General features: G+C 43.4%; 3 protein-coding genes across 4 annotated transcripts; 2 read left to right on the top strand and 1 right to left on the bottom strand.

Moving 5' to 3' along the window:
• Nucleotides 1-23,618: 23,618 nt before the first annotated feature.
• On the top strand, nt 23,619-55,231 carry rtf2 (replication termination factor 2). The gene is made up of 9 exons (XM_080000960.1): nt 23,619-23,785; nt 24,106-24,200; nt 25,861-25,954; nt 26,692-26,831; nt 28,758-28,836; nt 47,664-47,774; nt 47,869-47,923; nt 53,690-53,758; nt 54,187-55,231. The coding sequence occupies exons 1-9, from the start codon at nt 23,717-23,719 to the stop codon at nt 54,366-54,368; spliced, it is 894 nt and encodes a 297-aa protein (XP_079857086.1). The 5' UTR covers nt 23,619-23,716; the 3' UTR covers nt 54,369-55,231.
• Nucleotides 37,023-41,743, bottom strand: gcnt7 (glucosaminyl (N-acetyl) transferase family member 7). The gene is made up of 4 exons (XM_080000958.1): nt 41,533-41,743; nt 39,428-40,169; nt 38,405-38,500; nt 37,023-37,709 (listed from the first exon to the last, which is right to left on the bottom strand). The coding sequence occupies exons 1-4, from the start codon at nt 41,740-41,742 to the stop codon at nt 37,438-37,440; spliced, it is 1,320 nt and encodes a 439-aa protein (XP_079857084.1). The 5' UTR covers nt 41,743; the 3' UTR covers nt 37,023-37,437.
• A 1,173-nt stretch (nt 55,232-56,404) lies between the features above and the next one.
• tfap2c (transcription factor AP-2 gamma (activating enhancer binding protein 2 gamma)) lies at nt 56,405-70,887 on the top strand. Of its 2 annotated transcripts, XM_080000164.1 has the most exons (8): nt 56,405-56,494; nt 57,454-57,601; nt 62,470-62,934; nt 63,162-63,213; nt 65,027-65,249; nt 67,230-67,348; nt 69,035-69,176; nt 69,298-70,887. In XM_080000164.1, exons 2-8 carry the CDS (start codon nt 57,473-57,475, stop codon nt 69,590-69,592), a joined length of 1,425 nt encoding a protein of 474 aa, XP_079856290.1. In that variant the 5' UTR covers nt 56,405-56,494; nt 57,454-57,472; the 3' UTR covers nt 69,593-70,887. The 2 variants fall into 2 exon arrangements, with proteins under 2 accessions (XP_079856290.1, XP_079856291.1); XM_080000165.1 differs by lacking the exons at nt 56,405-56,494; nt 57,454-57,601 and adding an exon at nt 60,461-60,578.
• Nucleotides 70,888-72,089: the final 1,202 nt, after the last annotated feature.

Genomic DNA, 72,089 nt, shown 5'->3' with positions numbered 1-72,089 from the left:
CCTCTAATAGAGGAGCAGTAATTGATACGATAAAAGTGGGGGACGCACGGCCGGTTCCAGCTCGGCCCCTGGGCATCTGAGATATTGTTGATGGTGGAATGAGGAAGTGAATACTGTATCAACACACACACACACACACACACACACACACACACACACACACACACACACACACACACACACACACACACACACACACACACACACACACACACACACACACACACACACACACAACAAAAAGTGTCATTCTCAGGGATCACTTTCCAGAAGCGGTGTCCAGCGTCCAGCTGGTTTGTAAACACTCAAAGGGACGGCGATCTTGTTTACGGCTCCTCAGGGTGATGGTGGGGACCCCATATAATCCCCCGCAGGGCCGGGCCCATTTCACACATAATGACAGTACTTAGGTGTTGTCAGGAGCACCTCAAGATTTTGTTTTTTTGTTTTGATTTATTTTTTGGAAAATGTTTCAGACATAGCGATCACATTTCTCTTGTTTATTTTTCAATCAGAAACCCCTAATGCGCGCTGATAAAATTCATTTTCACGTCGGACCCTAACACATGTGGACGTTAATGCCTCAGATATGTTTCTCTCCGGCCCGCTCGCATAACAAACCTGCGCTGTTATTCCAGGGTATGAAAACAGAGCTCCCGGCCCCCATGCACGCCGTCTGATAGCCCAGACCGCACCGTGTGATGTCAGTGTTTGGAGAGCTTTAGATTGGAAACCCGCCCCCGCCACCTTCCTCTCCTCCTTCCACATCTTCCACCCTTCTCTCCTCGGCGTCATGTGTTGCTGATTAGGTCTGGATGCGGGACTTCCAATTTTATTCTCACTGTTTTGAAAATTGTTTTATTGATCCACCACCAAACGCCGACACACACCCGAAAGTGAACACACACGCACGCACGCACACACACACACACACATACACACACACACACACACACGCACGCACACACACACACACACACACACACACACACACACATGCATGTGCCTCCTCCCCACCCCGCGACCAGCGATCTTCCCTGGGGTCCCGTTGAGTGACAGTTCCTGTTCCTGCAAGGGATTATGGTGGGAGATGGAGGGGTGAGGCTGGGTGAGGGAGAGTGGAAAGAGGAGGGAGAGGGGGAGGGCTGGGAGGTGAGGTGGGATTGTGGGATGTGGGATGTGGGGTGGGGTGGGGTGGGCTGGGGAGGGTGGGGGAGGGGGATTAGGCCCACTGAGCTTCATTAACCTGAGTGTTTACACAAGCTGATCTCTCGCAGGGAGACTCCCCTTTCTTCCCACAAGTGTCTCCTTTAAGGATCCAGGCCCCCGCCCCCGTCCACAGCACTGGGTTAATCAGTCACACCGTCAGTCAGTCAGTCAGTCAGTCAGGTAGTCAGGCAGGCAATCATTCAGTCAATGAGCCAGTTAGTCCGGCAGTCTGGCAGTCAATCAGTTGGTCGGTCAGTCAGTCAGTCAGTGATTCAGTCAGTCACAGTCAGTCTGGTAGTCAGTCAGTGATTCAGTTAGTCACAGTCGGTCTGGTCGTCAGTCAGGCAGGTAGGCAGGCAGTCAGGAAGGCAGGCAGGCAGGCAGGCAGGCAGGCAGGCAGGCATGAAGTCATTCAGTCAGTGAATCAGTTAGTCGGGCAGTCAGTCAGTTGGTCGGTCAGACAGACAGTCGGTCGGTCAGTCAGTCAGTCAAGCAGGCAGTCAGTCAGTCAGTCAGTCGGGCAGTCAGCAAGTCATCAAAATAACATTAGTAAATATTCATTCATTATTTGATTCTTCATGTTTTAAATCAAAACCTGCTTCATGAGAAATGTGTGATGGCATCTACTAATCTACTAATCTACTAATCTACTAATCTACTTATCTATGTAAGCAAGGCGTAAAGAAAGTAAAACAGCTGAATAAATAAAGTAAACATTATGAATGATAAAACTGCTTTTGCCATATTTCAATTTTTAACTTCTAAAAGCTTCCGTTTGTAACAATAACAAAAATAACAAAAAATTGCAAATGAAATGGGCTCTGCACCAATTATTCTACCAAGGACTACTTAAGTTGCCATTTATGTGGGAATTTCAGAGCTGATCGCTCACCCCCGAGTTTACCAAGATAACAGACTTGACGTCACCGCAACGTGGCAATACTGAGCCGGGCCTCGCGGCTTGTGCGTTCTCATCTTTTTTTTTTAAAGTGCACTCCGACTCAATAAAATATGACAGTATAATCCAGTATATTTTACAACATGTCCACTTTGTTTGTTCACTTTAGAAGGCAGAACCGGCAGCTTGTGAGAAGTGCCGGTGCGCGCGAAAATATCCCGGTACGCCGACGAGTAAACCGTAGAAACGCCAGGACAGCGTACCGCTCAGTGCCGGCCCGCTTGGAGCACTGCATTTTCAGATACAAGGAATTAGTCTCAGCGTTTCCTGTTCCATGAACCCAGCGGAATTCAATGACAGCGGGGCGAAAAAAAAAAAAAGAATAAAGCACAAAGGGATATGTGGTTAAAAAAAAAGAAAAGTTAAAGACCATGCATCACGGAGCAGACTTCAAACACGCCAACTCGTGCTTAGCACTGCCGCTCTCCAAGGACCCATTGAGCTGTCCGGAGTGGTGCCTGAGCTCTAAAGACAACACTGGGGCCTGTTTGCTCCCCAGATTAAAAGGCAGAGCCAGTCCGCTGTCTTGGAGGCGGAGAGACACCCTCTCACATCTCCCCCCTAATGAGCAGCTGCGGAAAGGGAAGGACTGCCTGGATTGTTTAGTGTCTCCGTGAAAGGGTGTTTTCTCTCGGCGCTGAGGTGGAAAAGTGAATTAGCGTTCAGGCCGCGCTGGCTCCGGCCCCGGCTCCAACAAATTGAGAACGGTGTGTCGACAGCCACAGAATTGCTGCGTTCAAAGGGCCCTCGGCTGAGGGGACATGGCCCGTGCTAAAGTAAACACAAGAGCAGCTCTAAGCTCTTAGCTAGACTGACACGGCATGGCATCTGCTCAAATAGGGCCATCACATCCAAACCAACACATCAGCACATCAAATGGAAGCTTTTTCGGCGAGAGGCGCAGTCAGTTTCTGGAGGCATCGGCCATGTGGGTCTAATTTTTTACCCTGAATGGTTGTGAGCACTGCGGAGGGTCAGCACTGGTGCATGGCTTCTTGACAGGAGGCTGACTCTTACTAGGGGAGAGCGAGAGAGAGAGAGAGAGAGAGAGAGAGAGAGAGGGAGAGAGAGAGAGAGAGAGAGAGAGAGAGAGGGGGAGAGTTAGAGGGAGAGAGAGAGAGAGAGAGAGGGGGAGAGGGAGAGGGAGTGCGGGAGTGCGAGAGAGCGAGAGAGAGAGCGAGCGAGCGAGAGAGAGGGAGAAAGAGAGAGGGGGAGAGGGAGAGGGAGAGAGAGAGAGAGAGACAGAGAGACTTTTGACTTTTAAGGTTCCTATATTTTCAGTCAGTCATGACAGAGAGAGAGCGCGAGAGAGTAAATCAGGTTAACAAAGAGAGAGAATGCCGAGCAGACACGGAGCAGACGGGACGACCAAATCACAAGCCGCCGAGGAACAGCCATCCACAGGATCACAGACAGGAAAAAGAAACGAGGGGGGGGGGGGGGGGACTGAGAAAAAAAAAGAAGGAGAGGAGAAATGGTTTTAAGACATCTGGCTCTGATTAGGTGGGGCAGCGTGGACAAGCCGGGCCGCGCTGCTTGTTTTGACTGGACTTCTTCGAGGGGAAGTTGATGTTGTTTGCGTTTGAATAGCAAGTGGCTTGTTAATGGATGAACGGGAGTCGCAGACACAATGACAGAGTAGAGGTTTGGCATTTGGCTGTGTGTGTGTGTGTGTGTGTGTGTGTGTGTGTGTGTGTGTGTGTGTGTGTGTGTGTGTGTGTGTGTGTGTGTCTGTGTGTGTGTGCGTGCGTGCGTGCGTGCGTGTGTGTGTGTGTGTGTATGTGCTCTTGATCACACACACAGCGTGTGTGCGTGCGCCTCCATTTATATCCATTGCATTTTATGCTGCGGGCATGAATGATGACTTTGGGGAAGGACGGAACATAAACAAAGCCAAACGTTTTTCCCCAAAAACAAAATGCCGAACAAACCGACGTTTCAGCGCGACGTCCCGCCGTCTTTGATGTGACGGCGACGCTGGCTCCGTCCGTCAGTGAGGCTCGTTCCAGTCTCTGAGCGGCGCAAACAGGCAAAACAAAAGCCACGGGAATGCACAGGAATGCGGCAAACGCAATCTTAAACTGGACTCAAATAGACTAGACTGGAAAGAAATGAACTACAGCCTGGAAAATTGTTTTAAAGACAAATTTAAATGGAATATAATAGAATACAATAGAGTCATATAGTGGGCACAACGCATTTGTATATTAGTGGAAAGAGACCGTGACCGTGTGTGGTGTCGACTGACTTTGAAAATGATGATTGTTCGAGTCTCGAGAAGAGCGGGGAAAAAAAAAAAAACGGTTCAGATGCGAACGTAAACCCCCGCAGCAGCAAGGCCGGGTCTTAGAGCTGCTTTCTGTCACTTTTCCACAGAAGTATTGAATGCGAGAGGAGCCTCATGGCACCGCGCACCGCACCACTGAATATGAATAAACCATCAAGCCGGGAGAGCGAGCCGAGCCAAGCCAAACTCAGCACACAGGCATCACAGCAGAACAGGGACGCGCGGCCTTGAGGCAGTTACTGGCAAACGCACAACAACCCCCCTCCACACACACACACACACACACACACACACACACACACACACACCACGGCCATATCCCCTCCCAAAGTCAATTGCCCATCAAGAAAAGATAATAACTTCAACAAAGAAATTATATCATCTGCAGAGTTGTTTTTCCCTCCACGATCTCTCGATATTCAAATGGTTGGAATGAGAAGATGTGCATTCCTGGAGGGGAGGGCGGTTGGGCGAGAGAGAGAGAGAGAGAGAGAGAGAGAGAGAGAGAGAGAGAGAGAGAGAGAGAGAGAGAGAGAGAGAGGGGGAAGGCCGAGGTTGCGGGGGTGAAACTCTAGAGTTTGGAGCTGGGGCTGCTGGGTCTCTCAGGGCCGCCGCGCCGTGACGCTAATTGGAAGTGAAGTGAGCTTGGTAGCTGCTGCTGCTGCCGCGGCTTCAAGGGCAGCTGTGTAAATGTCAGGCAGGATCGGACCCCCGTTCCAGGCGTGCCGCCTCTGCCCAGACCCAATAAAGCCAAGTGCAATTTAGGCCTGATCTTGATTGGGATCGGCATGCGTTGGGTCGGCCCCGCTGTCTTTGAGGACGAGCAGGTAAAGCTCTCGCTCATGAAATTGCTGCAGAGCGACCTTTCCCGAGAAGTGAAAAGCCTCTGAAAGATCTCCTGTGAGGCTGGGTGGGTTCAGACAGGGAGTGGTGGAATGTCTTTGCGCGGAGCGACGCACTGGACGTTCTGGGCAGGGAGACAGACTGAGAAAGGTGAAGGTTTTTAAACTTTGAAATGTTACTGCCAGGCTTAAAAGCCAGCAAAAAGTCAACCAGAATACAAGGGTTTATGACCTTACTGGAGTAAAGGTGAAGTATATCGATGCAACTCACAAAGGAAGAATGACCACGCCAAGTTTTGAAAATGTGTTTTGGCAAACATATCTAGTGAAATGTTGTACCATATCAGAATACTGTCAAAAGTGACTGGAAGCAACATACAGTGTATGTCATATGTGTGTACCAGGGGAGTGGGCTGATGGATTGATTTACTGACTGTTTAATTTCCCAAATTTACATCACAACAGACATCTGGTCAGTAAAGACAAAACAATGATTATGATGCAGAACCAGTTGTTAATGTGATATACACCGAAAAGCCATGACATTAAAACCACCACTTCTGTGTAGCCCCCCCTCGTGCCGCCAAAACAGCTCTGACCCGTGGAGGCATGGACTCCACAAGACCTCTGAAGGTGTCCTGTGGTATCTGGCACCAGTGGAAGGCGATGGGATTGGACCCTAACCCCGAGGAGACCATGATTCATCTGACCACGTGTCGCCTTCTTCCGTTGCTCCATGGTCCAGTTCTGACGCTCACTTGCCCATTGTAGGAGCTTTCGGTGGTGGACAGGGGTCATCATGGACACTCTGACTGGTCTGCAGCTACACAGCTCCATACGCAGCAAGCTGTGATGCACTGTGTTCTCACTCCTTTCTATCATAGCAGCATTAACTTTTTCAGCAATTTGTGCTACAGTAGCTCTTCGCTCCCCACGCGCATCAATGAGTCTCGGGCGCCCATGGCCCTGTCGCCGGTTCACCAGTTGTCCTTCCTTGGACCACTCTTGGTAGGTACTAACCACTGCATACCAGGAACACCCCACAAGACCTGCCGTTTGGAAGTCTCGTCTAGCCATCACAATTTGGCCCCTGTCGAAGTGGCTCAGATCCTTACGCTTGCCCGTTTTTCCTGCTTCCAACACATCAACTTCAAGAACTGACTGTTCACTTGCTGCCTAATACATCCCACCCCTTGACAGGTGCCATTGGAACCAGATGAGCAATGTTATTCACTTCACCTGTCAGTGGTTTGAATGTTATGGGTGATCTTGAGTCTTATTTTATTTTTATTTGAGTCTTATTTGATTTTTTATTTTATTTTATTTATATTACTCTATTCACTATCTGCATTACGTTTTAGGAATCAGTTTGTTTCAGTTAGTTAGCTAGGTAGGAATAAGGTTAGCTATTAATTTTGGTTTAGTAACTTTTATGCATAATCTCCAGGTGCGTTGCAAAGACATTTCACTGCATATTTGTATGAACGTATGTATATGTATGTGAGTAAAAAACCTCTTGAATCTTGAATGAATCTTGAATCGATGTAGTTGTTAGTGTTACATTGTGGAAACATGCTACTTCAGGAACTAGCCTGGCTATTCCTGTAAAGGCGAAACACATAACTGGTACAATTTATGCAACAATTATTTAACTCAGCTGTTTACATGCAATATATATTTTTTTGGATGCTTCTTGTATTAACCTATTTTTTAACAGTGTTGTGGCTTACTCTATGCACAAGAATGTCATAGCCTGTCTACTTCCATTCCCACCATGAATTAAACCATCCAGTACATCTGGAGGAGAAAGAAAAAAATATCTTTGTGTTGTGCGTGACAAATAACACACACTTTCTCTCTGTGGGTGAGTTGGATCTATTAGTCATGCAGGGCTTAACCACACGAAGGGCGCTGACCCTGTGTGCAGTGCCACCCGCCAGTAGGCAGTGACACCCAGGTAGATAAACCCAGCTAGAGAAACCCAGCTAGCGACACCCAGGTGGAGACACCCAGGTAGAGTAACCCAGGTAGAGAAACCCAGGTAGAGCCACCCAGGTAGAGTAACCCAGGTAGAGAAACCCAGGTAGAGAAACCCAGCTAGAGAAACCCAGCTAGAGAAACCCAGCTGGAGACACCCAGGTGGAGACACCCAGGTAGAGATGCCCAGCTAGAGAAACCCAGCTAGAGACACCCAGGTGGAGAAACCCAGGTAGAGAAACTCAGCTAGAGACACCCAGGTAGAGAAACCCAGCTAGAGACACCCAGCTAGAGAAACCCAGGTAGAGACACCCAGGCAGAGACACCCAGATAGAGAAACACAGGTAGAGCAGGATCAGGAGCAGGATCTGCTGCAGGGGAACCAGCTGTGGACTGGAGCCAGGTCACTCTGCTTAGCAAACAGGTGCTTTTCACTGGTGTCCAAAAGGGACTGCAAGCAAGCTGCTGCCTCCCACACATCCTGAGGGGGGGGGGGGGGGTCCTTTGTCTTGCTGTGTGTGTGTGTGTGTGTGTGTGTGTGTGTGTGTGTGTGTGTGTGTGTGTGTGTGTGTGTGTGTGTGTGTGTGTGTGTGTGTGTGTGTGTGTGTGTGTGTGTGTGTGTGCGTGTGTGTGCATGTGTGTGTGTTTGCATCTGTGGATGCTTATGTTCAACACATTAATTGAAAAAAAAGTATTTAATCTGACTCCAAATAATTAATCGTAATCACACACACACACACACACACACACACACACACACACACACACACACACACACACACACACACACACACAGATATATATGAGCCATTTCCAACGGGCATTTCTCTGCACCTCATGGTGTACACTATAATGTCAGTATTAGTGTTCAGTATTACCATTGTTAAAAAAGAAAAAAAAGGAAAAATGGTAACAATACCACACCTTGGTGGAAAGGGGAGTTCCGATGTTTTTGTTCTTTTGTCTGACGGGCAGGAGGACCAGAGAATCCAATTCCCTGCTGTTGTAGTTGTTATTATCCAGTGACATCAGTAGCAACAGGGTCTGAACCCAGAACAACAGCAGTCTCTCCATGACTTCATCCTATCAGCACATGACACATCACCTCCAAACGCAGAAAGGCCATTCATGCAGTCATTTCTGCTGTTTACAAATCCTGCAACAGCACACCTTAAATCTAGAGACAGCCTGTTGCATTTTCTATGATAATAAGGGTGTTTTCATAATGACGATCATACCAGCCAAAAAAAACAAATATGTGTTTTGCTGCAACTTGAGCTTTAAAACGCTTGTTATGTTTCCATTGTGGCCATGTAACCCCTCCTTCACTGTCATCAGAGCAGCCTCCTTCTCCTCCTCAGAGTTTAAAGAGGCTCTTTCTTATCTGGATAATTAGCAAATCAGTCTCCAGGTGTCAGAACAGGCGACTGCAGGTGAGACCCACGGCTCTCTGTCATTATCTCATCAAGCCATCAATCACAGGCACGGCCGTCACCGGGCGAGAATGTGCCAATAGGCGCGCAGGTGACTTCCTAAATCAGATTTAATTGGCTGCTGAGTCACAGAGGTGGTTGAAGTGTGTGGGAAAGTGAAGATCTCAGCAGTGATGAACTTTATGGGACTCCGCAGGCTCCATCTAACATCTGCACTGGCGGAAATGGTGGTAATGTGGTGATAACAGTGATGGCTTGATTTTAAACCATTGACAAGAAAAAAAAACCATAAAGAATGGTCTCAACATAGAAAAAAGATTAATAAAAAAAAATCTATATAATCAGATTATTTTCCTTTTTTTTATTTTACTTATTATAGATATAGTCAGTACCAGCAACTCAGCAAAAGGGAAATGATTCCCAATTTGGACATTGTGCAGCAATTATGCCCCACTAAATTATGGGCCTCCTATTAACTGTTTTTATCCCCTTGGGTAATTATTATTATTATTTTTATCATTATTATTATTATTATAATAATAATAATAATAATAATAATAATAATAATGATAAAAATAATAATAATAATAATAATAATAATAATAATAAGAAGAAGAAGAAGAAGAAGAAGAAGAAGAAGAAGAAGAAGAAGAAGAAGAATATTTACAATATTGATAATAATATATACAAAAATAAATAATAATAATAATAATCATAATAAATAATAATAATAATAATAATAATAAGATGATGATGATGATGATGATGATGATGATGATGATGATGATGATGATGAATTGTATTGTTTTTATTATTAATATTTTTATTATTATTATTATTATTATTTTTATTATTATTATATATTGACTTTCAATGTATTAATTTATTTTATACATATATTCCTGTATACAATACCATACTATACAATATGATAACACTTAACTGTCTGAGTTGCTCTGAAAATGTTCTTGCATGCAATGATGACATGCAATCATAAGATACATAAAATACATGCAGTACTTACCAAGACATCTAATCATACAAGTAATAAAGTAAAAGTGTACGCAGCAGACTTTTAATGTGTTTTGTTAAGGTGCTCTATCGCTCTTCATCAGAACACCTTATCCCTGCATCTAACCATAACCTTGTGGCCATTGCACTGTTTCTTTGTCATAAGCCTCTAAACAGGTACGGTATGGGAGAAAAGACAAACGACAACAAGACGTCTCATGTGGCCCATGCGCTCTAAAAACTCGCACAGGAGCCTGCTCTTCCTGGTCCTGACCCCGGACTCTTCTCTCAACTCAACACGGCGAATTTATCGACAGCCTTTAAAAAATATTTACTGCCCGACTTCCTCTCCCAGCGGGTGCGCGGCCTGTAATCTCTCTCCCCCCTTTATTAGATGATTTGTCAGAGCCTCAAGCTTTTCTTCTCTCCTTTGGTTTTTGTCATCATACCTTTCACCCCCCCCCCCCCCCCCCCCGCTCTGTGTGTGTGTGTGTGTGTGTGTGTGGTTGTGTGTGTTGGACATCGAGAGAGAGAGAGAGAGAGAGAGAGAGAGAGAGAGAGAGAGAGAGAGAGAGAGGGAGGGATGCGGGCTAATCTAGGGAGGGCGTGCGGAAGGCCTTGGAGATTAACTCCTTCCATGCCCTCGTTTTCCTTTTTAAAACACAATTTACAGCTGATTAGGCTGCACTGTAAAGACGGGCCCCGGCTCCCAGAAGGAACCGGGGCCAGATGCACGGGGCCCTTATGAGAAACATGTGTTCTTTTCGGGATACAGAGCCCTTAGAGATGGCACGCAGACTGGAGTGGACTGAACCTGGATATCACGTACCGCTGGGACTCTTTGAAAGGACATTGGGACGACAATTGTTACTTATCGACAGGACTAGTGACGCCCAACACCATCATGAATAATTGTGACATTCATTGTGAGAGCACCTCAACACTACATGGAAAATGAAAGTTTGTGCTAAAATTCTGGAATAGCAATATCAAATTTACATTGTGAAATGTAGATATCAATAGCAACAGCAAAAACAAAGCTGCTTTCTTTTAAAAGGTGCAATGAGGATGTTTTCCCAAACTAAACAAATAGATCAATACAATATAGACAATTTGGCCTTTTTTTTTTTTTTTTTAAGAACTTGAGAAAATCGGGTGTTCCCCTTTCCCACTGCACCAAAAACCCGGTAACATCCACTAGCATCCAGCATTTGCCATCAGTCGGAATGGAACAACCATCTCGGTCCTGGGTCAAATGACCCGGCAATGGACCCGGGTTTTAATCGGCTCCACCTCCGATCGGCTCTGATGTGACAGGGAACCCCCAGGTGGACCGGCTGACTTTGGCCCCTTTACCAGCGTGATGTGACGCGTGTTGAAGTTCGTGAGCAGATACGAAGACGCTAGCGAATAATTAGACAGGAATATTCACGTATCATTCCATCATCCCATATCCGATTTAGAATTCAAATCAGACATTATTGACTTTTTTCCACACAAGGGACCGTGAAATGTTGTGAGTGCCGCTTGGTGGGGACCACAGCGGGGAGCCCCCACACTCCCCACCGGGAGCCCCAGCATCGCCACAAGCCGGTCCTCTTCAGTTTGTCATCACAGCACAAAGCTTGGCATATATAATATACAGTATATTTATAGGTTTAATATTGTATGTGTAATGTGAATATATGTAGGTGTGGGAAAGATGGAAAGTCATGGTATGAGCTTCAGATCCAGTGGCTTTTACGCTCACTGAGTCAGTAGGTGTGTGAACCCATAAGCACCACCGGTCAGGTTAGAAGGTCAGGCTTTTTTTTTTGTTTCATTCAATGAGAAAATAATGGAGGAAAATAAATAAATCTCCATAAATGTTTTAATTTGCTTCGTTTGGAGAATAAAAATAAACAAGATGTGTGTGTGTGTGTGTGTGTGTGTGTGTGTGTGTGTGTGTGTGTGTGTGTGTGTGTGTGTGCATGAGCGTGTGTGTGTGCATGTGTGTGCTAGTGCGTGTGTGCGTGCTTGTGTGCTTGCGCGCGTGTGTGTGTGTGTGTGTGTGATTTTGTATGTTTCACACAGTGTAAGAGATAAAATCAGATTACATGACGTCATCTATCCGACACTTCTGTCCAAAGGGTTTTGGGGAGGTGCATAATTCCAGGTTCAGGGAGCAGGCGTCCCGTGTTTCTGCTCCCGCCTCCCGCTCATCATTCCACTCATCATTCCACTCATCACACCACTATCAGTCTCTCTGGGTTCTTGTTGCTCGTCACGTCGATCTCGGCGTGGAGTTTCACTCTCTGAACCCGGATTTTCCGCCTCGGGAGTTAAGACTTGAATAATCCCTGGAGGGAAATGCAGGCGTCACAGCGGCATCATGGGATTAGAGACATCGTGTGTGATGAGATGACACATATGTGCATGATATGATACATGATACACACCTATCTACACATGGTTAACATGAAGTAGCACTGTGCTAATTAGTTGCAATATCTTAACTGGAAGCACCATGCTAAGTAGTAACACCATGCTAACTAGTAGCACTATGCTATCTAGTAGCACTATGCTCACTAGCAGCATTATGCTAACTAGTAGCCCTATGATAGCTATTGAGTCTAATCTGGGCAGGTGTCAGTTAGTCTACAGTAAGCACAAGTTACAGTAGTAACAGTTACATACAGTAATAACACCAGTTAAATGGTGGCATACTCTAATAGCAGCTGTCAAAATATTTGATCCAATATTAACAACAGTCAAACATTATTGCATCCAGAATCAGTTGAAGTTTATCCAGCTGAGCTGTGCGCGCGTGTGTGCGTGCGTGCGTGCGTTCGTGCGTATTGAACACATGCATGAAAAGGGCATATGCCCAGTTGCAAGCGAGACAGTTTGGGCTCTGGCACGCTTTCCCCTTTCCCCCGTTGGATTTGGCCCTTGGACGTCCTAAAGAGCCCAGAACAGAGCGACGTCTATGAAACAAAGTGCTGAGCTGCACATTCAGCACATTCAGCACAGTCAGTACATTATAACGTTATAACATTATGAAATTATAACATTAGAACATTATGACATTATAACATTATAATGTACTGTTCGTTCAAATAAACACGACTTATTTTGCAGTAGAAAGCCGGAGTTGCTTTATTCACATGTCAACTGAACAGAAAAGACAGAAAAATTAAACAACCGGAGACGCAGCTCCAACACATCATCAGACTGGGTCCTTTCTTAAAGGGGCTACAGTTAATACTGGCACTAACGGTCTATGGAATTATGTAGTCCCGTCCGTGTGTGTTCATCGGATCACCACACACGTCCCCCCAGAATTCACAAAAAACTGGCTAGGGGCACGTAGCTGATGGCCGAAGCAACTCCAGGGTCGCAGGCCAGGAAAAGAAGAGGACTCGGCAGTTCTTACAGGGCCGGTGGAAGCGCTCACACAGTCCATAGGCCTGAGGCTGATAGGCCGTGGTGCAATAAAGTCTGATCCTGAGGCTGAAATGTGGGCTGCAGTCAGATGAGATGATCAGATCAGATGGCACATGGAAACGGGCAACCCAAGGCTGGAACCAGTGGGATGGCCGCTGGCCACCTGGTGGTCATGTTCACCACGTTGAAAAGGTAGGTCATCCCATGGGAAGGAGGGAGTGGGCTCACAAGGTCTACATTGACATGGTCGAAACGTCACTCCCGCACGTCAAAAGTTTCCAATGGGTGAACTCAGAGATGAAGGCCAGGTGCTGCTGCTGGCGGGCAGACCTGGGCCTTGATAATGGCTAGGACCAGTGGCTTGTGATCAATGAACGCTGCCAAAAGGTGGCCCTCCAGCAGAAAATGGAAATGGCGGATGGCAAGGTAGAGTCCAAAGAACACAGGGTCAAAGGTGTTTTATTTCTGCTCATTGGGATGGAGCTTATGGCTGAAAAAGGCGAGTGGCTGCCAAACCCCGCCAACCAGCTGCTCATGGACCACACTGATAGCATAATCCAAAGCGTCGGGCGATAGGTGCTTCAGGAAGTGGGTGCACCAGCATTGACCCATTCGCCAGTGCCATCTGTGTGTCCCTGTAAGCCATGGTCATGTCCACCGACCACTTGATGCTGTGCTTCGTGACTTTCCCTTCAAGGGCCTTATGCAGAGGCCGCATGAGATCGGCTGCAAGGGGGACGAAACAGTGAAAAAATGTTACCATCCCAAAAAACTCCTGGAGCGCCCTTACTGTCTAGGGCCTTGGGAAATGACTACAGCAGCCACCTTTGACAGCAAAGGCACCGCATCGTCTTTAGTGATGTGATACCCGAGGAAATCAATGGACGGTAGCCCAAATTGACACTTCACTGGGTTCAGGATAAGACCATGCTTGTCAAGGCAGGTGAAAAGGGGAACATGTGCTCCGACTTCGAGACGCTGGCTGTGAGGATGTCATCCAAGTAGATGAACAGAAACAGGAGGTCCCACAAAACGGAGTCCATCAGGCACTGGAAAACTTGGGCGGTGTTTTTAAGTCTGAAAGACATGTGAAAGAATTCAAAAAGTCCAAAGGGAGTGATAACAGCCGCCTTAGGGACATCCTCCGGGCGCACAGGCACATGGTGGTACTCCCGGACCAAATCCACTTTGTAGAAGATGACCTTCCTAGCCAGTGGGGTCGAGAAGTCCTGTATATGTGGGACCGCATACTGGTCGGGGGTGGTGGTGTTGTTGAGGTGGGGATAGTCCCCACAGTGGCAACGGCCACCGTTGGGCTTCGGGATCATGTGCAGAGGAGAGGCCCATGAGCTGTTGGACCGGCGGACGATTCCAATGTTCTCCAGGTTCACTCATTTTTCGCCACAGTGAGCATCAAGGCAAAATTTGTCTTGGTGAGGTTTGGGTACTAGTAGAGCAGGTAAGAAAACTCATCGGGGGCCAAGTGTGCGCTATGTGACAGTGTCGTCGTGGGGAAACGGTTGAGTGTGCAGAGAAAGGAAATAAAGGTTGTAGTGTCCACTAATCGGCGGTTCCTTACATCCACCAACAATCCATATGTACGCAGGAAATCTGCGCCTATCAGGAGCTTAGCTTTTTTTGCCGTGACGAAATTCCAGGTGGAGCGCCGTCTTTAGAATCAGAGCGTCATGTGCTGTGTACCATAAGACAGTATGGCACTGCCGTTGACGGCCTTGAGCTGAGGATAGCGGGCCTTTGTTCGAGTTACCATGATCGACACAGGTGGAATGCTCACCAGGGTGTCTGAGTCGACCAGGAGCTGCCTCCTGGACTGCTTGTCTGTGATGAAAAGTAGCTTGCCAGAACCATCAGTGCCCACAGCAGACACGGAGCGCCTTCCTTCAGCGCGTCCTGTCTTACCAACTGGCATGGTGGGCGGCATTTCTTGGCCTGTGCTCCGAACAGAACATGTTAAAAAACAAAGGCCTGTAGCATCTTATCCCTGGGCTACTGAACGAGTGGCGACAGTGTTGACTGGCTCAGTTAAAGGTGCAGCGGTGGAGAAACCACTCGCGGCGGCGTGGAACTTATCAGCCTCCCTAGCTAACTCACTAAAGTCCTTAACTGGCATGTTGGGAACGGCCAGCTGAACTTGGTCAGGCAGCAGCCTCAAAAACAGTTCTCTAAAAATAAAGCAAGCATTGTGGTTGCCCAAAAGTCCCAACATATGGTCCATCAGCTCCGAGCGCTTCCACTCAGCTAAGCCAGGCAAAGAAAGGAGCTGTCTAGTGCGCTCCGATTTGGTCAACCCGAATGTGTCCAGCAGATGAGCCTTTAGTGCTGCGTACCTGCCTGCAGTGGGAGGGTCCTCGAGCAGACTGACAACTCTGGATAGGTAGAACGGTAGATCAGCTAGGGTCTGGTTAGGGTTAGGGTTTTCGCATGTAAACTGAACTCTCAGAAAAGAAAGAATAATGAATCAACCGGAGACGCAGCTCCAACACGTCATCAGACTGGAACTGTTCTTAAAGGGGCTATGGTTAATACTGGGACTAAGGGTTTATTGAATTATGTAGTCCCGTCTGTGTGAGTTCATCGGATCACCAAAATAACATCATGCCATTAGGAGGTAGAGCTGGTTGTCTAGTAATCTAAAGGTTGCTAGTTCGATCCCAGGCTCCTCCTGCTAGCATGCTGTAGTGTCCTTGAGCAAGACACTTAACCCCTAATTGCCCCTGATGGTTGCGTCCGTCGGTGTTTGAATAATTGTAAGCCGCTTTGGATAAAAGCGTCTGCTAAATGTAAATGTAAAAACATTATAAGAAGATTCTTCATTCGTCACACAGCACACACAACACATGCAGATATGGCAACCGACACACGCGTTGGTGAAATGAGGTCTCTGCTTTTATGACGTGCCCGGGGACCAATTCCAAATGTCCATCGCCAGTCAGACGACGGTGATCTGATCTGCATGTTTTTGGTGGGGGTCCTTACTGATGTTACAAGGAGGAAACCCCATGAGAGCACAGGGAGAACATGCAAACTCAACAAAGAAAGGCCCCTAATCGAGAGATAACCCGCTGGAACGCGGTGCCAACAGCACAGCGCAATGCGCTGTGCCACCATACACCGTGAAATTATAACATTATAACATTCTGACATTATTACAGTATGACATTATGATATTATGACATAACATTATAACATTATAACATTATGACATTATGGCATTAGAACATAGAACATTATGACATTATCACATTATGACGTTACAACATTGACATTATAACACTATAACATTATGAAATTATGACATTATGACATTATAACTGTGGTGCGGGGATGGTCTGGTTTGAGCAGCCACACCTGACCTGGATCTAGGTGATTGAAATCAGAGTGGCTGCATACCTGTTGCTCATTGGTTGGTTTATGAGGAACAGCTTAAAACCCCCATCACCACACAGACTCAGGAGAGGAGCCCTGCCAGGACACATGTGTCTATCTGCTCCTGGGCTCATTTCACCTGTCCTTCTCTCTACAATAAACTGGTGTTTACAACCCCCCGTCTTCTGTGTCTCTGTGCCGGAGGTCCCTGAACACCCCACTTGGGTAGCGAGTGGTCGGAAAAACTGCCACAATAACATTATGACATTATAACATCATAACATAACATTATGACATTAAAACATAACATTATGACATTACAACATTATGGCATTATGACATTATAACATTATAACAATACATTATGACATTGCAACATAACAGTATGACATTACAACATTATGACATTATAACATTATGACATTATAACATTATGATATTATACATTATAATATAATATTATGACATTACAACATTATGACATCATGACATTACAACATTATGACATTATAATATTATGACATTATGACCTTATGACATTTTGACACAACATTGTAATATTATGACATTATGACATTATAACATTATGACATTATAACATTATGATATTATACATTATAATATAACATTATGACATTATGACATTATAACATTATGACATCATGACATTACAACATTATGACATTATAATATTATGACATTATGACCTTATGACATTTTGACATAACATTATAATATTATGACATTATGACATTATAACATTATGACATTATAACATTATGATATTCAAGATTCAAGATTCAAGATTCAAGATTTTTATTTGTCACATACATATACATACTTCCATACATATATGCAGTGAAATGTAATGCAACGCACCCGGTGATAGCACACAAGAAGTCCTAGGAAAAAGTACTAAAATAAAATAAAATAAAAAGTAGAAAATTACTTTCTAATAGACCGACTAACTGACTCCTAAAACGTAATACAGTAAGTGGAATACTTATAGAATAAGATAAAAAATATATAGAATAAAATACAATAAAAAATAAATTGAAATAAAATGGAATAGGTTTATGACATTATGACATAAGGACATCATGACATTATAACATTATAACATTATAACATTATGACATTATGACATGATGATAACATAACTGTCACAGGCACATTGGCAACACCAGAACCAGAGCTGGAGCAATCATTTGCCAAAGAAGCATTATTTCATCCAGGGATCGTGTGACCCCTGGATGAAAGCCAATTTTTATACATTGTTTAGATGATGACTATAAGATGGCTCTTATCTACTCTGTCTGCACTTTCAATTTGGAATACCGTAAAGATTCGAATGTTGAACAAAAAACAAATACTCTTTCAACACCATCCGGAAACAGCTTGAATTACTGATTCTCAGGAAACAATGCAGGGCATCTATAGGGGAGTAAAGTCCATGAATGCAGAGAAGTGAATTCATCGGTGCATCTCAGTACCCACAGTGACACCATTGCGGTCAAATGTTACAGGGGAGGAAAGAACAGAAATCCAGCTGACATCCTAGCGACACTATTTTTGGAATGCGATTTCATTTCTAGACAAACAGAAAAAGAAATGAGTGAACGATTGTGGCTGAATGGCCTGTGTGTGGTCAGCCGTTTCATTCTTTATGTTGGACGTCATTTGCTTTCTTTCCACATTTCCTCGGATTCCTCGTTTTACGCGAGGTAAGTGGACTAGTACGTAGGTGGTCTGATGTACACCAGGTCCAGTCTAATTTAAGACCAATAATAATAATAATAATAATAATAATAATAATAATAATAAATAAAGCTTATTTATCCAACAATAACACACACATTGTAGTGAGGATTTACAGTCTGTCTTTGATTTTACCAATATTTTCTCGTGGAATAACATACAAAGTTTTGATGAATGCCTCAACTTTTTAACCCTTCAGGGATAATAAGAGTCATGTATTCCCTTTTTAGCTTTTGAGCAACATAGTGTCATTGGAATAAATTCATGCCACGATGAGATTTTCGAAAGAAGTAAACCCTTTTTAAACTTCTACCCACCCACACAATAAGCAACCAAATACACATACTACACAGAGAAACAACATCATGGCAAGAAGGAAATTGATCATGACAGACGAAATATATTACAATCCGTGTGTTCCTTATCTCTTCAGTTTAGCGAAAGCGCCGAAAAGAATAGAGCAGCAAAAGTATGCGGACGTGGACAACATTCCCCCTGTAACTAAAATTAATTACATGCACCTTCCTTATAAAAACGTTCGATTTAAGGGACACTTTCAAGAGGAAGCGGGCGTGATGAAGCACTTCCGCCTCCATTTACCTCCCCATTATAAATATGAATGAATGAACCTTCCGCCATGTTCCCCATAACCCCCCTTCCCTTCTGTTCTTTGCTGCGTGGATTGGGGCGCCAGGCGGTTTGGGAGGGTTTCTTCCCTCCATCTCGGAGCTTGGGTGGCTGGAGGGGCTTAAGGTCCGGCCCTCGCAAGCCCAGCGCCAAAGTAAACACAGCAATTCCTTCCCAATTAGAAACGCTAAATGCATTGGACTCGCTGCGCTGCCACGGCTGATCTGCGCAATTAATGCTGCCCTGGTCTGCGTCGGAGAGACGAGATGGTTTGGATGGATACGGTCTTCGGTTTCGGTTCAAGGCCGGGCGAGGGGGAGGAAGTCTGATTGGGCAGGTTGGACTCATCATGGAAGTATAAACATAAGGTTGGACGGACATTCGCCGGTCGCGGGGGTGGGGGTGGTGGTGGGGGGGGGGGGGGGGGCGGGGCGGATGGGGGTTCTCTCCGGGTCAGCCGGCCCTTGGCGGGCCCAGGATCACGGCGGAGCCAGAAGATCTGAGATCTGAGAAAAGGTCAACCACAGAGTGGAGGAGGAGAAGCAGCCAAGGGAAAGATGCGTTTCAGCTCCTGACCTTTGAAAAAATGCACATTATATCCTATACCACAGATCATTTTAAGTGGGCAGTAACCTACCGTGGGTGCATTGTTGGGGTTTAGTTTGAGTGGACTAGTTAAACATGTTGATTTGCTAGAAGACATTAAATTGATGAGGGTTTAGGATGCAGAATCACAGATCCATTCTTTTTTTTAATTTTTTTTTATATGGATCACGTCGATCAATTGGACCTTTTTAACGGTTCCTTCATGTTCCCGGCGACATACTATTATGTTGATGTGTATAAAGTAGGCCTTCATCTCACACAACGAACCAATATATACAATTCCGACATATACATATACATATATATATTTATATATATATATATACAGTGGAATCTCGCATTACGAGTGTACCAGAAAAACAAGTAATTTGTTCTACAAGCCGAGGCTGGTGCGAATTTTTGTCTTGTTTTACGAGTGGAAATCCACATTACGAGCGAGCTTCATACAGCGACCGCTAGGCTCACACACGCTCTCCCGACAAGCGTGGCCACCGCTCGCTCGGTTCACGCGGATATCTCGTTGTGAATGCATCCCTATTGTGTTTTCCCAGTGTTTTTCTTTTAGTTTTGTGCATTTTTTGCTTGATAAACATGAAAAAGGAACACGTGTAGTGTCACCACACCTTTTCTGTTTTAAAACCCATAAAAAATGATTTTGGGGTGATTTTGGGGTGGCTTTTGGGACTTGGAGCGGATTAATTATATTTCAATTAATTTCAATGGGGAAAATTAATTTGTCAAACGAGCATATCTTAAAACGAGCTTGGTCATAGAACGAATTCGAACTCGTAATGCGAGGTTCCACTGTTTATATATATATATATATATATATATATATGAATATATATACAACTATTAACCAGCAAAACAACAACAAAAAAATACCCATGTAGCTCATTAGAGACCATTCTCTGCGTTTCTTTGTGTGTTTTCGGGGTGTCCATGTGGGCCGCCCCACTCTCTCCAACACAGTTTGCTTACAGAGCTCTCACTCCAGTGCCTCTAATGAAAATCCATACTGAACATTTAGCTCTGTGTGAGAAAGGGGGAAATTCAATAAGACGCATAACGCAATTTAAAAATTACAGGAAGACCCAATCGAACCAATGGGCATAATGGGGCAATATTTTTCAAGGCTGTATTCTTTGATGTCCAATGTTTTTGAAGATACCAGAAACTGCTGTCGCAACATGGCGCCCGTTAAAAAAAAGAAAAAAAAAAAAAAAAAAAGTAAAAAAGTGTGTTTTCTCACCCCAAATGAAGTCCGAAGCTGTTCTGTTTCAGTTTATTTTCCATGTTGAGTTTTAGTCACGCCGCCACACATGACTCCACTGCGCTGCCATTCCCCAAACTAATGGTTGCTCGTGGACGGGGCTGTCAATGGTAAACTAATCTGCAGGCTGTGAGGCCCAGGAAATAGATCTCATTAGAAGTCATTGCAGCTTCTTCCAAGGAAACTTTCATCTTCAGACCACTGACACCGGTCTGAGAGCAGGAGCAACATCACTTACTAGTTCTCTGTTTACTGGCCGATACTAAGGGGCTCCAAATGACTTATAGGCTACAATTATTAGAAATTTATTATTATTATTATTATTATTATTATTATTATTATTATTATTAGCGGTCCATACCGTAGGGATTGTTATTGTTTGGATTTTTATAATTTTCCTTCTCCTTGGCAGTTTTCAGGCTAATGCTGTCTGGAACAGAACAACTTCTACAGCTACGGACATCTAGTGGTTCAAGTTTCATCCGTATCGATCCACATACGGAGAAGAAATTAGAGGGAAAACCGATGAAATTTGACCGGAAATAGTGGAACGTTTCGTGCATCCCCGAAAACGCCGACGTTCTCAAACTTCCGGTCGGGTGGCGGAGTGAGATGAGTTTGTGGCCGTAAGACGAGAGATCATCCAATTCGCTAAAAATGTGCAGGTTGTGGCCATGTGAACGCACATTCGCCCTGTGCGAGCTGCGTAGTGTAGACTCCATCACTCTGTAGTGGTTACAAGATGTATCTGTGTGTGTGTGCGTGTGTGTGAGTGTGTGTGCGTGTGCGTGTGTGTGTATGTGCGTGTGTGTGTATCCCCTTATCTGCTTGATGTCGGCGGGCCATTTTGTTTGACATTTTATTCTTTTGCCATTTTTGTAAATATAAACGCATTCTGTTCCATCTAACCCGGTGGCATGTTTTGGTCCAGAAGAGTCCCAAACATGTTCTGTGTTTGTGTCCTCACACATGGAGTACGCTTGGAGCTCCAGAGCAACGGGTCCGAATCGTGTATTTTAGTCCCAAAAGTTTGAAAAGTTGATGAAATGTCTCTGAGGGACATGCGGTGTTTATTTCGTTTGAATAACAGTGGAACAGTTGGAACAGGGTTGTTGGGAACTTCCACACGGAGTGATTTCCATCCACAGAGACACTGTGAGGCAGGAGTCTGCACTACAGGTGGTAGAAAGCCACCTTGTATTTTTTAGGATACAGTCACGCAACAAGTGTATCAGCTTGTATTAGCAATTCTGCCTGTCACCAGGACTCTCCACGGCATTACGTGAGTCGATGCCGCATTCAGCGGAAACTTGGAAAATGTAACTTGTTTTTAGACGTAATCCTGATGCAAAGAGGAGCGACAGCCCGAACCGATGCAACTTTCCACGAGAACTCGAAATATTGCAATTGGTGACGATAATGCACCCTGTGCATTGCAGCCTGCAGCTATTTTTATGTTGATTATTATTATAATGTTGATTATGTTGATTATTATAAGTTGATTATTTTTATAATTATTATTGTTATTATTTGTGTGTAGTATTTGTGGTAGGATAATCATGTAAAGTGCTATTTTTGATTGTCATTGTTGTTTTATTAACATTTTAAATAATCAAATAGCAATTCAACTGCAGCATTCTGCAAGCAGCATTCAACTGAATTTCCCTCTGGGGATCAATGAAGTATTATATTTTCTAATCGAATCTAATATGTTCTATTTTCTAACAAGCTGCGGCTTTATAAGCAGTTGATAAATGAACTAATGGTTTGAATTGATATGTATATATTATATGAAGTTATTGGTCAATATCAAAGGGGGTTTAAAAAGGTCTGATAGCGGTTTGCTTCACAATGGGCCATGTTTGCACGTAACAAGGTTGAATGGCGTCTGTCTCCACATTTCAAATTTTTAACTGCAGTGTATTTGTCCAGGGGGCGTATCGTCTGAAGACAACTTTAGACCGAAACCAAAAGGGTCCAGGTCGTGAAGATGCCTCCACACTCCGGCTGAACGTCTAAAACACACTGCGGGTCCAAAAAAACCCCCCAAAAAACAACCAAAAAAAACCCGCGAACGAAATCGTCTCCACCGCTTGGGGCAGCACTGAGACATTTATTTTTCGGCGTCCTTCCGACCTTTCCCGAAAGGAGCCGAGCCTTCGGAGCGTGAAAAGAGAAGCGCACGGCGACCCCCGGTGGTCGTCAGGGGTTACGGCAGCCGCTTATCGGGAGAGCGGAAGACGGAGCTTTGTCGGCACAACGGTTCCAGTCCACGGAGGGTTTCAGTCTCACATGTGCACAATTAAAAACCCTTGAGAGATATTCGTGTGCGATCAGTTGAAGTGCCGCAATGAATGCATATCTGATCGTCCATGTCGATGCGCTTCAATCGAAGCGTCTATTTATGCAAAGGCATATTGTCATGGTGATTATTGGTGTGTGTCTACAGGCGATTATTATTATTATTAAAAAAAAATAATAAAATAAATTAAAAAAAAGCTTAACAGTCTGAAAAAAAATAAAAATAAAAAGTAAAGGAAAAAAACAAACGAAATAAAACTTGCGAGAAAATGCACAAACAGCCGAAACAGGAGCGAAACAAGAAAGAAAACACGGAATAGACAATGCGATCGTATGCACAGGGTGGTTTATTGGTGTGGGTATGAAGTCTGATTATAAACAGGCAAATACTAGGTAAATACGTTTAAAAAAAATGAATAAATACTGTATGTACTCCTAGACGTACTAGAGCGCTTCATATATCTCCTTTGGGTTCTGACGGGCCGGCGACGTCACGATCACGTGACGCACACGCTCCGGAAGGCGCTGGGAGACCCGGGTTTTGTTTACAGGTCGGCGACCGACTCCCCGGGCTTATCTACCCCCCCCTTCGGCCGCTTCGTGCTCCAGCTTTCCTTCAACATGGGATGCGACGGCGGCACCATCCCGAAGAGACACGAGCTGGTCAAAGGCCCCAAAAAAGTGGAGAAGGTGCGTCGCGTCTTTCTCGCCGAGCGCGGTGTTCCCCGGCGCCATGCTAACCCGCCTGGTGCCCGCCGGCGTTGCTGCGCTAACTGGCCCCCGGTAGTGAAACACCGGGTGTGTTAGTGTCCCATAGCGATATATAACAATAACTCACTGTGAAAACTAGTCCCGTGGATGTCAGAGTTGTGTCCTGGAGCGTGGTGTGGTAACCTGCGTCGAATAGCTTCTGCGTAGCCCCGCACCTGCCGCCCCGCAGTGTTAGCCAGTACAATACAAACGTGTCTTAAGTGTTGAAACTTGGTGTTGTTGCTTTGCCACGTGTCCAGGTCGATAAGAATGCAGAACTGGCTGCCAAATGGAAGCACTGCGCTTTGAGCCAGGAGAAACTCAGACGGCCGATAGTTTCCTGTGACATGGGAAGGTAAGAGTCCTTGGTTCCATCACACCAGCTCCAGTGGCTGGAGCAGGTCTGCAGAGAGCCTGCTTAATGATCTGTGAGTGACATTGTGTAGACCACGGTGTTTACCAGGTCCTCGAGGCGCTTGAATGTCGTCCTCGGAAATGCACGTTCAGGAATACCTTGAAATTAACCCCCTTTGTGCTCAAGTGCTTGGGGAGTGCTTAAAAACATGTGACCATTGAAAACCTGTCATATTCCTCCAGATTTTGTTCTCCAAATCGTAATTACATTACATTACATTTCATTTAGCAGACGCTTTTATCCAAAGCGACTTACAATTGTTCAAAAACCGACGGACGCAGCCATCAGGAGCAATTAGGGGTGTCTTGCTCAAGGACACTACAGCATGCTAGCAGGAGGAGCCTGGGATCCAACCAGCAACCTTTAGATCACTAGACCACCAGCTCTACCGCCTGAGCTACCATCCCCGCAATACCCCGTAATGCAATACATTTTACCAGAATCGCTTTTACAGCATAGATTATGTCAGGGACATGTACATTGAATACACTTAGTAGATGACAATGATATATATATATATATATATATATATACACACACACATATATGGTGTGGCGCTCTGGTGGTTACGCCGCAGTGCCAGCCTCTATGGCGGCAGTCCCCCACGTCACATGGAACGCCCCTATGCAGAAGTAGGGGGTATTCAAATGGCGCGAGCTCCAGCGGGGCAGACACACTTGGAAGAGGATCCATCTGGAGACTCCGCCGATCGTCCTCCAATCCCTGGCAGCACGTTTCAGTCTGCTGGAATAGTCCGTTATCCCTCCTTCACCATCCACCCGACTCCCTTCATCCATGGCCCGGGCCGCCCACTTCCAGAGCGATTCCCCCGGGGACCACACGCCTTGACCCCCACCGGACTGAAGGAGGTAACTCCGGGATCCCCGGAGTGTTGTACTATAAAAAGACTCGTTCCCCCAGGACGTGCCCGTGGCAGGAACTGTTGGATCTGAGACAGTGACTCGGGGAGAGGGTTGCATGGGACAATATATTGTCTATATATATATATATAGACAATTATAATCTCATATATATATATATATATATATATATATATATATATATATATATATATATATATATATATATATATATATATATATATATACACACACACACACACACACACACAAAATACACTGGGAGAATATTGAACGTGGCGGTGTTGTGTGTTTCCCAATTTGCTTGCTATTGTATGTTAAATTGTGTGGCACTGCTGGTTAAGGGGCTGGTTGCGATAACAGGTTCCTTGTAGGGTTCTGCTGGCGGTCCTTATGAATTATAAATGATCAGACGAAAACTCTGACTGGCACTGCGGCGTAACCACCAGCCACCGCTACTATATATATATATATATATATATATATATATATATATATATGGCAATCAGATTATGAGATGAAGATTATATTCACATTGGAAGTTAATTATATCTGTTTATCATTGAAAATGAAAAACAAAATACTCAATAGTCTGAATTAAATTTTATAATGCCAGAATTAATCCTGGTAAATGTAGCAACAGGCATTAAATTTTTTTATCTAGAGGAGTTGTTTAACATTATTAACATAATAATGTTTCCATTATTCTAATTTGCCAGACTGTACAACAAGGCTGCAGTCCTCGAGTACCTTCTGGATAAGTCTGCAGAGAGACCCAATACCGAGGTGGTGGTCCACATCCGTGGGATGAAGGTACAGTATCCGTTTTATCAACTTTATGGCAGAGTAGACGTAGATGAGGATTTATCTAAAAAGACTGCTAATTTAAGACTACTACAGACTTTCAGACTAAAGGCAGACAGAATCAGATACTGGTGCATACTTTGATAGTTAGGTGTGGATAGTAAGTATAGATAGAGGTAGCTCAGGGGTTAGCGTTGCTAATGTAGCAAGAAGGTTCTCAGTTCAAATCTCACTGCAGCCTTCACGTGTGGGAAAATCTGGGTTAGGCACCAAATAAAACATGTTGGATATTAACAAAGCGATTTTTTTCTTTTTAAGACATTGCAGCTTTTAGATATTTAACAGAGAAAACTTTATAATTTCTCTTTCATGCTCTAATGCAGTGTTTTTCAAATGGGGTGACTCGTACCCCTAGGGGTACTGCATGGGAACAGCAGGGGGTACTCTGAAAATAAAATATTGGTTATATATAATGTTTAAATAACACATACGACACACATACAGTACATCATTTATGTTAATTGTCTTTTTTTTCTACCTATGCCAGTGAAGAAAAAAAGATCTTAGTAATATTTGTATTACATCACTAAAAAAAGTTTGAGAACCATGGCTCGAATGGACATTTGCCGTATACTATTCAGTAAAAGTAGAGGATGGTATTTGTACTCAATGTCCGCAGACGCTCAGTGTATTTGTAGAGAAGTGGTTTTGGACCTTTCCAAGTTTGTTCCTGTTTCTCCTCTCAGGATGTGAAGGAGCTGAACTTGACGGACAATCCAGAGTGGGAGGGCGAGGGGAGGAACACCAAGGGAGACCGCTACGAGGACATGCACTGCTCCATGTTCATTTGCCCTGTGGTAGGGCTGGAGATGAACGGCAAACACAGGTAACAGATACTGCACAGGATCCTCATTAGGCTTGGGCGACATCCAAAATCTTATGCTGTTAGCAGTTCCGCCCAAATATTACGATACATGATATTATTGTAGTTGGAGTGGGGGGGCAGTGACGGAGAAAGTGTTCCCATTATGCACAGTTTCGCACTTTACTTTATGTATGAGTAATTTTAACTTTATTGCAACATGGTTGCAACGGATTTCATCATGTCCCGGGGGCTGGGGGGGGGGGGGGGGGTTGCAGAGAGGGAGCGATCAGAAGTACACCTATCTCCCTCTCCGACGGCACCAAAGACGTGCGTGCCAGCGATGAGCGCGCCAGTGATAGGGTGCCCAGGATCTACGCGCTGGAAGAGTGTGTTTTTATTTTATCTCCTCAGTAGGCTAGGGCGATATCCAAAATTTTATGTCATGATGCAGTCCTGCCAAAATTTCACGATATTATTGTTGATGATGGGGGTGGAGTGATGGAGAAAGGTTCCCCAATACGCACGGTTTTGTTCCATACCGTTCCATACGCACTGCTTTTGTTCCATCAGGAGGCGTAAATGAATGAGCTCCGTCCATTGCTCCCCGTGCTCCCACAGACAGACAGCGGGAGAGGGTGTTATTTAGATACTGTGAAAATATCGCATATAGTGACAAATATCACGATATTCAATGTTATCGACCATGGGGCCAAGCCTAATCCTCAGCCTCTGTAGCATGCATCAACTTATTTGTTAAACTAAAGTCACTTGGGAAGACATGTCATTGATGCAGTATGCCTGTACTTCTGCAAACATACTTTGGGAATATAGTTGTATTCTTCTGATGGTAATTTAGATTACAGTGTACAGTGTACCACATGCAGATTTCTTGTCTGTGGGATGTTTTGTAGTATTTATGATTTGGCTATTTCACAAATTAACTCTTTACTTTAAGTGTGAGTAATTTTCATAATTTTATTGCAACATGTTGCGACGGATTTCATCATGTCCCGAGGGGGGTTGCGGAGAGGGAGCGATCAGGAGTACACCTATCAGGAGTACACCTATCTCCCTCTCTGACGGCACCAAAGACGCGCGTGCCAGCGATGAGCGCGCTAGCGATAGGGTGCCCGTGATCTACATGCTAGAATAGTGTGTTCTTAATTTATCTCCTTACGCTGTTTTCGCACCAAAATTAGTGGGTTTACCCGGATTTTAAACCCGCAAAAAAATGGCGATTAATTGCTTGTGTTTTGTGAATCATACAGAAGACAAGGAACTTGAAAATAAATTGCATACCAAATCACAATTAAATTACTTTCCCAAATCATTCAGCCCTATCATGAATACCCAATTTGATTCTGCAGGATTTAGCGAGTACACTTAATTATTTAAAAAAACAGAACAGTGCCAGTAGCCTGTAAGTATTTGACAGTAAATGGACAATTATATAATGCCAGCACTTAGTAGTATAAGAAACAAGTATAACAGCGGCAGTAGCTTTACAATGGGGGAATATTGCACATGTCCTTCAGGTAGTTAACTTCATTATTAAACATTATTTCAAGTAAATTGGTGTTGGTATTGGTCAAATCAAAATTCAAACACGTACACATCTCTGTACTCTCCTGAATGCTACCTGCAGTGAAATGTTACTGACATGATGCTTGAATATTTGTAGTGCAGGTTTTTGTTTTTTTGTATTGACATTAGTACTATCATTGTATGTTATTGTTACACACTGTTGCCATATACTATTTGTAATTTACTACTTGGATTATTCCTCCCACGTGTTCAATGCTTTACTTTTGATAACAGCAACAAAACAAGTAAATAGTCAATCTTATCACAATTTTGGCCAGAACCCAGCAGATATGACAAACATTGCCTGATGATATTTAAGCTCAGCATCACTCATGTTCAATTCAATGTTCCTTTTGTTTCAAGGTTCTGTTACCTGCAGACCTGTGGCTGTGTCTTTTCTGACCGGGCCCTTAAAGAGGTGAAGACGGACATCTGCCACAAGGTAAGAAATTCAGTGATGGCAACCCCCCGCTCTTCTTCCTCACAACTCAGTTGTGTTAAAAAAAACTTTGTTTCATACACGTATGAAACAAACAAAAAGATAGATCTAATAGATCTAAAATAAAAAGACAAGCATGGGAGCCGGCACGCACCACTGCCACAATTTTCTGAGTTAGGTTTACATTTTTCATTTTCCATACAAATTAGAAACTAAGGAAATAAAATAAATCAAAATATTTCTCGTATCTATAGTAATTAACTTTATCAACTTATCGTAGATATACATGTATGGACAAGACCTTGTAACAACTTTTCTGAGTGTGTTTACATGCGTTTGTTTACCTGAGAATGTCACCAACATTTTAGCCAACATGATGCCGGAATAAACAGCAGGGGTTTCCCCTACCATTATGAGACTTGGGTGCAACAAAACAGGACCTCAGCGACAGAAGAATCCGAAATCAATATCTCCTGCTTGTCTTTTATTAGTTTTCACAGTGACCACAATCATAGTCTCTGAGTTTTATCCCTGAGTTTTATCTACGCTACAATCCATGGTGGACTCTACCACTGTTACTCCGACAGATGCTGCGTTCAAGTCACGTGGGAATTTAATCTCAGAACGGCTTGCTGCTTTCTGCTGCTTTCTGCTGCTTGTACCATCGGTCTTGTTTTCTATATCCATAACTACACTACTTGTGTTTTAACTTATGGAAAGTATATTTGGAAATGACCTTGAACAAAAGTGCCAGCTAAATGACGTAATGTAGCCAAAATATTATACGTTTCAAGGTTAATAAAACAGGCTATGGAAGGAATTATATGTCACAATTCACAAATACATATAATGCAATGAATACAAATAAAAATGGGAAAAGATCAATAAATACTGCAATCTACAAATCTGTATCAAGGTTTAAAATAAATCTGAGACATAAATGTATTTCTAAATCCACAAATAAATAATGTATTACTTGCGCTGTGTAAACTATTTTACCTATGAATTCAGCTGAGCTGAATGAACAGAAAAAAACACTAAGCTGTGACACATTTGCTGTAATTTCTGGTCGCGCTGCCTCTGTCCTCTTATCTGCTCTGTGTCTGAGTTTCACCTTGGGCAGCGCGCATGCACACACACACACACACACACACACACACACACACACACAAACTAGGTGAAGATAACCTGTTACTCAAGCCCGAGAATCCATTTTATTTATTGTTTTGGTTTTGTGGTTTTAATTTAGTTATTTATTTATTTATTCATTCATTCATTCATTCATTCAGATTACAATGTCTGAATATTCTCAAGAATTAAAGCTTCATTGCTATTTGAAAGGGTGCACTTGCATTATTATGCTATTATATTATCAAATGACAATAATACAATTTATCCAAATTATTTGTTGGACAATATATCGTGCAACAAAAGTAGTTATCGTGACAGGCCTAGACTCCATCCATGGCTGGAGAACTTCCTTTGTTGTAGGTGCGGTATTTTTTTCTGAGCATAAGTTCCGGGTCCTGTGAGCCAATCGGTTCGAGCTTTACTCTGGGCTCCGTTTTCTTTACTTGATAAACTTTCACTGATTTCACCTTATCGGTTCACTAAAATCTGTTTCTGAACAAATTTGAGGCGAGTAATAAGCAATCCGGTTCCCTAATCTTCACTCATATTAGATCTACAAGGCCTCATTTAAAAGTTAGTTCCGACTTTGGTTTCCGTGCTCCAGGCTTGTGGGGGACACGGAAAGCGGAAAATAAAATCTACAATAAAAACAAAATTGGTATTGGTTTTATTTGAAGAAACGTTCAGCTGATCAGATGGAGCAGATGATCATATAAAGAAATCTGTGATGAGCTGACGTCAGCTCTTGCAGAGAGTAGAAAAAACCCTTTGAAAACCGAGCGTTCAGAGCGCTCTTTGCCATTAGTTTACCTCATTATCTGACACTTTGGCCACTCAAATATGAAGATTTGACATTTTAACACTATATGACAGAAAATAAGGAAAAGTATAATCGGCCTCCTTTAAAATGCGATGTGCCTTTCACCCACTGTGGCTGGTCACACTAGACCACCAGGAGATGTCAGTGTAGCACCCAAAAAACAACAAAATGAGATGTAGATGGAGGCTCTGGGATTTTCACACTACACGATCCTTTTTCTTAAATGTGGTTTGTCTTGCGGCCGTAGCGGTGATCACACTACACGTTGCGTCCGAGACGGGGGGTGTTCAACCTATTTTCCCACGTTCGGCAAGAGAAGTCCTTAACAGTGAAGTGCAATGAAAACACCCAATATTCCTTTATTTGAATATGCATTTCATGCATTCCACTTCTATATTACTCCTCCTCTCCAGGTTTCCTCTCACGCTTCCATTGGCTCTGGCTCTGGCTGCTTTCGTCGCTGAGCTCCCGATGCTATTTCATACGATAGCCAGCGACGGGAGCACGCTGTGTGAGGCGCTGATGTGGAGCATTTTATCCCCGATCTCATTAATTTGTCTGGGACAGCGAGATCCGGGCAAATATTGTATAGACTGAAAAGGGCATAATAAGAATATATATAATTATAATTTTTAACTTATAGACATTAACAGACACCATGATGGTTAATTTGAATTTGATTGAGTAAATTATACAATTGTAATAAAATAAACCAATGTAGTTGTCTGATATAACTAGCATCTTTATAACACATAGCATATTTAACATAGTATATTACTTGTAGGAGTAATTAATTATAATGGCATTTTCTTTGCAATCTGGGATCTTGTAGAGAGGTCAGTTGTTTGTTTGTTTCCCATCATTTATGACTGTTCATAGGCCAAACTCGCTGAATGTGGAACTACAGTATTAACACACCATTGCTCTTTGCTTAGATGCAGTTTCCCTGCCTTGTTGTTTCTTCAAATTCATTTTTAAAGTGTATTTTAATAAACTTTTCAGCAATAAGAATCCAAGACATCTTCCACTAGCTTTGTATTTCCCCGTATTGCCTCTGCACAGAGAGTATTGGCAAATGATGCAGCTCTCTAATAATGAGGAAAATGATTTTTTTTTCCTCAGTTTCATGAGTTATGTGTTGGACTTTTTTTCACCACTATTCTCTTACTGTGGGAAAGTCTGTGAGGAGAAGTTGCATGATTCCCACATGGATTCTGGGGCTTCAATAGAGTCTACAAGATCGCTTTTAGTGCCCTCTGGGACCACTATTTCCTATTTCCTAATATGGCCAATACTTTGCTATCATCTGCCTCTCGGAGCTGATTGTAGATCTAGCTGAATCTGAAAGTGTTCCTTACAGATTCAGAGCTAATAACTAAATAATAAAATAAAGGCTCTTGAATTGGGATTCTGTTTGCATATAACACATTTATATGCAAGAAATGTACTTAAGCCTTAACCAGTAAAGTTTCTGTTGGGGTTAGCCACATGTGACCGGGTTGCACTTCCCTGCTAAATATGAAAGTAACCACGTATTGTAGACCAGGGACTACAAATGTGTGTGTGTCTGTCTGTCTGTCTGTCTGTCACGTCTCTGCTTCCTTTTTTTCGAAAATCTTTGCAGAGAAAGTGATATTCTTTAATTTCTAAAATACCAGTCAACTGGTGAGAACCAGTTGGTTGCTATCTGTCAACCAACAGTTGACCACATGTCGAACCTTCCAGTGCCAGGCATAGGGCTTAAAGGTCCCATATTATACTCCTAATCAACAAGTTAATTTAGGTCTCTTGAGGTCGCCAAAACATGTCTTTGGTGTTTTTTTTGCTGAAAATCCCACTCAGGTTATGAATTTTAGCTATTTTAGAATGCCTTTATACACCTCCTGTTCTCAATGGGCTGTTTCTGCGTCTGCAGCTTTAAATGGCAATGAGCAACTGCTCCCCACACCTCACTCTGGAACTGTTTGTGGTTCCGGCCGTTGCTTGTTGATACAATGGTTGCGGTGAGCGTTAACCTACCACCCATACGGGATACGCAGGTGTTGAACCGCACATGTCTGATCCAGAACAAGAAGAGGCTCTTACAGAAGTTCAAAGTTTCTGAATGGTTAGTTATTATTATTTTATTTTTCAAACTTTTTTTTACACGTGGCCTGGGACCTCCGCGGACTTTGATCGGGTGCATCGGCCCGGCCCGGCCCCGTGGGTAGGGCCTCCAAACCCTGGGCGAGTGGTAGCCCAGGTCCTCCGCGGGATCCGTGCACAGTTTTGGGCTGGTCGGCCCGGCGGTTCCGGGCCATGGCCCGGGACACAAAGTGGTTAGCACACATGCACAGGTTTTTGCCAACTGTGGGACGTTGCCATCAAAAATAAACTTTATCCACTCAGCACTCCATCCCCTGAGGCTGGGGGCCGGTGTAGCGATTTGTGCTGGTTTGTGCAGCCAACAACAGAGCACTTCCCACGCTTAGCTCTTAGCTTTGACATAATGCTAGCCGACGGGTCTGGCGCCTGTGAGAGGAAAAAAATGGCGCAGATACTCAAATGGGGGATGGTCTCATTCTAATGAGCCTCCACCTGACGCAGGAGGGAGAGGCAAGTATGGACGGCTTGGTTGAATCCCATGTTGTCTGAAATAGGCTGGTTTGTGTGTTAGTAGGCCCATCAGAGACCCAAATGTATGTGCACACTCACTGAAAAAGTGAGGTTTTTTTTTTAAGAATGCCTCCGCTTTAATAGCAAGGCCATTATCCTGCTGGTGGGGCACTTATGGGAAAGTTACTTTCTCTGATGTAACTTTGATGAAGATGTTAGCTGAGATAAGCCTTCATCTATACAGAGTTACCCTGTTCAAAAGCAACAGAAATGCTGATTTCAAGAGGGACGGTTTTGATCTTTCTAAACAAATGAAAAATACAGGTTCCTCAAATTTTTTCTTTGGTCATCTAGGGCTGGAAATAGGTGATCTGAAAGTCTAAAATATAAAGTTGGCCTAGACCATTGCTTTTAGGTCTGAAGCCATAAGTGAAAAGTATCATGATGACATACTATGCCCTGATGAAATATGGTAGTATGAATACACTGGACGCTACACTTGCAAGCATATCCCACAATGCATTGTGTGGACAAGAGGCCGGTGAAAGGAAGCGGAGCAGCTATATGACAACATATGTCTCAGAAGTTATCGTTCTTTTACTCACACACTAATTACCAAATTTTGTAGTATAATGTTTTTCATGCCAGTATAGTTTTAATTCAGCCTATCAATTTAGGACCCAAAATGGTGTGTAGGAAGATGCTGATGAGAACTTTTGACAGGTTGTCCAGTTTAGCATTACTTTAAATTCTTTATTTATAGATCAATTTCACCTTAATCGCCATTTTTAATCTTAATCCCGCAACTGTACCTTAGTGCATATTATCTAACCCGGTTTGGTTCACAGTCTAAATTTACATTCATTTTAAAAGTTAGACCCTAAATTGATTTAAATGTCTAAAATCCGTGCATGGCTGTGCTTGCTCCAAGCAAATTATGGAGAGGTGGCAATTGGCATTATTAATCTTCAAAAATTAGGTCGGAAGCAAGCGCCGGAAAGGAATTGTTTCCGGCAAGGAATTACAGTAGCTGGCCAGAATTTGATTTGCTGTGTATACCCTCTACATCATTGGGACGTGATGTTGTTGATCTTCTGTTTCAGTAGATCTTTCTGCTTTGTTTAATAATATTAACTTTATAATTAGTTTAAGGGAATATAGTGTCCTCCCCCATTTCCTCTGCTTGTGGTTCATTTACATATGAGAAACACAGCTTTAGCTAAATAAAGCAAGTAGAGATGACAGAGTTTAATGTTTCTTATTAGCCAGGTTTCTTATTGTGTTAGAACGAAGGCATAATGTCTCCGAAGAGGGCAACGAGATGCTGGAAGTTAGAATAAGCATGGGCGTGCATACGTACACGTGTGCTTGCAAAGACAGCGTTCTTGTGTCTAACATACAAGAATGCATCACAATCTCCTTCCCTGAGGCCTTTATGATACACTCGGTCTATTTATACCACAGTGTTTGAGGACTAGGAACCTTCTTCTGCTGTCTTTATTATTACATTGGGTTATGTAACATCATGCAGCACTTCGAAACTTATTATCGGCTTAAGATTGGGAAATGATGGCAATATGTTTTCAAGTATTTAGTTTGATATTTATTATTTCAGTCATCATCAGATTCTTTTGTGTCAACTGTTCTTACAATAATTTCTCAAAACTTAATTTCTCTGATGTACTTGTTTTTGTCCTGCTTCTTTCTTAAATATTTTGTTTTTTCCCGCACCTCAGCGTATGCGTACAAATCTCTTCCTAATTTCCAAATTTTCTATTCTGAATCGGTAAGTTGCCCAATTTAACCAAACATATATATTTTGGGGGTCAATTATGCCTTTATTACAGATAGCAGTGACTAGAGAGAGGAAATATGAGGGTCACTGCAGATCTTCTTGCATATACAGTGGGGCGAAAAAGTATTTAGTCAGCCACCAATTGTGCAAGTTCTCCCACTTAAAAAGACGAGAGAGGCCTGTAATTTTCATCATAGGTACACTTCGACTATGAGAGACAGAATGGGGGGGAAAGAATCCAGGAAATCACATTGTAGGATTTTTAATGAATTAATTGGTAAATTCCTCGGTAAAATAAGTATTTGGTCACCTACAAAAAAGCAAGATTTCTGGCTTTCACAGACCTGTAACTTTTTCTTTAAGAGGCTCCTCTGTCCTCCACTCGTTACCTGTATTAATGGCACCTGTTTGAACTCGTTATCAGTATAAAAGTCACCTGTCCACAACCTCAAACAGTCACACTCCAAACTCCACTATGGCCAAGACCAAAGAGCTGTCAAAGGACACCAGAAACAAAATTGTAGACCTGCTCCAGGCTGGGAAGACTGAATCCGCAATAGGTAAGCAGCTTGTTGTGAAGAAATCAACTGTGGGAGCAATTATTAGAAAATGGAAGACATACAAGACCACTGATAATCTCCCTCCATCTGGGGCTCCATGCAAGGTCAAAATGATCACAAGAACAGTGAGCAAACATCCCAGAACCACACGGGGGGACCTAGTTAATGACCTGCAGAGAGCTGGGACCAAAGTAACAAAGGCTACCATCAGTAACACACTATGCCGCCAGGGACTCAAATCCTGCAGTGCCAGACGTGTCCCCCTGCTTAAGCCAGTACATGTCCAGGCCTCTCTGAAGTTTGCTAGAGAGCATTTGGATGATCCAGAAGAGGATTGGGAGAATGTCATATGGTCAGATGAAACCAAAATAGAACTTTTTGGTAAAAACTCAACTTGTCGTGTTTGGACGAGAAAGAAAGCTGAGTTGCATCCAAAGAACACCATACCTACTGTGAAGCATGGGGGTGGAAACATCATGCTTTGGGGCTGTTTTTCTGCAAAGGGACCAGGACGACTGATCCGTGTAAAGGAAAGAATGGATATGGCCATGTATCGTGAGATTTTGAGTGAAAACCTCCTTCCATCAGCAAGGGCATTGAAGATGAAACGTGGCTGGGTCTTTCAGCATGACAATGATCCCAAACACGCCGCCCGGGCAACGAAGGAGTGGCTTCGTAAGAAGCATTTCAATGTCCTGGAGTGGCCTGGCCAGTCTCCAGATCTCAACCCCATAGAAAATCTTTGGAGGGAGTTGAAAGTCCGTGTTGCCTAGCGACAGCCCCAAAACATCACTGCTCTAGAGATCTCCATGGAGGAATGGGCCAAAATACCAGCAACAGTGTGTGAAAACCTTGTGAAGACTTACAGAAACCGTTTGACCTCTGTCATTGCAAACAAAGGGTATATAACAAAGTATTGAGATGAACTTTTGTTATTGACCAAATACTTATTTTCCACCATAATTTGCAAACAAATTCTTTAAAAATCAGACAATGTGATTTTCTGGATTTTTTTTCTCATTTTGTCTCTCATAGTTGAGGTATACCTATGATGAAAATAACAGGCCTCTCTCATCTTTTTAAGTGGGAGAACTTGCACAATTGGTGGCTGACTAAATACTTTTTTGCCCCACTGTAGGTATACACTGATTGAGCCACCTGGATGCACCATATTTTATTCATGTACCAGTAAATGACATTTATTTAGAGCATCTTCCCTTTTTGGAATTTAAGTAAGAACATCCTACTTGACTGCTTATGCCCATACCAGCAGTTTTTTCCCCCCTCAAATTGTCAATAAAATTGATCACTCAACCTTAAGCAACAGTACAAATAAAACAAGCTTACATATAAAGGTATAATACAATTCTTCTCAACTTCTGGTCTTCATAAATACATATCTAGTTAAGTTGTAACTTGATCCAAAAATTGAGCAGTTGTGAGGATTGATGCCAACGGCAACTCCTGGAGAAAATATCAGTATGAGCCAACCAAATATTGACATGAAAATAACAATTATTTCACAATTCTAACAATAAATAATAGCCATGAAATAGTTTAATAAATATACAATTCTGGTCCCTGAAAATAGCCGTCCCGTATTGTCCTGTGTCAGTGCACAAAATTGTCATTCTTATCTTGATCTACATTAACCATGTTCACAGTTTTGAATAAAGCTAGGCTGAAATGGACCCGTGTGCAGCCTAGCTTTTTGGCATGAAACCAGTAGTCATTTCTTCTGCACCACTGTTGTAGGCACTGGTGTTGGAGTGGCACGATGGCACTGGCAGCATCCACTGTGGCTCTATGGCCACAGCTGCTTGCTTCAGTACCTTGTCCCTGTGCCACTGCTCCAGACAGTCCAGGGCCTCAGGGAAAGTGCGGCTCTCAAACTTGTTGGCGAACATGCTGTTTTTCTCGATGACCCACGGCAGGTCTTCTAACCCATAAACGCAGATGTCTCTCACATAACGCCCTGAGGAATGACAGACAGTGTTCACCATGTAAGAGTCTCACAGAGGTATTGGTTATCCAGCTTGCCGCTGTCATGTGGCACTAAAACGCATCATTCCTCTCTAGTTTTTCCATTACCCTTTAAATGCTACACTAGATTACATCTGGAAAGAGACATTGTTTAATGTCTTACAGATTTCACATTAGGATTATAATTTTGTCAGTAAAACACACTAGAAAGGAACGTTAAATAGCTTTCAAATCTAACTTTCCTTTTCTGTTGGGTAAATTTAGGGTGGCCTCCAGGCAGTAATCGCACTAAGCCTGTCTGGAGCCAGAAGCCAAAACATAACGAAGCCAAGCTATGAAGGAGATACAGTTTTCTTCATGGCTTGGGGAATTAAATAAAAATGGAAAGTGGACATTAACTGAGTATAAAAAATGGTATTTACCGTGGTACTCTTTTTTCACTCTATTTCCATGTGCTTTTTTTTCAAACTCAAAAGCACGACAGCACATGGGATATAGCGGGAAATCAATATTATGGATGATGATACAATGCATTGAAGCTAATCCGATCACCTGTGCTTAGAGGTAATCAAGAAAGATAAACTGTGTATAGCTTCTGTCTAATAAATAATATAGGAATAAATTAAACTGCAGCGTAAACCGTCTAATGACAAGTACCAAGATTGCATACTGAAGTGTGTGAATTACCTTTGCAGCCATTATGCGCCGTTCTCTCTTGATCTCGCCACTTAATTGCCCGGATTTCTCCACTCCAGCCTCCTTCTAAGTTACTGCCTGGAGCATCTACAACAATAGAACAGAGAAGAATTAACCAAATTCTCATGTGGCCCGAGACTAATAATAGACAAGTGCTCATCATCTTTAGGCATTTACGCACCGCAGGAACTTTTTCATCGTTTCTAAGAACTTGTTGGAGGAATCATCCCTTTTTTGTGTGTCTGCACTGCAGGAACTAGGAACTTTTGTAGATCTTAGATCTCTGTTTTGAGAGATTTTTTTTTTTGTAGCTTACAGAGTAAATACACCACGGAACTCATGCTGAAACCCCCCACTGGCTCCAGAGTTCCAGTGCAGTGCCAATACAACCAGAAAAAAAGTCCTCGACGGTACCTAGTGCTCCGGGGTTCTCCCCAGATACTTGTTCGGCTCAGGAAGTCCCCAGAACTGTTAGGTGCGAAAACCCCTAATGACATGTAAGTGATTTCATATTCACTGATCACACAATCCCCACCCCACCTTAAATTGGGTAACAGAATGGAAAGATTTCTCAACTGATTTGTTTAAATTAATACAATGTGGGGAAAAAGCTCCAGAAAGCTAGTGATTTGGTCAAGCCAAAAGTAAATAGTTTAGTGATTAAAAAAAAAATAATAATAATAATATAAAAATAAAAAAATAGATGTTTTTTTTTAGGCAAATGATGACTACTACAGTACAGTGATTAACGTGGGATCAAGGCAGATCAGTTAGTCATTGAAAGAGCCAAGTTTAATGTTTTTAAATATGCTATGAATCATTTTGTGATTTTCCTTCACCCAGATAAAGATCTCATGATTTACTGTAAGTTCTCAACTTTTATAAAAGGGGAATTCATCATAGGAAATTCCTATTACTGTAAGTTATCAACTTTGATAAGAATTCATTATAGAACATTTCTAGTATTAGTATAGTCCATTTGTATAAATACTGGTGCTGCTGAGTACAACCTACCTTTTATATGATTTAGAGTCACAAAGAAGTGCTCATCTGGACTGAAGGTGTCTTTGGACCACTCCAACAGGTCTTGGGCCAGCTGGTTCTTTAGGACAAAGTCTACAAAGTCCCTTGTAAGAGCATAATAGGCGGTACCAAAATATATTTTCATTTCATGAGGTGGGGGGCCCTTCATTATCCCCTTCCCTAATGGGGCAACATGGGACCCTGTGATTTCCTTGTATTGAAGCTGAGTCCTGTGCCTCATGGTTAGAGGCTGCTTGACCCCAGGGGTCATGTTCCTGTCCCGCCACTTTCTGCTCTTCATGTACTGCACAAGTTCCAGGTTACTCTTTACTGGGAAGTCCTGTCCGCACAGATTCACAACTTTCCTCCACTTTACCCTCGACATTGCCAGGTCCTTCATGCAATTCAAATCCGCCTGAAGGCGGGAGAATCCAGCATAAGTCACTGTCTCGCTGCGTCTGGAGAGGAAGGCATTTGGGAGGCAGCTGACCAACCTTTCCAGGGCCTTGCGGTACTCACGTGGAGCCTTAGCATCTACGTGAATGCAGTAAACATTCTGCGGCGCATAGATGGCCCGCAGCAGGCGTACAAGCAGCTCTAGCTCCTTATGGACAGTGAGGATGAAGGCTAGAGGATAGGCCTCCTCCTCATCGCTCAGTGGTCTCATGATGAAGTGAAGATCTCTGGTCATATTGGAGCAGTTTAGATGATAATTCAAAATATAATTTTCCACCTAAGGGAGACAGAGGAACAATTAAGGATCACTAAAATTCAGCATATTGTACTGTAAATGGAAGCGAGGGGTATGAATGGGAATGTAAACCTTTTTTTTTTTTTTTTTTGATCACTGATACAAGCATAAGATCACTCTGCAAAATAAAGTACATTATAAATCTTAACAAACTCTCTAACTTGGTCAATATCTTGTAACCCATTGATTGTCCATAATCGTGTTGCTCATTAATTGTTATTTTGTATTTTTATTGTGACTGTCAAGCGATAAAAGTGAATTGCGATTAATCGCACATCTATCTGTTCAAAATGTACCTTAAAGGCATATTTTTCAAGTGTTTAATACTCTTATCAACATGAGAGTGGACAAATATGCTTGCTTTATGCAATTGTGTGTTTATTGGAAATCCGTGAACTCCCCAAAACAATGACGAATATTGTCCAGATACCCTCAAAAGTACTGAATTTAGCATAAAACGAATATGCTCAAATCATAACATTGCAAACTGAAGAACAACAGGCATATTGACCTGCGGTAACTTTACATTTTTGTTTTAAATTTTTCTGTCGCACTCATTGTGTATATCTCTTTTTATCCTATGGATATGGATTTTTCTTATCTGCAAAACGGTGGTGGAAACATTGTTTATTCGAGGGAACTGCCCTGACTCTGAACAATGGGGCATGGTGGCAATGTTTAGCCCATACCAGAGGAACGTCCCTGTCTGCTCTCACAGTAGTGAATCCCGGTAAATCCACATTAGCGTCCTGAGTGATGCCCGTTAGCCACGTTTTCCGTGAAACAGTAGATCTTCTGGTTGCTCACCAGGGCGGCCAGCTCGTTGGTCCTGTTGGCCGGCGAGTTCACGTTCCCCATCCCTACCGACGGCATATAGGGCTTGTACCACCACCGCTTCACCATTAGCTTAGCCTTAGCTTAGCGCCAGCTCTGCAGCCCCGTTTACTGCGCCTAAGTTATGCGGCAAATGCAAAGGAGGGGGACTCGCACTCTTCATTAACATCAGGTGGTGCAACCCAGGACATGGAATTGTTAAGGTGACTCTCTGCAGTCGGGAGATCAAGCTGCTGGCGGTGAGTCTCCGACCATATTACATGCCCAGGGAGTTCTCGCACGCCATTGTTGTTTCTGTGTACATCTCTCCACCAGGGCACGCAGAGACGGCGTGTGACATCATTCACTTCATTATCGCAAGGCTATGTGCGTTATTGCGTCAAAAAAAGAGTGGTGTTCAAACTAATTTGCGTTAACGTTATCGCGTTAACTTTGACAGCCCTAATTATAATTATTTTTTATTATTTAACTTCTGTAGCATGATTAAATCAGTAAGCTTACTGACTCATACCTGGCAGTTCTGGCAATGTCGTTCTGCTCCTTGCTCATTCCAAGGCTCGAAAGCTCTACATTCAGAGGGCAAGGACCTGCAGGCGAGAGCCCCTCCCTGGGGCTGCGGCTCTGTTGGCGACCCGGTCCTCAGGTAGATGAAGGAGCAGATTGCAATGCTGATCCCCACGCATAACAAAAAGCTGCACTTAGTCCCGTCAAGATGGTGCATAATAATCCAACACCTCTGTATGCAGGCAGCACTACCTCTACCTTGGCCGCTGTACCTGCAATAGAGAAATCTTGGTTAATCACAAAACATAATGTTTCTGGACCCATGAAGGTTGCCAAGTTACCCTGGATAAGTAGGTTACATACTAATTGTGGAAAGTAGTTCACAGCTAAAAATATTTTGCGAATAGGGAGTGACCGTTTTAAATATTTTAATTCCTGTGAAATCAGTGAAAGCCTGGTTTACCTGTTTTGCCAGAAAACAAATCTCAGATGTTATTCTAGACTTAAAGGGGGCCATTATGTTTCACATAAAGAGGTGTTTCAAGCTTAAAAAATGTACAAATGCATTCAATCCAGAATAATTCACAGCAAGTTTCTCCCTCATTTTTGTGAAGAATTTAAATTTCAGTTGTTTTTGAATCAAAGGGTATATAGGTTTTTAGATAATCCTCTTAATGTGATTTATACAAGATACTACCAATAGTCCGTCATCATAATTTTTTTATTTTTCCTTTTTACAATATTGTCGCTTCGGTTTTCAACACATTTCTTAATTTGGCCTCTGTGTGTAACAACTCATTTAGGCTTAATATCATTATGCTCCAGATGGCCTTATCTTGTGGCTTGTGCGTGTGCTTGTGCTTCAGTGGGTGTAACTACTGTGCCTTGCTATCTTGGTAACCCACTTGATGTCCTTGCAGTAAGAATGCAGAAGGCCTCTGAAAAACTCAAAGTAGCCTCTTGTCACATCAAATCTGCTCACGTTCACGATGTCAGTTTAACGTACATGCTTACTGCAGTACAATGACGCTTTGGGCTATTTGCATGACCTCATGCTATAGTACGTAGGACCAGCCTTGGATATCTCAAAGGGGCTGTTGTTAAGGGCATCTCAGAAAAGCCTCTCACTAGGTGTAACCTTGGTGTTAACAGCTGTGTTTCTGTTTGCAAGATTTTCTGGAGATTGCACCATTCTTAGGGAGAGGGGTTGAATAGGGATCACAGATACCAGGCGAAAGCAGTATCTCTAATGGTGTCTAACCACAACACAAAAATCCAACCGCCTCCTCATTGCCCTTGTGAAAACAGAATCACGTAGTTTATCCATGTTATTCATGTATGCATACAGTGTAGGAGCTATGTCAACGTATTAACAGGTAATTATCATTTGCATAAAGACTGATCATTAATCTGTTCTGTTCCGGTTTCACACTGCTTCCATTAAGGAGAGCTAAAGTCAGCTCCTGTCTCTGGTTACTTTTTGGGAGTGTGTTTTGCTCGCTTAGCCAAGTACGTCTTCACCTGGCGAAGGCAGAAGAGTGAAAGATTAACTTGGAGTCAAGTCGGCCAGCAAGTCCAGCAGGTCCATCAAGTCCAGCGGGCCCAACGTCAGTGTGACCGCAGAGGTCCATGCAAGAGCCGCAGTCACACATACGGAGGCCGCATATTTCACTGTATTAATGACCGTATATATATGTATGTGACAAATAACCTCTTGAACTTCAACTTATGCGAAGCGTCAGATGGATGTGGAACTTGAAAAGGCACACATCGACATGGAGAGAGCACGCATTAAGGCCACACTAAAGGGCCCTTAATTAAAAAGGAGGCAGAAGGTGGGGCTGTGGAGCCTGAAGGAACGACTGGCCTTATCACGGAGACCTTCCCGGCGACGACGGGAAGCGAAGGAAGACTGAGGTGAAGCTCAGCAAGGACGGTGCAGCGAGGCTGTTCCTTAGACCCATCTTGGAGATCATGCTCCTTCTTCCCAGCGACTCCGAGGCAAGGTACTGCAAAGCCAGTCCCCAACTCCCTTAAGTCCAGGTTCCCGGTGGTGTGAAACGATATAGATGCCAGACGGGTAGCGTTTCGGCCCTCCTTAAGTATTGTGACACTATGATGTCACAATACGTGGAATCCCAAGAGCTGTTCTGTATTGCGCCATTTATTGCTCCATGGGTTATTGTGGCGTCTTGTATTTTAATGTGTTTAATGTTAATCTTGTACTCTCTAACCAAGTTGTGAAGCCATAGATCCACCGCTGTGGTCAATAAAGTTCTATTTAATTCTATATTAATGAAAAAGAGACTTGCCCTTATGCTCTTTTTGTGACGCATAGAAACATTTTGGTCGTCTCTTATGACTAAATGGATTGTGACACTTATTCCTCTGTATTGACCCCAAACTAACCTTCAAAGTCCATACTGTTCAGCAAGGGTGACGGATCGGCTGATACTCAAGCTTTAAGGCTTTGAAATGGCACCCGCAGTGACAATGTGGAATTGGCGTATCACTAGGACTGACATTTACTACGTGACACACTGTATCTCCAGCCACAGAAAGAGACTATCTCAGGTTTACCTATAGCCACTGCCCAGCGATTGGATGACTGATTCAGCTCTGTTTTTTAGAACCTAGAAATCATTGAACTAGTGACTGTTGACTCTGTGGTTAATGATGCATTTCAGTCGTTAAAGTCAGGAGAAAATCTCTTAATTTTCAATTTATTTGATTGATCTATTTTATTCTGTGTTATGATCTGTGTAAAATCCAAACCTGACAAACACACACACACACACACACACACACACACACACACACACACACACACACACACACACACACACACACACACCTCTGTGTACCTAAGACAGATAAGTCCATTACCTTGATTGCAGCTGAGCTTCTAGTCTGTAAACTGGAGGTTGAATAGTATTCCCTCTTCTGATCCACTGGAAAAGCGCTTCCAGGAACTTTTCATGAACCAAGGTGACATTACTGGGATCCCCGGCGTTGGCAACAGCGGTGGTAGCAGACCCAGGTTCAGCCCAACTGTGATGTTGCCTTCTCGATGCTCAGGGTTTTGTTCTTCTGACGTTTCTGGCTGCGCTTGGCTCTCGCCTGTGATGTGCGTCAGAGTGAGTGTGAATGTTTGTGTATGTGTGTTGTCCTTGTGTCGCGCTGCTGATCAAGTCGCTCTCTGTGCATCCCCAAGAGATGGGATCCTGCCCTGCCTGGTTACCGGCAGTCGTGTGCAAATACAGCTACATTGACTACATGCTCACTCCCATTCTCTCTCACTGCCCCCTCTCTTGAGCAGTTTTTCCAGTCTCCTCCCCTGTGTAATTTCCATATTTCCTCCTCTTCGTCCTGTTTTTCTTTTTTTCTCCATAAGCCTCTTCAATTGGCCAAAAACGTTGTCACACAATTTCATTTTTGTTGAAAGAGATTTCTCAAAAAAGACATGTTTTTCTTTTAAAGCAGCATATCACCTGTAGCTCAGTATGTCCCGTGAGAAAAGGTGCCGGTATCGAGGTCAAGGTGTTCACCAGTATCAACTTCTTTTAAATAACATCAAGCCCCCAAAAAAATACAAACCCTCTTCACGCATCTCTCTCCCTTCCTCTCTGTCCTTTTTCATTCACATGGCCCCATCTCTGTTTTCTCTTGAACCCATTTCTTCGCGCTCCCCGCCAAGGCGTTCGTTGTTCGTTCGTTGCAAAAGTAAAGCTGTGGTTGGTTGGTCGGTTTGCTGCCACCTGGGCCTTGTTGTCGTCGGTTACAGGAACAGCGGAAGGACTGGCTCTGGAGCGGCGTGCAGAGCTTTGTTTGCTGCCTGGTCAGCTCGTGAGATTAGCTCTCTTCTGTTAACAGAGCACATGGTCACAGTTCACAGGCACACCCACTGAGCCCTCACAATAGATCCCCTGCTGGTGACTGAGGGCTTTGACACACACGTGTGTGTGTGTGTGTGTGTGTGTGTGTGTGTGTGTGTGTGTGTGTGTGTGTGTGTGTGTGTGCGTGTGCGTGTGCGTGTGCGTGTGCGTGCGCGTGCGTGTGCGTGCGCGCGCGTGCGCGTGCGTGCGCGTGCGCGTGCGTTTAAAAAAAAAAAAGGAGGAAAAGAAAAAAAAAAAGTTAGCAGAGCAACTTTACAAGTAAACAGTTTGTAAAATTAACCTTTTTATGCAGTAGCCACTGTGTCTGGTATGGATTCTCAACTTCTAGGGGCCAATCACCTTTTTTTACCTGCCACTTAAATCCTTTTTTTAACAACATTAAAGGCAAAATATGATACAAATGAAACAGAAGACACGGAGTTGACAGTGCATGCAGGGACAAGCCATACATTGTTTGGCTTGACTGCTTGAACACCAGCCTATTGCTTAACTTGCCTGACTCATAGCCACTTACTTCACATTGAAATTTTTGTCTCCTTTGATTTTTAGTGCTAGAGGTCGGCTCGTTATCTGACCGCAACACGGCACGAGTGACGGGGCCATGGCGTCACACAACAACGAAAAATGCTTAGCTTGTGTTAACAGACCACCTTTTCAAATTGACAGCTATGCAAGAACAACAAAATAGAAATAGAGTGGCAGCCACGCCACTTTGATAGGTGCGCCCCACAAATTCACTCTGCAAAATCACTCACCTTTTGTGGGTGGTGGGTGTTCATTTTACACCCGCACGTAACTCATTAGTAGAGGCAAATGTATGCCTGCTTGGGAATTCCTGTTTTTTCTTATACCCAAACAAATGTACAACCGCTGAGGGCCATGTGTTTATTGTGCAAATCCACATATCAATCAACACAAAATAACAAATACCCTTTGGAAAATACAAAAAAGTTTTATTACTATTGTGTTATTTATAACTCCCTCATATTTTATAAGTTAAATCCCACCTGTGTGAAGAACTTGATTATTTTTAATTCTGCTTACATATTTTCCCATTAAATGCTTGGATTTGCACACTCCTGCTGCATTGTTTCTTTTTCCATTTCCGGAACCATAGCCTTTAATCTGGGGCGAATGCAAACCAAACCTTACGACCCACAACATCTGTCGCTCTGTATCTGTATCTCTCTTATCTCATCCGTCTTATTTTGTCTACAAAATCTGCCTTTGACTGGTATTCTGGTATTTGGGTTGTAGCTTGCTCACGACACAATTAATGTGCCATACATGGAAAGCCTCAAATAAACCTCTTGAATCTTAAAATTCATGATTCGATTTCTCTAAAGTTCCCATACATTCCACACTATTGAAAGTTCCACTTGTCTTCGGCTGACATGGCTACTTGTGTTTTCATCTGTGGAATACCACATGCTGTTTTAAATAATCAGTTTACTTCAGTGGAACTGATGAAAGCAGGATATTCCAAGAAATGAAAAAAGGGCCATTGTTTATCAGTTATGTTATTCAGCTTTTGCCAGCCGTCTTCCCTCTTCTTGATCGCTCTGTTAAGCTTCATGTAAAAGATGTTGTTTGGTTAGAGTGTTTCACAATAACTACATTTCCAAATCAATATAGGATTTTGCAAACACTTATGTGAAAAAAGAAATGATCCTTTGGTCCATTGATTTGATATTGATGTTAACGTCCAAATGCGCTCAGTGACGTCTGTTCGGATGTTTTTTTTTTTTAATTTGCTTTAGTGTTAGAAGAAAGTGGCATTAGTTTACATTTAAATGATCTTAAGCCTCTACGGTGTAATTAAACTGTATTGATATAGATGTGTATCAGGTTTAGAGAATACTTTCTTTTCCAATTTTTTTTCGTCTTGATTCTTTAAGGGAACCTTGTAATATTATTTAAAACAGAGAACCACCATACCTTCCTACCCACAATCCAGTGACTTGTATTATATTTCCTGTTTTGAATGCCACCTGTCCTGAGAATAAGTATTTGCATTCAAAATAGATTTTACATGCAAAAGACAGACATACATTAACTCAAAAACAACAGCTGTAGACAGTGTTTCCCCTATCCCGACCAATGTATTATACAAATATCCCTCCATCCTTCCATTTTCTTAACCTGCTTTTGGAAAATATGATGAGTTTGTATCGCTTTAACTACTTTATTCTTGTCCTGGACTATCCTGTCACTCACCCCTTCATCTTCTCTTCTTTTTAAGTGTGGTGACTCATTCAAGGAGGAAGATGTTGTTGTGCTCAACGGCACTAAGGAAGAGATGGAGAAGCTCAAAGAGAGGATGGACGAGAAGAGAGCGAAAGCAAAAACAAAGGTGAGTGCATTGCTAAGTATTAAATGCTAGTTGTGCAGCCTATTTTTTTAAATTTCACCTTAATCTTCTGATTTATTTTTTTTTCCCCTGGTAGAAATCAAAGAAGACCAAAGTTGCCGAGACAGCTTCTAAACCATCAGATTTAAAAGGTAGGTATTGGACATCCATGCCCTCATGTGACCTTGTGCATAAGATTTGATTTATATGCGGGCTGCGTCCCTTATCGAAATTGTTCCAGGAATTTGTGAAGTTTCCAGAATTTTGAAATCTAAACCTATTTGAAACAGAAGAACAGCAGAAGCTACGAACAAGGTTAAGGGCTTGTTTGAACCGTTGTTGTTTAAAATACCACATCATTTTTCTATGTAATGGAAACGTGACTTATTGAAAATGTGATTCAAGGTATAAAGTCACCACTAAAATTACGTAAGTTCGACTACCTTCGTAAACCTCCGTAAATACATCACTTCAAACATGTGACATGAACAGCCAATCATACAGAGCAGAGAAACAACCACGTGACACAAACAGTGCAGTCGTACAGCTGGAGCACGGGTGCTTTCTTCTGCTCTCCCCCCGGCCACAGCGTTCTCTGGCCAGGCAGCACGCGGCGATGTATGAGGCCCCCCGGAGCTAAAGTGGTGGGTCTTGCTAACTCTTCCCAACCCAAGCCCAGCGCGGCCCCCATCCCCGCATAAGGAGAGCGATTAAAGAAAGAATCCGCGGTCGGCGAGAGTTCCTCGGTCTGCTCCAAACGTCCCCGCATATAATCACAGATCGCAGATTCGGGAACCTTGGAACCTCCGGAACCTGTGATACGTACCTGTGGCTGGAACTGGTGTATTGCTGCCTACAGCTATATTAGTTATTGTTATTATTTTGACAGATTAAAAGATAATAAAAACTAAGCAGGTAACCATTTAAAAGTACCAATGTGCGATCTAACAATCTTGGATTTTAGGTAATCAAGTTGCTTGTTTATGAACTTGAATTCTTACAAAGTTACCGTTTCCATATGTTGTATTTGTTAATTCCATGTTAACGCAGTTGGTTCCGCCTTTTCAAATGGAATTAAGAAATATAAAATACTGCAAAAGGTTGCAACTTTGACAAAAATATGCCTTACCTTATTTGTCAGTGGTAATGGATGCATCATGCCTATACTCAAAATGAAACATATCTCCAACCACCTCAGCAGAAGAGAACTCCAACTGCAATGGTGATCGGAGCAATACAACCGTAAAATGGAAGTCTCTCCTGAATGGAGGGAAGTAGAGAACAGGTGCCTGTTGTCAGTCACTGTCAGTGAAAGTTCAAGAGATTATTTTGCAGAGAACCATCCATTCCCCTCCCTTTCGACACAGCTCACTGACCCATGATGCCACGGGCACACTGCACGAAATTCAAAGTCGTCAAATCGCTGTACTGTTCACATTACACTACTTTCTGTGTGTTTAGGAATCTTGAAGTCATTGTGGCTCACTACACTACATGACTGATGGACGACAAGGGGTCACACATTACAAGATCTTTCACCAGGAGGAATCCCCGAGTCTGTCTGGTCTAAAAAGAAAAATGCTGGACGCTGAAACGGGGTTCCCATGCCTAAAAGAAACACACTCTGACACAGGGTTCCTTTACCCAAACATGATAAACCATTGGACGCTGTGGCTGCCCCTTGATCTTCTGTTGATCCAGTGCGTCTTCGAACGGCCCTTCTGTGTCCCTTCCCCTGTGCTGGAGAGTTGCCAGTGTAGCGGGTACCGCTGGACAACACATCATGACAGGCTCTCCCCACGTGTGTGTGGGGATGGGGGTTTTACCTGTTGCTCGTAGATTACTCTTAACGAGCAACAGACGCACAGCCACCCTGATCCTGGGCCCAATTACCTACACCCAAGACAGGTGTGGCCGCTTAAACCACACCATACGCACACCACACGGATGTATGCATAAGAGCTGCATACATCAGCCCTCACCCTCCACCCTTAAAGGGATATGCAAAAATATGTACGATAAAAGAATCTTCTTTCTTCACACAACAATATAACAATCTTGGAAGAAAGTATAATTGTAAATATAAATGCAGTGTAGCTAAAGCCTCCCTGCATTGCAACAGTTTAAGAGATACGTGGACATGTAAATGACAGATCCTCCCCCATCACTAGTTTTCAGCCCCCCCCCACCCCCCACCACCACCCCTTTTGTCTGCTTACTCAACACAGGGTCAGGGTTAAGTTTATTGTTACCAACACCCCCTCCCCACACTACCTGATAACACGACCACCCCACCCCCACTATCAGGGGTTTCTAGGCCAATGAAAAGCCCCTTATGTTATCTGTCCCGCGGGGGGCTGAAGAGAACTGAAGAGGGGGCCTCTTCGATGGAACATATTTTGCCTTGTGCTGGTGACCTAGAAAGGATATCCACACATCATCAATACATCCAATCTAGTTCACTGGCTGGCTGCAGGTTGTCTCTCATCACAGCTCTCTGCTGTGGTGGCGAGCTACATAAGCACCACATTCTACACGTCCATGCTCTTCTTGGCCCTCTACACCTCAGACCTCAGATTGTACTCTGTGCTCGTCCACTTCAGAAGTTCTCTCATGACTTAAATCCTAATGTGGCGGTGCATCAGTGAGTACGAGGAGAGGTGCAGAAGTCCCGTGAAGGTATTACATCTGCTATCTACAGCTAGGCATCAGCAAGATGGAGGGGCTGATGTACGACTTAAGGGGCTTTCACGTCGGACGCGGTGTGCCCTGCGATCAGCGCTTGTTGTAGCGCCGATGCAGAGCTGGGGCTTTCACATAGGACACACAATACAGGGCACATCAGCTCGTGCAGAGTGGGGGCTTACTTATTACATCTTTAATCTTTTGAAATAAATGATCGATTAGTATGAAATTTTGATTTTTCATCACTTCTGCAACAGGAATAGTGTTTAAGTTATTATTTTATGTTTGGTTGGCCTGTATGTACTATGATATTAATTTATTATATTTGGTTATTTTAATATTGCTACAGTAAAACAATCCGATGAAATGTCTTCACAAACCATATCTTATTTTAATGACATAGTGACACAGAATAGTCATGATCATATCTTGACTAATAGGTATCATTTATTGGCCATTGGTATATTGCTAATCTCCACTGCATTTAAACACACACCTGGTCCGTCCACTTGGAAGGAAACCTGTTCCATGACAGGGATTCACTTCCAAAGTCCCGATAAATCTGTAAAGATTGGTTGTAGAGCTAAGGGAATTCGGACGCCTCTAAAATCTGTTCCCGCTCAATATTGCACAGATAATTCCCGCTTGCTTAACTTATTTTTTGTGCACCGTGCTAAAGTTCAACCAAGTTGAACTTTTTGCACAAGGGCGCTGCGTCACTGAAACCAATTCAGAACAATGGAGTTGAGAGCGTAGCGCATCCAATGTGAAGGGCCCTTGAGACCTGCATGTCCCACAACAACCTAGATTGGACAAGCATCAAATGAAGCGCTCCACAGTAAGGGCCCGGGTTGGCTCTACTTCCCGAGGACCCCGAGGTCATTCAGTGTGTTGTATAATCAAGTAGGATTTATTTATAAATTCACCTGATACCTGGACCAGCTTGTCCAAATGTTTGCTATACACTAATCTCGGATCCCAGAAGTTATTTTCCAAAAGCACTGCTGGGGGTAAACACCTCCAAGTTTCAAGCCCGCCCCATTTCGGGAGTGTTGCGGGGATATCGTACCGAAGAGAAACTCGCGAGAAACGCGAGTGGGAAAGATGGAGCCTACAGATGAGGTTTTTCCAAAAGTTTCAAAAGTTTGATTTGTGAAACTAGCTATACACACATTGTGGTGTGGGGGTGGTGTTGAAGCAGCCACACCTGTCTTGGGTCTAGGTAATTGGGCCCAGCACCAGAGGTGGCTGTACGCCTGTTTCTTGTCAGAGCAATCAATGGGCAGCAGGTAAATCACCCATCCCCCCCACACAGGGGAGAGCCTCTGTCATGACATGTGTCCATCTGCTCCCAGCTTGTTACATCTTACCCCTCTCTACAATAAACCCTTGTGTTTGCAACATCTCTGCCTGTGTCTCTTGTCAGAGGGCCCTGAAAATGCCACTCAGGTAGTGTGTGGCATGGCACCCGGACAGAAGTTTTATATGAAATTCATACTTAAATATGATCAAATATATTTATTAAACCGAGGGAATTATTTATAAGAGCATGCCTCTAATGTAAGCCTGCTTCCAATAAAGGCCTGGTACAATCTGCAGTTGAGGTCACTATTTGAGAAAATACATCCTTTGTTGTTTTTATAAATCATACAGCGACTTAAAGTCCCTACTTTGACACATGAGTTGGGAGATACAGTATGTGATGAATCTTGGCTTTTGTTTTGTGTACTTTGTTAATTCCACTGGGTGAATTGATTTCTCTGCATTTGATCCGTCCTAGTATGTTGACGTATCTAGGAGCAGTAGGCTGTGTGCTGGCAAATTACCGACTACGACTTTAACCGAATCTTCCAGAAAACCTTGTCTGCTTCTATAAGAGTAGAAAGGATGTGACCATGTGGTGTCTTGCATTGATTGATTCATTGTACATTGTTTCTTTTCTTGAGTGCTCGCTGAGACAGAGGTTGAGGTGCCTGCTAGTGAGTATATCAGGAGGACCTGATATGAGGGCCTGTACCTTATTTTTTCAGGTTGATTCATTCAGGAAGTCACGTGGCCGTCACGTGACGCTTTACTTAAATTGCAGGACTCCTTCCAAAGGTCAGAATCCTCAATTGTATAAGAAGACGTTGTTGAGGACAAAAATGTTCGAATGCCTCTGGCATGCTCCAAGGGGTGTCAGACGCCTTCCGTTGAGCTCAACTAAGTTGTTTTTTTTACTTTGTATTCTCACCGAGATTGGAGGTTAATTTATTAAAGCACTCAAGGTGAATTTCCGTCACAGCGCCGAGAAACAGCGAGGGGCTTAAGTGTCTTGCTAAAGGGCACTACAGCATTCCACCAGCATCGAAACGACAATCTTCTGATTACTAGACATCTGACAACCCGCTCTCCTGAGCCACTGCCCCAATTAAACTTCCGCATGAGACTTGATGAAATAGAAATTTTGCCTCAATGATATTTCTTTTAAAGCTAATAATGGGATGGTGTGCCATTAATTTAAAGCCCATTAAATGACTTTAGTCATGGTTCTTGTTCGTGTCTCCTATGGATGCTGAATTCAAAGCAATTAAAATATTAGACTAGACTATTGGTGTATTTTTACGGTTTGTATTTTTGTACTATTAAAAAAATGTAGGTGTGGTTTAAAGGGAAGATTTTAAATGTTTCAATAAATGTTCTACTTTTTTTTATTATTTTGATTGTCTGCCATGCTTCTCTCCAAACGATGCAGTTGAATGGTTCTAGTGATAACCACGCATGGAAGGAAAAAGAAACCCGCCCATGCCGCGTCATAACTGTCGTTTTTTTTCAGGTTTTTTCAATGTATCCGCTGGTGGAAACAACCAAAACGCTCCTGTCCTCAATGTTCTTTGTCTGTGTGGTTCGTGTGGTTTCCTGCTTATGCCGGCAGCGCCACACTTTGCACAGTGCTCATGCCTCACCGGCGACACGGCCTGGCCTAATAAACACTCAAGGTTTATTTGTACAGTGTAAAAAAGTCATTGCAAGTTCCATAAAAAAAATTAAAAAGGCCAGAGGTATTCTTCCCCCCCTTTTTTTTTTTTTTTTTTTTTTTTTTCATAATTTAAGCCTCGGCCAAAATCAGGATGGTTTTTTAAATTGCTGTTATTTGCGCACAAACAAAAAACACAATTTCTTATATTTTCTTACAACAAAATTGTTTTTTAAAGTAGTTATTTGAATCCCCCCCCCCTCTCTCTCTACAATAGAAGGCCCCACACAGCCGAGCTCAGATGGAAAGAGTCTGACCGAAAATGATGCCGAAAGCAGTCAGACAGGTACTGTATGCTAAAAATAAGAGCCCAAATGAAAAAAAAATTCCTTCCGCTGAAAGTGGGCGACAGGAAAATGCAGAAAGACTATTTTCAGAAACCAGTTGTTTAGCAAGTAAAGGGTAGAGAAGCCAATATTTGGCTGAATTTATTTTTAGTTTAATATTTTTATGTCAAATGTTTGGGCAAACCCTTGAGCCCCAGGGCACGTTTAATAAAAGGGCTTTCAATAAGCGCATGATTTAATCAAACAGTAATCACCCTTTGAGGTTAAGGAGGAAATCCCTCAAATCCCTCAACTGCTTAAGATACTATTATTGATTAAGATGATCACGTTAATATCCAACTGTTCTGTTCTCTGTTGGTTCCCTCTGCCTTGTTCTACTTCAGTGTTTCTAATCGTGCGTCTCTTCCACTTTCCCCGCCGGCCGTAGGCGGTCCCTCTGGATCCTCCATCGCCCCCAAAGGAGCCACGGCCTCGGCCACCAAGCGCTCCATTCAGAAGATGGAGGAGAAGTCGGAAGTCTTCAAGTCTCTGTTCACCACCCACAGCTCGGCCAAGCGCACCAAAGACCAGACGTCCAACTGGGTCACCCACACCCCGTACCACTTCTAGTGGAAAAACACCATGACATGTTTTCGTTTTTGATTTGTTTGCTTCTTGAGAATGGGGGGGGGGGACAAACAGTTTAGGCTCACCGTAGCAAATTATTAGTATTTTGAATTTCTCTACTTACCACGCCTTTTTTCCAAACAAACAAACAAACAGACAGAATATAACATGACTTACACACACTGTCTCACAAACATTATCACCCAAATGTCCATAGGAGTCCACACATCGGCCAGATCACTCACATTACCTCATGTACAAATATGCTGACCAGTTTCCAAATTACACTTTGTTTACTTCATATGGGGTTTGTGTTACCGATGACCTCTTGTCATGTGTTTATGATCTAAATCAAGAGCATATTCAGAGTACTTGCTCGGTATGTGGGATTGGATGTGTTGGTCTGCACGTTTTCCCAGTTCAAGCTGTTTCTCTGTGGACCCCTGGTGGTCACTCAGCGGTATCACAGGTTGTGGAATGGAGCGATGCTGTCGCGGTCGCGTCAAGACACAAATGCTGAACGCTCATTTACTCGTTTCGCTATTGCCAGGCTAAAAGTCAAGGATTTCTGTGGGATTTGTCTTTTTAAAACATTTTTTTTTTTTTTAATCCGTTCCGTGACGTGTTGATGCAGCGAAGGACCGACTTGATGTGAAACACGCAACAAGAGGGCAATCTCAAAGGTTTAATTATGTTATATATATATATTTTAAACACGTACGAGTGAAAGCCAGGGCCAGTTTTTATTTGTGTTTTATATTTGCTCCAATGTTTTCGCCGCTGCATAGTCGTAGCGAAGTCATCATTCCTGGGCAGTGTACAAGTCGGAATTAGATGCGGAAAGAATAAAACGGACTTCCAATTTATTTGTGATTCCCTGGATTTGTGTTATTGATTTATTTATTTTTACTTTTTTTTTCCGCCCTCGTGTGAATGTGACTTGTGGATGTTCTTGACATCACGCCGCAGCCCCCCCCCCCCCCCCCAACCTCTGCCCAAACGACGTGGAAATCCAGATTTATTGCGTCGATATGTACCACGTTGCCGTTGTGCGTCTTGTAACGGGAACATCGCCCCGAAGGGAAAACCATCATCTTTGTCATCGTCCGTCTCCTTCGGAGTTCGCTCACAAAAGTGCGTGCCCGGGCAAACTGCTCGCAACATATATGTACAGTCCATAACAGCGGTGTTCCCGGGCTGGCCGCGTCCCAGGGCCCCCCGCTGGCGCCCTCCAACCTACAGCGTTTTTGATCAGGCGCTTATTTGGACGTTGGTGGCCCCGCAGATGTGCGCCGGGCTCCAGTGGCCTCCACACATCTGGCGCCCAGGGCGTCTGGCGAGCGGCCAGCGGCTATTACCGAAAACCTCCGCCCTCAGCCCCCGACTGCCGCGGCAGCCGCGCGAGTTGCCCTTTGTTTTGAGGGGTGGAAACGCCAAGGTTTTACGAGTCGATGCGAAGGCGAGTTGGGTTTATTTGCCCCACGCACATTGATCCGTTTCGTTGAAATCGATGTATTATTATTATTATTATTATTATTTTTTTTTAAACGGGGTGTCGTCGTCGCGGCGAGGCGCCCGCACAGCCACCAGGTGGCAGCACGGACGTGCGTTTCTGTCCAGCAACGTTCACGCTGACCTCAGCGAGAACCACCGCATCTTCGTTCCTGCTCCTGCTCCACGTTGTGCTACTTAAGCACAACGCATGATGTGAAATGGCAGCTGTTTGGTTGTTTTGTGGCTACATTTCACAAAACCCCAATAAGTAGTAAATAACATAATAAAAATAATAATAATAGCAATACTAATTTAACGACATTTCTGGCTCTGATTGTTCTGTATTTTCTTTTTTTCCCTCTTTGGTGCTGGTATTTACTCGCCATACAAACATTGTGGAACAAAACGAAGGGAAAATGTGAAGCAACGTTCGTCGGAGCGCGCTGATGCGCTGCACCGTTGGATTCAGTGGAGCCACGTCCAGGAGGCCTGTCTGACCAGGCCTCCGCTCGGATCAGCACAGTGCAAGCTCATGTCGAAAAACCAAACAATTAAGATGTGTTATTCATTGCTAGGCCTATGTGGTGGGTGTCGTCGTGGGCTGAAGTGGATTTAAAACGCTTGCGCGAGACAAGGTACAAATTGATATATATTCTTAAATATAAAATTCTTACATATCCTCATCAATTCTTCCTGTGAACTATTATACAATTAGATTGCAGAATTGTGGAAAAAAAAATATATATATATATAATTAAACGTGTGATTTACATTTTAAATGCAAAATTATAATTTCAGATCGCCTGGTGATGCCATCTTACACCCTAAAGTTCTTATCACTCTTGAACAATATCTCCCAGCAAATCATGTTCTCAAACATTACATTTAATTTGTTGGGTACATATTTAGTTAAACCCTTGGATACAAACGCTGTGAAAGTCGTTGTCCGATTGAATTCCCCAGTTGTTCACATGCTTTCTGAGGCGACCTAATGCTCCATTTATTAATGCCTCCTGATTAAGTGACAGGTCCACAGCCTGCAGGTTATGTCCCATCTGATGTCATTTTAACAAACGCAGTATGCAGGCTGCGTTTTCAGACACTTTGCTCGTGTGTTCATTTCGCTGCAGCATTTGGGAGATCAGATAACAGCAGCCATTTAAGGGCCAAAAAGCTCCAGTGACTTCTGAAAGTAGATTCTTTTGGTGGAGCCGGAGGCAATAAGTGTGGGATTACATCACCTAGTGTCGTTTTAACCCTTATTTGAAAATGATCTTGGTGTACTTTTTAAATCAACCGATGTGTTTATTTAAGACAAATGAGTGCATAGGCTCTATGAATAGTTATTTGATAGAACTAAAGTAAAATGTATCTTTTATTTATAAAAAAAGAAATATATATATATATATATATATATATATATATATATATATATATATATATATATATATATACACACACACACACACACTATGTAACTTAACTATGTTTGTATTTGTTTTTACTATCTCTTCTTGATTCATTGATTTTGTACTGCATTATACTTTTAAAATATTCTTTTGTCAATTTCTTTATTCATTTGTTTACCTTTCAGGTAGCCGAATGGCAGAGGAATGCGCATGCGCAGTGAGTGCCCTCCAGGTGAAGTCATCGCTGTGGAGCTGTGGAGGTTTCACTCATCCGCTGTTCCGCACTGGGATTACTGCTTTCTGATGTCTGTACTGGAGAGGATAGACTGGAGGGTGAGTTTATAACCATACTTATATTATATACATAAACATATGTATGGGCTTTAGGTGTTTAAACATGTAGCACTACAGGACTTACCTCTTCCTGATGACTTAAAAACAATTGATCACGGTACACTCAAAAATAGTCATTGGATCAACTTAAAAAATAAGAATTTGTAAAATCTATATAAATATCTTTTTCTTAGTGTTTCTGAACTGGAAATTGAGAAAATAAAATGCACATATTAAATTGAGAAAAAAAATTGGTTCAACAAATGTGAACATTTTTTAAACAGATACAATAGTTCCAAACGATTGTTTTTGTTTTTCTGTCAATAAAATCAATACGCAATCAATATGCGGCAGGTAGATCTGAAAAAACATTTTGATCAGCTTTGAACAGGCTGATTAAATACCATGTTTTTATTCTAAAATTATAATTTGAGATATCTTTTCTCCCAATGACAAATGGGGGTAGTTTTTAGGATTTGTGCCGCATTTGTCAGACTTAAAAAAGACCTTACCCGAGAGTGATGGGGCCCTCTCTTTTAACTCTGCATTAGTTGTGCAGTCATTCCACGGCGTTGTTCTCAAGGGGTAAGTCATTTGAAAGTCATTGCTGGGGATCACATTTTTATGTTTCATTTGTATTCCACCAGATCTCCCTCGTTTTGTGGAACCGCCGTCCTCTAAACGGACGGTGCTCCCAGTTGATTGTGATTGAAATGACAGGCTTTGTTAGGCGCGTCGCTGTCCAGCCAAGCGACTGTCACCGCGTTTAGATCTGCGAGCTCCGCGTTCTGCCACGGGGACGCGAGCAGCCAGATCAGCCGGATAATCCAGTGCGTCTGTTGGGGAGAATTATGGAGGGAAGTGTTTTGCCTTGCACCAGGTCTCGTCGTTCCCATAAAGCAGCCACAGATCCCGTGCAATATGGCCGGACTCAACAGGCTGCTCCTGCTGCTGCTGCTGCTGGCGGCCTCCAAATGCCTGCGTGTGTGTCTAATGTGGTAGTCTTCCAATTTGATATTAAAATAATCTGTCAGATTATACGGAACCAATTAATAACTAATTACATGCCTCTGGATATGTATGGGCCAAGCAAAAACATTACATATTAAAACACGGAAACAATAACATATCAAATAAATGGATGGGTTCAAAGTACATAAAAGTATGTATACTTATGTATAGAAAGAGAGAGAGAGGGGGAGGTGGTTGAAGCTGACGTTATTGTTTCTTTGTTTCTTGATTGTTTTACTTGTTTGTGACGAAACGTGCTGAAAACAACAGGCAGGTATGGATCTCCTTTCAATTTCAGCCTCTCCTGCTCCCCTCCTCCCTTTGGGATACTCATCATGAATATCAAAGCTGCAGCCTTGTTTTGGATTTTGTGAAGCTCCACCAAAAATGTAAATGAGGGAAGAAAGAAAAGTTTGTTGAGGTTCCTTGAAGATAAAATAGTTAATTAATTAATTGGTTAATTAATTGATTAAGTTTCATTCATTCATTCATTCATTCATTCATTTAAGAAGACAGACAGACAGGCAGATGGATATACAATTATTATTTTCTCTTACTTATTTTATTAATCAAATTCAGTATATAATACAGTAATTATCACATGTGAACCATATTGTCAAATGCACACCAATACAGCTAGTAGCTGGCAACAAAATGAATGAATTCATTATAATTATTATGATAATATAAATATTATTACTGGTAATAATAATAATAATAACAATAATAATAATAATAATTATAATAATTATAATAATATTTATTATTATTATTATTATTATTATTATTATAATTGTTAAATAATACAAATAAATCCTGCAAATATGAGCTTAGCTCAACTAACATGCCGTCTAACATTGTTAGTCTCAGTCTCAACTACAGTTAGAAAATGAACAGGTAGGTATAATCATTACCGGTGTAATAATAAGAGCGATAATGATAATGATAATAACAGCAACAACAACAGCAACAATAATATTATTATTATTAATAATAAAAATAATAATAATAATAATAATAATAATAATAATAGAAATAATAATAATAATATTTGATGATAATAATAATAATAATTAAAAAATAAAAAAATAATAATAATAATAAGAAGAAGAATAATAAGAAGAGGAACACATGAATAATAATCTTTTGGGCATAAATCACCATCCAGAGCGCGCTCTCCCCTGGTCCAGCCCCGCACGCACTGAAAACTCGACTCCGCGGCTCCTCGCCGCGATCCGCGCGCCGCGGCGGACGCGGACGGGCGTCTGATTGGGCGAGCCGAGCGACCGGCGGCCAATCAGCGCGGCCTTGTCGCCTTCGCGTCCGTGACGTCACCGCCCCGCCGCCCAGGCGCGGAGGCTGGAGACGCGTAAATAGAGTAGAGTACAAGTCCCGCGGTACATCTGTCCGTCTGGGACTCCGCGCTCCCACCGCAGGACCGAACGCCTCCGCCTCCGCCTCCGCCTCCGCCTCCGCCTCCGCCCGAGAAGAGGGAAGTCCGCTCCAGCCTCCGTTATTCCCCTGGCGCACGGGAGCGGGGGGGAGACCTCGCTCGATCCGACAGACGCCGCACCGCGCACGCTCCTCGCCTGCAGAGCGCGCCCGACTTGCCCAACTTCGGACCTTTTGAATTCCGGTCGAGCCGGTCCCGAGCTCCAGGACCCCCTCCCAGGACCCCCCTCCAGGACCCCCTTCCAGGACCCCCTTCCAGGACCCCCTCCAGGACCCCCCTCCAGATGGTTTATAGGAAGCGCTTCTTCCCCGTGTGCTTGTTCTTCTTCTTCTCCCGCCTGGATTAATTGACAAGAAGAGCGCGAGTCCTTCTTCTTTTGCTTCTTTTCTTTCCTTGTTTTTTTTTTTTTGTTTTGTTTGTTTTTTTTAAAATCATTCCGGTTCCGACCTTTTCCTGTCAGGCAGCATGTTGTGGAAACTGGCAGACAACGTCAAGTATGAGGACGACTGCGAGGTGAGTTTTGGGGACAGAAAAAGGAAAACGCGCTGACCTTGAAAAATCTGTCAGAGGGATGAATTGCACATTCTTTTGTGCGGTTTTTTTTTTTTTGGGGGGGGGGGGGAGATATGGAGTGAAACCTTTCTGGAAACATATACTTAACATAATGCTTAAAAAGAAAAGACAACGCAAAAGAGTTCCTTCTCTTTTCTCCGCATAATTATTATTCGCACAGTGGCATATTGTATTACCTTATCGTGACAACTGCAGCTATAACAATAATAATAATAATAATAATAATAATTATAATAATAATAATAATAATAATAATAATAATAATCTTCGGCACGACTTCCTCCGGAAAAAAAATCGAATGATTCAATAATTATTTATTTTGACTTTGGCCCTTTAAAACACGGCTGGAAAGTGCTATAAAAATGTATATATATATATATATATATATATATATGTGTATTTATTTTATTTTTTTGTATCTCAACTCTTTTTAAATAATGATGTAGGTCAGCCCATAATTTGAAAGTTACTCGAGAAGGAGAGTTGAGAAGTTGCTCAACTACAACCAGGAAACCAGGTATAGGCGTCTGAGAGGAGTTGTCAGGTTGCCAGTTGCTTATTCATAGTTTGTGGTGGAAACAAACCCCTTTGTGTTGTTGTGGTTTTTTTTTTAAGTGGGTTTATTTTGTATTTGTGCTCGTTTGAGTCACTCCTCCGTATAGGTGCAGGAGCTGACTGTCCAGGCAACGCCTTAAAGTTGTTCATTCTTCACACAGATGGCATACAGGCCTTCTCCTTTATGACCCCGACCTCGTCAACAGTGGAATGACAACCACTAGTAATGAGAGAAAAACACCCCGAAAAATGTAGAAAAGTGGTGGGGCTTGATGAGATGATTATGTACCTTATTTGGTGGAATTTCCGTTTTCAATAATACCAAAGACACCGACTGTGTGTTGTGTTTCTGCCCTGACACTGACAGTTATATTATAAAACTAATCACTGACACACTGTGGGATATTTCTACAGTCACTACTTTTGCTGAGGTCACATTCACAGTTGCATTTTGTTAAAAACCAAATCAACCCAGGCGAAAGAAAGTACGTTTTTTGTTTTTTTTAACCAAATACCACTGTCAAAACACTGTGTTTGATAAGTAGTGCGTAGATTCTGGAGGATTGGGAGTTTGTAACCAAACTGACTGATCGATAATCGTGTCATGATGAATTAAATATGAACTTATTAAATGGTATCTTTAAAATATTAACATATTATTATAAAACATGAGTATTAGCAAGCCAAAAAAAAAGTATATACTACATATATATATATATATATATTTATTTATTTAAATTATTTTTTTTTCAAACTCATTGTAAGACTCGGTTGCACCCAACCCAGGAATTGCACTAGTTGAGTTGTGTAGATCATGCTTTTGGCATGGCCTTTTTGCACTTAAAATTCAGTAATTGAACTTCCATCTTGTGAAAATAAATCCTCCTGGGGTTGCATGGAGACCTGAAAGCCCCCCCCCCCCCCCCACGCTTAACCCAAAGTTACACCCTTGTATAATATTAAGGTACACAGTAAGTGTGTGTAAAGTCACACAATTCTTGTGTATCCAAAGAGGATACGGTATCGATGGTGTGTAGTATCAGTATGTATGGTGTGTTTTGTATATTCTGTATATGTTGTATTGATTTATTTTTATTATTGTTATGCTAATTGTCTGTCTGCACTACACTGCACCAACTACCACTTCAACATATTACATGTATATGAAATTGCCCGTGGTTCTGATCCTAACAATGACTCCAAGCATCCAACTCAGAGCCGAGTCAGTAGATGGGATGAACTGGTGAACATCTCAGTGCTGTGTGTGTGTTTGCAGGAGAGGCACGATGGCAGCAGCAACGGCAACCCTCGGCTGCCGCACCTCCCTGCCGTCAGCCAGCACCTGTACAGCCCGTCCCCGGCGCTCTCGCACTCGGCCGGCTCGGACTTCCAGCCGCCGTACTTCCCACCGCCCTACCAGCCCATGTCGTACCCGCAATCGGGCGACCCTTACTCCCACCTGGGCGACCCCTTCAACATCAACCCCATCCACCAGTCGCCCTCCTCCAACCAGCAGCAGTCGTGGCCGGGCCGGCAGGGCCAGGAGGGCCTCGGGGCCCACGGCCGCAGCACCCTGGCCGGACAGATCCTCGGCCTGGAGGGCGGCTCCTCGGGCATCCGCAGGGAGGGCTTTCGGAGGCCCGAGCTGCTGCCGCCGCACGTGCACGGCGGCATTGAGTCGTCGGTGATCGGCGACAATATGGGAATGCACGATTTGGGCCACGGATTGGACGATGTGCAGGTGGGTGTTCACTGTTCAGTGCGTGTGTGTGTGTGTGTGTGTGCGCGCGTGCGTGCGTGCGAATGAAGGATCTTGAGGCCTCTGTGAACCTTTTAAATGCCTATCATGTGTATATTATCATTTTCCCATTTTCTTTGATTAATTGGTTAATTTCATCTTTTCACAATGTTTCAAAATCTTTCGTCTTTCAAATAATTCACTCACATTTTTGTTTTCCTTTCCACCAGCATGTAGACGACCACAGTATTATAATGGCAGATCAGACAGTCATAAAGAAAGGTGAGTTTGTTTCTTATTCATGCGTTTAGTTACAGTAACTCTAAAAATGTGTTGTTTTTTTGTTGTTTTTTTTGTGTTTAATACAAACACCTATTGGACTATTACAGGTGGAGGTTGGAAATTAAGTGCGAGGAAAAAATATTTTTCCCCTCTCTACTTATTTGGAAAATTGATAACAATTATATTTGCAGTGGCGTGTCAGAACAGTCAATCAGAGAACAACAGCGGAGGATTAGTGTCGTACCTGCACACAGAGATAATCCTTAACAACCGTGAGATGCACTTAACTAAGCCCGGCTTGATCCGTGATGAAGGTGCTTGAATGGAAGCCCACTCCGGGGGAAAAAAAATAAATAAAAGACCCCTTTCAGAAAACGACAGTGCGGTTGACAAGACAGCGAATGTTGAGCAACCTCTCTGCCAGCGACGGCATTTTGGTTTGGCCGGCTTAAAAGGGCTCATTTGTCTTTAGGTTAACATTTTGGATTCAGTTTTTTCTTTATTTTTTTTTATTTTTTTTCCTTTCTTTTTAGAACGTCCCAGAACATTTTTAAGGTTTGCAAAATCAGCTCCTGATTTTTTTTTTTTTTTTTTTTCGGAGGGGTGTGGCACGAGGAGCGTCACGGACGATTTAGGAAGTTGTTCGAGCATGAACTGTTTGGGATGAAGAATTAAATCCAAAACGTACATTCTATTAAGTAGATAGACAGATAGGCAGGCAGATAGATAGACAGTTAGATGGACAGACAGATAGACAGATAGATCAGCCAGAGGATGTGTACGGTCGATACTTCCTGTGCCCGCCCCGGTCGTGCGAATCCAAATTGACTCACTTTTGTGTGATTTTTGTCTCAGTATTAGGACTTCGAGGTGGCAGGAACCTTGATCGCTTACAGAGGACATATTATCAGGGGGGCATTCTGGCGGGTGAGGATGAAGCGAGCTGTCTTGTAGTGTGCTGTACTGTTTCTGTTCTTGTCTGGTGAACTTGCCGCCGTTTTTTCGTGGGAGTTTCGTTTTTTTGTTTTTTTTTTTTGTTTTTTTTTTTTGTTGTTTTTTTTTGTGACAGTCCCTCAACGTCGGAATCCTTTGACGTGCATTGAGAACGAGGCACTTTTGAAGCGGGACACACCACACGACGCTTCCCACTCAGGACCCCGCTCGGCGGGCCCGGCGCTCCACCAGGGGCATCGTGTCTGTGTGTACCTGTGTGTGTGGATATTGGGTCAAATTGTGGGGATTTTAGCTTTGTGGTCGTGGGAAAACATGTTTTAATTAAAAATAGTCATGGAAACTGGTTTAGCAAGAGCAGATAAGATAAAACGTCATCAATCCCATCCGTGAACACATCTATCCACAGAGTTAACATGCAGTAGGTTGAAGTGCTTGAGAAAGTTAAAACTGACACCACATCGATCCAGCGCCATCACGTGTTATTCCTTTCCTTCATGAGTCTTAATTTATACCCGATATACCCATACCGATCATTTGTATGCACCTTGTATATTCTGTATATTTTTATATATTTGACTATTTCTGTTTCGTACTTTTGGCTATTTCTGTCTATTTGACTGAATTTGAATAATATTTTTTTGCTTGACCTTTTATCGGGTTTGATTTGATTGATTTTAGATTTTACTTTAATTGTGTAATCCTGAATTTATTTTAATTGTAATTGTAATGTTTTAATTGTATGTATTGCAACCCTCATCATCTGATTTCCTGGTACATATGAATGTCCCTGGCGGCTTAAACACTTGATTTGTTCTTAATTTCCTTACCTGTTGTTGTTTTGTATCGTCTCTCGCTCCAGGCCCGGTGGCCCTCCCCAAAGGCAACGCCCTGGGCCTGCCCTTCCAGAAGGAGTCCCTGCTGGGCATGGTGTCCAACCCCACCGAGGTGTTCTGCTCGGTGCCCGGCCGCCTCTCGCTGCTCAGCTCCACCTCCAAGTACAAGGTGACGGTGGCTGAGGTCCAGCGCCGCCTCTCGCCGCCTGAGTGCCTCAACGCCTCGCTGCTGGGTGGCGTCCTGCGCAGGTCAGAGGTCAAACCCACCTGCCCGCTCACCCACTCACCCACTCACCCACCCACCCACTCACTGACAGCAGATTTGGGCTTTTCGACTGTCGTCGTTAGAGGTGATTCTGTGTCTTATCAGAACCAGGATCTGCTGGTTTGTTATTGGCCAAGTACGCTGACACATACAAGGGGTTTGACTCCTCGCGCTTTCAGGACAATGGTAATAAATTGAAAAAAAAAAAAGAAGTGAAGCAACATTTTAGAAAAATATTTAGACTCCTTTTTATTCTTAATGTTTTGATTAATTTTTTACATAAAACTACGTTCATGAAACATACTAATAAAAATATTTAAAAAAAGATAAAAAATAAAGATATATGGACCAACTTACAAAGAAACATGTTTTTGTTGTTTCTGGAACTGAGATAATTTTTTGTTACCTAAACAGAATATGTGAGATCAGATAAAATAAGATAAAATGGAAAAAAATGTGAAAAAGAGTTTCAGTTTCACCTCTGCTGATGGTTTGGGGAAGGTTATTATATATTTTAATTAAAGCATTGTGTGTCTTCATCAGTCACTTAGGTGCAGGTTTGGTGTTTCGTGTGTTTTATTTTTTTTTGTGTGGTCAGCAATTTCTACTCCCCGTGTCGCGTGGGGAGAGTGTCCGTCCCATCACCAGAGCTCTGATCTGCACTGTCCATGGTTGTATTTTTTATTTCAATTTATTTTTTCATTGTCGGAGCAGCAGCTGACCACAGTCTCGTTTTACTCCTCTTTTTGCACATTTCTCCCTTCCGCGTTTTTGTGCCGGGAGTGCATGTCTGGCACTTCCCAAGTGTCTTTTCCAAAACGCATAAATGCTGACATACAGTAGATGACACACACACACACACACACACACACACACACACACACACACACACACACACACACACACACACACACACACACACACACACACACACACACGCGCACGCAGTGAATCATAGACATTTTAATGTAGGTCATACAGCGATAGACAGAGGGGTAGTTAGTGGAGGAGGAAGAAGGGTGGGGAGGCCACACACACACACACACACAAACACACACACACACACACACACACGCACCCAGAGGCCTCCCTAAAGATGCTGCCCCCCCAACACACACACACACACACACACAAACACACACACACACATGCACCCAGAGGCCTCCCTGAAGATGCTGCCCCCCCCACAACACACACACACACACGCGCGCGCACACACACACACACACACACCCGCCCGCCCGCCACAGAGAGGGACAGGGCTGGCCCGTCAGTCATGCGGAAAACTGAATCGTCCACAGCAAGTGGGGATTTTCAGAGCTCCGGTGTTTGTGTGTGTGTGTGTGTGTGTGTGTGTGTGTGTGTGTTGTGGGGGGGGCAGCATCTTTAGGGAGGCCTCTGGGTCCATGTGCGTGTGTGTTTGTGTGTGTGTGTGTGTGTGTGTGTGTGTGTGTGCGTGTGTGTGTGTGTGTGTTATTTCACCTACTTTGCTTTTTTGTGCTTAGGCATTAATTGTATTTGCCTTTGTTTTATTGAATCCATCTTTTTAGGTCAGGAGGTGCCTCAGAGTGGTTTTTTTTTTTGTTGCATTTGATTTATTTGTGTTTTTTAGGGGGGAAATGAAGTCGTATAACGGTCTTGTTTTCAGGGATGCTGCTCTGGTCGGGCTTTATTAAGAGCCGCGACCAGACCAAAGGGTGGTCTCGAGAGATTCCTAAAATCTCTGCAATCAATTGAGTTTATTTCCGAAACGTGTTGTCACAAACAGAAGACGGAGGGGAAAGTCAATGAAATATATATAAAAAAAATTTTTTTGTCAATAGTAGTAGAAGAAAAATTGATAATTTGAATAAATGACCTACCTACCTCGAAAAGTGAAATATCTATCTATCTATCTGTCTGTCTGTCTGTCTGTCTGTCTGTCTGTCTCTCCATATCTTATTCATGTTCTACTCTGTCTTTAGGGCCAAGTCAAAGAACGGAGGTCGCTCTCTGAGGGAGAAGTTGGATAAGATCGGTCTGAACCTTCCCGCCGGACGGAGAAAGGCGGCAAACGTCACCCTGCTCACAGCTCTAGTAGAAGGTAAAACCTGTCTGTCCGTCCGGCCGTCCTTCTGTCTGTCCGTCTGTCTGTCTGTCCGTCCGTCTTGTAATCACATGAATAGTTGTTATTGCTGTTTGCACTGGTGTGGGACGCTGCTGGAAGTCCTCACGTCCGACCTCAACATACTGTATATATGTATGTGACAAATAAACCTCTTGACTCTGGACTCCTTGGAGGAGGCATCTGTCCCCTAGCGGAGGCCGAAGTCAATGTATCGTAGCATGAACCAAAGTGTCATGAGTTTTAAAATGATCGTGTTACAGTTTGTTTTATAAACTACCATTTCAAATTGAAATGTTTGCACGGCCATGCCGGGGGCGTTTTTCCCCAAAGTCACGGCGGTTGATTCTGGATGTCCAGGGCTTTCGGAGCAGGTGTGGCAGGACGCCTCCTGTGTGGGGCAGAGTGAGGTTTAGCTCCAGACGATGATAATTTTATCCTTGAGCTGGGTAGTATACTTCCCTATGAAATGTCCCTCATTTGTAGGAAGTCCACATATCATCATTATTTGGGAAAAAAAAACCCCAAAAAAAACAATATGTTCCTAGTTCCAGTGCAAATGGACCATGTGGATCTCCACTAACAGTGAGACCTCCTCATCGCAGCTCGGCCAGACGGTGACGCATCACCAGGCTGGCGATATCACTTTAATCACGTTTACCTGCCCCAGGGAAAATATGAATAATTTCTATCTCTCTCTCTCTCTCTCTCTCGCTCTCTCTCTCTCTCTCTCTCTCTCGCTCTCTCTCTCTCTCTCTCTCTCGCTCTCCCTCTCTCGCGCTGCACGTCTAATCTTCATAAATGGACTGATGGTTCTGTGCAGGAGAATGACTGGAGGCACATGTTATTTAGAGACCTTCAAAGCTGAATTAAGGCTTGTTATCTCGTGTAGAATTTGCCAGGAGGGTCGGCTGACCTTAAAGCTTGTGCTTTTTGGAAGAGTCGCCTCCATCCTCATGTGCCGCGCGTGTCTATCAATTCACGGCGGCGCTGTCTGCGCCACAGGCGCCCACTGCTCGCATTGATTCACATAAGCCTATTAGGACCGTGCGAGTCAAGTCCCTCTAAAGACGGGGATATGTTAATCTCGGCAGCTCGTCCTCCCTTGAGCGAGGAAACTGAGCACAGCTGATTATATTGTGTTGCTCGAACTGCTTCCCCCAAATGTGCCGCCTGTGAAAATCATCTTCTAAGTGGCTCGCTGCCGCTGCCGCTGCCGCTGCCGCTGCCGCTGCCGCTGCCGCTGCCGCTGCCGCTGCTGCCGCCGCTGCTGCTGCTGCCGCCGCTGCTGCTGCTGCCGCCGCTGCTGCTGCTGCCGCCGCTGTTGCTGCTGCCGCATCGGATTGATGAGGCTCCGCCGCCCGGTCAATCCACTCTGCCCTCGGCCCTGGTTCTGTCTAATGATCTCTATTCATTCATTCATTCATTCATTCAATCATTAATATGCAGGCTCCTTAAATGAGAAGCCCTCCAAGGTTCGGTGTAGCAGCACTGGCTTAAAAAAACGGCCAAGCGCTATTCTCGCCGCTGCTCAGTCCCCGTGCGGCCGCTCGCCACTCGCCGCTAGCCACCAGGGGCTTCCACTTAGCCTCCGTGATCTAGGTTTGAATTATTGAACAATCCTGTTTTAGTGGCCCTCATTATCATCGTAATCCTTTTCTCCAGGGGAAGCTGTTCACCTGGCTCGAGACTTTGGCTACGTGTGTGAGACGGAGTTCCCCGCGAAGGCCATCGCCGAGTACCTGGGACGGCCGCACGTGGAGCGCAATGAAGTCAACTCCCGCAAGAACATGCTCCTCGCCGCAAAGTAAGCCCCTCACCTCCCGGTTCTCTGTCCCGTGCCGGGGGTCACGCGCGTCGCGAGATCGTAGTCCCGGCGTTGTAAAAGTTGTAACCACCCCCCGCCACCCCCTCCCCTCCTCTTCCAGGCAGATCTGCAAGGAGTTCACCGACCTGCTGACCCAGGACCGCTCGCCGCTGGGGAACTCGCGGCCGGCGCCCATCCTGGAGCCGGCGATCCAGGGCTGCCTCACCCACTTCAGCCTGATCACCCACGGCTTCGGCTCGCCGGCCATCTGCGCCGCCATGACGTCGCTGCAGAACTACCTGAACGAGGCGCTCAAGCAGGTGGACAAGATGTACCTGAGCTCCGGCAGCGACACCCAGGTCTCTTCCGACAGCAGCAGCAAGTCCTCCGACAAGATGGAGAAGCACCGAAAATGAGGAACAAAAAAAAACAAAAAACTGTTATCTCTCTCTCTCTCTCTCTCTCTCTCTCTCTCTCTTCCCCCTCCATTCGGACTACTTTAAATTCGCTGTTTTGCTAGTATTGTCGTTTTTGGTTTATAAAAACGTATTTTTTTTTCTTTCCTGATATCATGCTGTTGGATTCACACTGTGTCCGGAATTTGTTGAATCGAGCGCTGAACACCCACTGACTCATCCAACCACCAACCGCTATGCAACGCAGATGCCATGCAGCCCCAAAAAACCCCCCCAAAACAGTCGACAGTTTTTTTAATTATGAGTCGCTGGTTCAACGAAATGCCACAACCGTACCGCGTGGACTCGAGACTGTTGATGCCGAGAGAGAAAGAAGGAGAGCAGACTCCTCTTTTTTTTTTTTTTTCCCTTCTCTAACATTTCAAGATTAGTGGCTGTGGCTGTGAATTCCTCACAGCTTTACAAACCCAAACTCTTGCCCAAACCCCCTCCCCCCACTCTGTCTAGAGGCAAATCCACTGATTTCCTGTGTCTCTTCCGCGTTCCTCGGTTCCCCCTCGGATTTCCAAAAAAAGACTATTTATATGGGAAAAAAAAGAGAGTAAAAAAACAAAAAAAACAACAGAACCCGAACCCAAGATTATTTTTCCTTCGGTTTACTTTGTAAAAAACAAAAAAAAACAAAAAACAAAAAAAAAAAACAACAACAAAAAAAATAATAAAATAATCTTTCCAAACGGATCCAGTGTTATTGTGCGTTGTTTTAGGGAGACAGCGAAATAGGAGAATTCGACGGTGAGACGGGAGCCTTTTCAGTGTTTATTTGGATTGAAAGAAAAGCAATAATTAATAATAATCTCTCCGTAAGAACCGGCGGTCCTAAAGACCCCACTGCTGTTACCGCGTTAGCTGTCCTGTAGACCTGAAAACCTGAAAACCTGAAACCCATTGTAATGTCCATCCCCCGCCAATCCAACCCTGCAAGAGTGTATGCTGTGAGAACGTGTGTAAATGTAAATATCTTCCTTTCTCTACAGACAAAAAAAGTGTTTCTAATTAGCTATTGAATTACAAAGCATAGGATTTTATTCAGTGTGTTGTCCTCCGTGTAAATATTTTCTAATTTATGTTGTAATTTAATGGGTTTTATGTAAATAGCGGTATTGATTCAGGTGTATGGTTTTGACTTTTTGATGATGTGTTCAACTTTTATAAATGGGTTAGTTTTTTATCGCCTAGAGGTTAGGCAAGTGGGGTACGATATCCTTTTTTTTTTTTTTTTTTCGGAAAATGTGTAAAAAAAAAAAAAAAAAAAAAAAAAAAAGTTTTAAAGTTTAAAAAAAATATTAATAAAAGACTCAACCCTGATTTTATATAAGAAATGATACTTTTTTTCGGCCTGCCAAGTACACCGCACGCGCACACACAGACACACACACACACACACACACACACACACACACACACACACACACACACACACACACAATCGGTGGTGCAGGGGGAAATCCACAGGGTTTGTTGACAGAACGAGTGCTGTGTAATCCCTTTGTCAGGAGCGTTTCACAGACGATCATCGTGTCATGTGTTAATAAACACCCCGGCGAACACTGGGCGTCATTATGCTTCGAAAATAGTTTTGTTCATCACCAAAAAAAAAAAAAAAAAAGTCAGATAAAATCATGTGATGAAACAGAACTCGGAGCGGTGGAAGCGGGTGGACAGGTCTTCCCGCCGCCCTGCTTTTCCACGGCGATGTGCGGAAAGCAGACGCAAAAGGTCACTTCCTTTTGAAGTGTGTGGGAAAATGGAGGCTGGCTACGGTGCGGATGGACTTAAAATGTCAGGTTGGATTGCCTAATCATCACCCGCGCAGCCCATCCCTGCTGATACCTGTGCCCTTTGTTTGTGTTTCGGAAAGCCATAATGTGAAAAAAAAAAAAAATTATATATATATATATGTATTTTCTTTGGAACCTAGTCACCGCTAGTCACTTGAATGGATTACATCCAGAGGCGTGGAGCGGGGGTTCATTTGCACAGTAAGGACGTCGTGGATAGGAATTTAAAGGACTTTAGATTTCAAGTGTCTGATGCACCCGTCGGAGTAAGTGCGTGGCCCCCGTGAACTCGCAAATAAATCGGAGTTTGTCTCCGAGGTGCCGTTGCGCTTTATCACTTTTATAACTCTCAAATGTGACACGTGACATGACTTTTTCTCACCGAAAAACTTCCGAAAAGCCGTTTGTATCGAGCCGTGGAGTTCCAATGTAAACGTGTGACCCGCAGAGAGTGGGTTCTTGCTTTATTGCTCCACAAAGCTCTCTCTTTTTGGCTGAGTGTGCGATAGAGGAGTTTGTGTGTGTGTGTGTGTGTGTGTGTGTGTATGTCGGAGTGTGTCATAACTCGCCGCCTGACAAGTCGCGGCCTCTCCCCTCAGAACCCGTCCAGCCAAACCGGTCGGACCAGCAGCGGTTGACTTTAACCGCCTTCAGTC

The sequence above is a fragment of the Zeus faber genome (assembly GCF_960531495.2).
Source record: "Zeus faber genome assembly, chromosome: 5".
NCBI classification, from domain to species: domain Eukaryota; kingdom Metazoa; phylum Chordata; class Actinopteri; order Zeiformes; family Zeidae; genus Zeus; species Zeus faber.
The sequence above is the reverse complement of the archived record's forward strand: the minus strand, read 5'-3'. Positions and strand labels throughout refer to the sequence as shown.

Coding starts and splice junctions, on each gene's coding strand:
- tfap2c (XM_080000164.1), top strand. CDS start 57,473: ATGCGCATGCGCAGTGAGTGCCCTCCAGGTGAAGTCATCGCTGTGGAG. Junction 57,602..62,469: donor TGGAGAGGATAGACTGGAGG/GTGAGTTTATAA, acceptor GTGTGTTTGCAG/GAGAGGCACGATGGCAGCAG. Junction 63,214..65,026: donor TCAGACAGTCATAAAGAAAG/GTGAGTTTGTTT, acceptor CTCTCGCTCCAG/GCCCGGTGGCCCTCCCCAAA.
- gcnt7 (XM_080000958.1), bottom strand. CDS start 41,742: ATGCACCATCTTGACGGGACTAAGTGCAGCTTTTTGTTATGCGTGGGG. Junction 40,170..41,532: donor GACATTGCCAGAACTGCCAG/GTATGAGTCAGT, acceptor TGTCTCCCTTAG/GTGGAAAATTATATTTTGAA. Junction 37,710..38,404: donor GGCGCATAATGGCTGCAAAG/GTAATTCACACA, acceptor GTCATTCCTCAG/GGCGTTATGTGAGAGACATC.
- rtf2 (XM_080000960.1), top strand. CDS start 23,717: ATGGGATGCGACGGCGGCACCATCCCGAAGAGACACGAGCTGGTCAAA. Junction 23,786..24,105: donor GCCCCAAAAAAGTGGAGAAG/GTGCGTCGCGTC, acceptor CCACGTGTCCAG/GTCGATAAGAATGCAGAACT. Junction 47,775..47,868: donor GAGCGAAAGCAAAAACAAAG/GTGAGTGCATTG, acceptor TTCCCCTGGTAG/AAATCAAAGAAGACCAAAGT.